Source organism: Rattus norvegicus, chromosome 19 (assembly GCF_036323735.1).
Source record: "Rattus norvegicus strain BN/NHsdMcwi chromosome 19, GRCr8, whole genome shotgun sequence".
Classification (NCBI taxonomy): Eukaryota; Metazoa; Chordata; class Mammalia; order Rodentia; family Muridae; genus Rattus; species Rattus norvegicus.
The window spans coordinates 53,790,251-53,862,339 of NC_086037.1; the positions used below are offsets into that span (position 1 = coordinate 53,790,251).

General features: G+C 42.4%; 1 protein-coding gene and 1 long non-coding RNA gene across 14 annotated transcripts in view; both read left to right on the forward strand.

The window, feature by feature from the left end:
• Positions 1-5,414, forward strand: part of Zfhx3 (zinc finger homeobox 3) — a 1,006,519-nt gene extending 1,001,105 nt beyond the window's left edge. For all 11 annotated transcript variants that reach the window (XM_063278047.1, XM_039098313.2, XM_039098314.2 and 8 more), the window contains 1 exon segment: positions 1-5,414. This exon segment is cut by the window's left edge and continues 708 nt beyond it. In XM_063278047.1, coding sequence (XP_063134117.1) covers positions 1-1,025 — 1,025 coding nt within the window. In that variant the 3' untranslated portion in view covers positions 1,026-5,414.
• Positions 5,415-32,236: 26,822 nt separating this feature from the next.
• Positions 32,237-56,062, forward strand: LOC120098527 (uncharacterized). 3 transcript variants are annotated; one of them, XR_010060218.1, is made up of 3 exons: positions 32,713-33,054; positions 45,389-45,558; positions 55,440-56,062. It is a non-coding gene; the product is annotated as an uncharacterized LOC120098527 (long non-coding RNA). The 3 variants fall into 3 exon arrangements; XR_010060217.1 differs by lacking the exon at positions 55,440-56,062 and adding an exon at positions 49,202-49,538 and having other exon boundaries at positions 32,714-33,054; XR_005496803.2 differs by lacking the exon at positions 55,440-56,062 and having other exon boundaries at positions 32,237-33,054; positions 45,389-45,684.
• Positions 56,063-72,089: the final 16,027 nt, after the last annotated feature.

Consider the following 72,089-nt stretch of genomic DNA (forward strand, 5'->3'; position numbering starts at 1 on the left):
AACAACAGCAGCAGCAACAGCGGCAACTACAGCAACAGCAGCAGCAGCAACAAAAAGTGCAGCAGCAGCAGCAGCAACAGCAGCAGCAGCAGCAGCAGCAGCAGCCCAAAGCAAGCCAAACCCCAGTCCCCCAGGGGCCTGCTTCCCCAGACAAAGACCCTGCCAAAGAATCCCCCAAACCAGAAGAGCAGAAAAACGTCCCCCGTGAGGTGTCCCCCCTCCTGCCGAAACCCCCCGAAGAGCCAGAAGCAGAAAGCAAAAGTGCAAGTGCGGACTCCCTCTGTGACCCCTTCATTGTTCCAAAGGTGCAGTACAAGTTGGTCTGCCGCAAGTGCCAGGCGGGCTTCGGCGACGAGGAGGCGGCGAGGAGCCACCTGAAGTCCCTCTGCTTCTTCGGCCAGTCTGTGGTGAACCTGCAAGAGATGGTGCTTCATGTCCCCACCGGCAGCGGTGGCGGTGGTGGTGGTGGCGGCAGCGGCGGCGGCGGTGGCGGCTCGTACCACTGCCTGGCGTGCGAGAGCGCGCTCTGCGGGGAGGAAGCGCTGAGTCAGCATCTCGAGTCGGCCTTGCACAAACACAGAACAATCACGAGAGCAGCAAGAAACGCCAAAGAGCACCCTAGTTTATTACCTCACTCTGCCTGCTTCCCCGATCCTAGCACCGCATCTACCTCGCAGTCTGCCGCTCACTCAAACGACAGCCCCCCTCCCCCGTCGGCCGCCCCGTCCTCGTCCGCTTCCCCCCACGCCTCCAGGAAGTCTTGGCCGCCAGTGGGCTCCCGGGCTTCGGCCGCGAAGCCCCCTTCTTTTCCTCCTCTCTCCTCATCTTCAACGGTTACCTCAAGTTCATGCAGCACCTCAGGGGTTCAGCCCTCGATGCCAACAGACGACTATTCGGAGGAGTCTGACACGGATCTCAGCCAAAAGTCCGACGGACCGGCGAGCCCGGTGGAGGGTCCCAAAGACCCCAGCTGCCCCAAGGACAGTGGTCTGACCAGTGTAGGAACGGACACCTTCAGATTGTAAGCTTTGAAGATGAACAATTACAAATGAATTTAAATAAAGAAAAAAAGATTAATAACAAACCAATTTCAAAAATAGACTAACTGCAATTCCAAAGCTTCTAACCAAAAAAACAAAAAACAAACAAAAACACAAAAAACAAAAACAAAAAAAGGAAAAAAAAAAAGAAAAAGCGTGGGTTGTTTTCCCATATACCTATCTATGCCGGTGATTTTACATTCTTGTCTTTTTTTTTTCTTTTAATATTAAAAATAAAAACAAACCCTAACCCTGTTAAATTGTGTCCTTTTAAAGGTACTATTGGTCTTGGAAACTGAAGTCCGCAGGGCCTGCCTATTGTTGGAGCTTAAACCCCTTGTATATTTGCCCCTTTTGAGAACTGCCCCACCTTGATAGCACAGAGGAGCCCGGCATGCACTGTATGGGAAAGCACTCCACCTTGTTACAGTTTTAAATTTCTTGCTATCTTAGCATTCAGATACCAATGGCTTGCTAAAAGAAAAGAAGAAATGTAATGTCTTTTTATTCTCAGGTCAATCGGTCACACTTCGTTCTGTTTTCAGAATCATTGTTTTATGTTTTTTTTTTTCTTTCGTTCCAGAAAAAGATTTTGTTTTGTTTTATTTTGTTAATTTAAAAAAAAAATGGGCAGAAAGTATTCAAGAGAAACAATGTGAACTGCTTTAGTTTTCTGGGGATTTTTAAGAATAGCTTTTCTGCTGAAGCCAATTTCAAGGGGAAAAGTTAAGCACTCCCACTTTCAGAAGAGGAAAAAAAAAACCCACACACAAAGAGTGTTGAGGACTTGTAGCTTAAAAAAAGAAGACAAGTTTTAAAAACTGACTTTCTGTATTTATGGTAGGTATGACCATTTTTGGTGTTGAGTAGATTGCTTCATGGGAGACGAGCTGAAGCAGTATGGTAGACTGAAACCCTTTGTACATTAGCTTTTGTGTGGTCCAGCGACAGCTCCTCATTTGATGTTGTCTTGTTCATCCTTAGTGGATAGATTGCAGTCTGTTACTTCACCCCAGCTTCTCTTCCCTTTGTCCCTTAATTCAACTTTGTCTCTCTTCCCCCCAATTTCCATCCTCTAATTTCCCACTTAAAGTGGTCCCCTTCATTTCTTGAAGGGTGGCTGCAGAATTATTTTATAAACCTAAAGAAAGGATTTCAGAGGATTCTAGGGATTGTCAGGATTCTCACAGATTATTTTTGTTGGGGAGTTGAGACTTTTGAAAGACATTTAATTCTAGTTACCTGAGATAGCCCTGAGCATTTATTTTTTATTTATCCTTCGTTTTCTTTGTGCCTGCCTGCCTCCCTCCCTCTCTCTCTCTCTCTCTCTCTCTCTCTCTCTCTCTCTCTCTCTCTCTCTCTCTCTCCTTGGTCTGTGAACACTTCAAGTATTCTTTTCTTGAACTAAAACATTTGTTTCAGTTTGTGTAATTGGGGCTGTGTGCTTTTTCTTTCTAAGACGTTTTTGGCTATTAATTTGGTTTTGATTTTATTTTATTTTATTTTGTTTGTGTCTTTTCTTTCCTCTCTCAGAAAAAAAAAAAAGAAATTTCATGCTTTAAAAAAAAAATCCAAAGACATACCCTTTCACTGCTGATGCAGGAAAAAGGGGAAAGGGTTCTAGTTACTTGAGAATTTGTTTCTGATTTAAACAAACAAGACTTAGTTTAATAAAAGAAAGAGTAACACAAAACAGTTCCCAGGTTCTTACGTGCTTCTTCTGCAAGCAGAGAGGCAGTTGTTAATGACAATTCCAGATACCAAAAGACACATTTTTTTTTTTTTTTTTACTTCAAAGTTTTGTCTTTCTGTTAGGCAGTCTGAGCGGCGAGTGATCCAGAGTGCAGCCAACAAGACAGATAGCAATGTCCGGAAAACAGAAAAGGAAGCGTGTGCACGAGGCACGTGCTTGTGTTAATGTTCGAAGTCCTGTGACAACACACTTCAACACACACCCCCTGGTCATCTTTAAAAAAGTCTGAACTTTGAAAGGAGAACTTCGTGCTGCTAAAACCTAAGTTTCGAAGACAAATAGATGCTTTGTTGCCTCACTTTCATAGCCAAACACCAACAGATACAATCTCCCTTGTCCCCAAGGTGTGAAGTCCTCCTCCTCTTCCCTCCCTCTCTTCCTTATGTTTCAAAGGGAACTTTGAAGACTGTGAATCCAGGTTCCGTTGGCCACCTTCTGGGCTTCTCCCCCAGTGCTGAAGCCATTCATCGACTTTGCAAAAGACTGGAGCATTCCAAGATATGAAATTTTTTTTCATTTTTCTTTTGTTTTTTTTTTTTTCTTTTTTTAGCCGGGACTATTTTTATGAATTTGTTTTTAGTTGAAGAGTAGGTCCTGAACTGTTGTACATATTTCTAACTAGGCTGATGCACAGTGCAAATTCCTTTTTAATTTTTTAAAAGTAGAAATACTAAAAGAATACCATCTTAACTATTCATATCAGTATCCAGTTGTAGCATAAGGTGTCAAAACAAGTACACAGAACACTTACTGTTTTAAATACCTATTTCCTTTTAACAAGAATTCTTGTATTTCTCCCTGTGTTTTGAGATGAACACTTTTAAATTTTAAAGTTGTACAGCTTTTTTGTTTTCCATTATTTTATCTTGTTTGTAACTCTATGAAATATATATATATATATTTTTTGCCATTTAACTGTTGTATGTTACTGTGTCTGTATCTATAGAAGAAAAATGTTTGTTTTGGGTTCTCTGTGTGATACCAATTAACAATTTAACACTAGCTTTACCTGTCAAATTCTGCTAGGTCTTCTCTGAAAACTGTCGTTTAAAATGATATCGCTTGGTAATAGTGCAAATTCTACCCTCCCTGCCCCCCAACCTCAAGTTTCTTTGTAACTGCCAGCCCTTCCCCAATGGTTTTGTTCTATTTTGAGCTACAATCATCCTCCCTCTGTGAGGCAGTGACTGTCAGTGTTTCACTGTGCCATGCCTTGACCTGTGAGTGTGTTTTGGCAACAATACGGTAAGGTTGGGTAGAATGGCCAAGCATGCTTCTACCCGTCAGTATTCCTCAAAGGAGGTGTGGGATTGGTTCAACCCGGAAGTGGGTTCACGAACGCATTCCTCTGTAGCCGCACCACCAACCCACCTACATGTTCATCAAAGAAGAAACTCTCAGCACTAACCCAGAAATAGCGAAGCAGTCAGTGATGGTAAAAACCAGAAGGCAGACAAGTGGCTGTGATCGGTAGCAGTTCACAAGGCATTGGTTAACTACAGTGCTCAGTTGTGTAGACAGATCTCACCCGGGGAGTTTACTCCTGCCTGCTGTCGGAGTGAGTCGTTGAGTGGACCATCTCAACTCACCTTTAAAACTAGTTCGTGACTTCTATTGGCACTTCTTCTTCTTTTTTTTTTTTCTTCCTTTTTTTAAGTTATTGGGCGAATTTTGCCCCCTTAGTTCCTTCATGATGTGGCTCGGTGCCAGACACTATTAGACACACAGCACCAAGATACCTGTCAGAATTGGAGTTATTTCATGCGTCCTTTATCCCTCCCTAAAGAAACTTAAGGAACACACACACACTCACACTCATTCACACACTTAATGCATCTAGGAAGTTTTGTTTTTAATTAAAAGCTATTTAAAAAGATGAATGTGGCCAAAGTTTTACACAATTGAAAGGAAAGTAAAACGGGCGGCACGTGTTGAAACCTGAGTTTATCAGGCATGGCAGGAAGTTGCAGGAGAGAGGCAGTGACCCAAGCCAGTGCACTTGATGTTCATGGACATATATTTTTTTTAAATAATAAATTAAAGTAAAACATTTTAAATAGAAGCATAAAACTGAGTTGGTTGGTTGGCGCTGAGGTACTGCCCACTGTGAAACAAAGCTTTGACTAGTTTTTTGTTTTGTTTACTTTCTTTGGGGGGGGAGGGGGGGCAAGTTTGGGTAGGAAAGAAAGCATAAATGAACGTGACCCTGAGGTAAAGAGGTATATGAACAGCCTTTGCAATGTACAAAAAAAAAAAAACAAAAACAAAAACAAAAAAAACAACAACATAAAAAAACAAAAAAACAAACAAAAACAAAAAAAAAACAAAAACAAAAAAAATAGAGCAAGTGAAACCAAAAATGATGTTCTTGGTGTTTTTCTATAATGTAGTCTTGTTAGCTTTTTTGTTACTGTAACAATGCTGATCTCGAACTGTACCAAAATACATGGAGACTAACCGAACCGCAAGGGACTCTCAAACTGAAAAAGAAATTTGTCACAAAAACTTTGTTGTCATAGTTAAGTTGATTGTAGATGGTAATTGAATATACTCCTTTGAAAATATTTCATCAAGTATGTTTCCTGCTCATTGTGATACATTAAAAAAAAATATGAGCAAAAGACCTTGTCTGTTACCAGATTTCTGCGCATGTATGGGAGCATACGTGAAAGAGATGCCCAGGGCCGGGGAAGTGTAAATTCCATCTATCTCTTAAGGCTGTGTGTGCCAAAGTTATGTATCCAAAGGGGAATGGGGAGGTGCACAAGGCCACAAGTGCTCTTTGGTGTCTTTATACTGGTGTGTGTTTGGGCCAGAAGACTAGCCCAGAGTAAGCCTGATGCCTCAGAGAGCCCCAGTGGTTGTTACTTCAAACATTCCCATGGAAATCTGAGATTCCAGCTGCAAACCTGAAGCGAAGACATTTTGCTGGTGGTCAGGAGAGAGGTAGGTTCTGAAGTGGCACTGAATCTGGTGTTTATGACAGAAGGAAGGGAATTAGGTGACCAAATAGCTTACTCGTCCTAGTAAAGGGCTTGTCTCAGCTTCTAGTAAGAGGATTTGTAGCAGTGATACCCAAATATAGGCTATCCCTCCATGCAAGGGATCAAGACATGACAGAAGCCCCCGTGGAAGCCTTCCGCTTTACAGTAGAATGCTTGAGATTCATTAATGAGGATCATATCCATGAGAGAGCCCAAAGGCCTTTAATTCATCTCTAATTTATTAGCCATGGCTAATAAATAATTTAGAGAAATCTAGCAGCTGAATTTGGGTGCTAATGCAAACTGGCTATGTCATTGCAGGGCTGCAGAATCAGCCCGTGGCCAGCAGGGACCTTTTCTTGCAGGGTGTTAAGCTAAGGAGCTCTCTTCTGTTGCCTCAGACAGCTGCTGTCTTCTCCCCCCCACCCCCGCCCCAACCTTGCTTCATGCAGCAACATTCGAGAGGCAGCAGGGACCCTATTAACTCAAAATCTCAGTCTGCCACTTCACAAGCAGTGCTTGGACGCAGAGAAGAAAGCTGCATCTATGGCCAGGGCTCAAAGCTCTGTGACAAACACTGTCACTGTCCCTGATGAAATCCAGCTCTGTCCCCAGGCACTGGACTTTTCGGGGTTGCTGAAGAAAGCAGATGGTTGCACAGCTGTGTCACTCCTGTCTCCTCGACCCGTGAGAACCACGGAGTACGATAAAAGTCGCTAAGAGCCAAGGCCATCCCTGCTGTCCAATGCTACAGCTGGGGAGGTTGGGTTGTTTGAGATGAACTCTGTTCTGCATAGACTGCAAATTCTTTCTGCAGGTAAAACTTTACTCAGAAAATTGGGAGCGCTGGATTAGAAACCATAAAAGCCAGAAGTGTTCAGTCTTCTCCCCTCTCTCTCTCTCCCCCTTCCCCTCCCTCTCTCTCTGGAAAGCTCCCACCCCATCCCTAAAGGCATAGCTTCAGGATCAAGCTCACGTGGATATTAATTTCCTTGGGAGTAGTAGCCTCCCCCACCCCACAGAAAATGAGGAGTGGCAATGTCTTAAACTGAGCAGTATGTGTTGGTTTATTGGCTGTTTCTAATTTGCTTTAAAAAAAAAACTGTCTGGTACCCACTGCAGAGTACAACTCTCACTCTGAGCAAGTTTAGAATTCAGGTGACACAAGTCAAGCTGATGAAGTTTGTGACCGTTACTCTGCAGCCTTAACTCAAGACAAACATGCTTCTTGAACCTGTGCATGCACAGAAACTAGTGCTCTCGGGTCTGTGGAAGCAGAGGCCAAGTTCCATTGCTCTCTGCTTCATGATGTGTGTGTGTGTGTGTGTGTGTGTGTGTGTGTGTGTGTGTGTGTGTGTGTGTGTGTGTGAGAGAGAGAGAGAGAGAGAGAGAGAGAGAGAGAGAGAGAAGATTTTCTTTTAATTCTTTAAACTATAACCATGCCTAGTTGGATTTCTGAGAAGGAGGTCTCACTCTATTGTCCTGACTTGTCTGGAACTTACTATTCAGACCTGGCTGGCCTTGCTGCCCTTGGACTCAGAGATCTGCATGCCTCTGCCTCCTGGGTGCTGGGATTAAAGCAGCATGTTTTAAAGATGTTTAGCCAGCAACGTTGGTTTCCTCTGAATGTTTTAGAGTTTTTCATTACAGGTAAACAAAAATAAATTTGGGGTTAACCCTTCCTGACCACGGCTGTTTAACCTAACTCTTGAGTCCTATGTTAATCTGAGAATGAAAGCTTTCTGATGAACCATGCTACTCTTGGGTCATGACCCTTTGGCCCGAGAAGCATCGGAGTGTGAGCCCTGCTTTGGCAGCCTCTCTCAGGCTCTCCTACCTCAACCTTCCTGCTCTTCCCCCTCTCAGTCAGCTCCTGTCCCTCCGTACCTCACTGCTTTCTGTTGCCTTCTTATTTCTATGGCATTGAAAAAGTATCGTGTAAAATTACAACCTTTGGGTTTTTTGGATGTAGAGATTGAACATTTAAGCCACCAGACTACAAAGCCATTCTCAAATTACACACTTTGCTTATTCCTCACATGACCTATGAACTAGACAAAGTGGGTGACATTTATGCCAGAATTCAGGATAGGTAAGGAGTAAGGGCCAACTGTGTGTCAATCTTTGGTGTGATCCCCCTCCACCCAAAACACTAGGGAAGGGTGGGTAGAGCATGAGTTCAAGTGAGGTCCTTTGGGTCAAATTCTGGCTTTGCCATATTGACCATAATTGAGTTGTTTATCCCTTCTGTATAATGGGGATAAATAAAAGTGCCTGCCTCACAGTGTCATGACAATGCTGCCTGGTATATTCCACATGCTCAACATGGGTCTGCTTCAACTGTTCAACAAATGTGGATTTGCTTCTTTCTGTGGTCCAAGTCAGGCAGTGGTTTCCTGACTCTTGCCTTTCTTCCCAGAGCGCTTGGCAACAGCAAGAGAGTAGTAGGTCCCATCAAGATGGCTCCCTATGCATAGTCCTGACTTTTTTTTTCTCCCTGCCTGTACCTATTATCAAGAGCCTCTAGAGGGTTTCTGTTCATGAAGTCTTCAATAGCAGCTTTTAGGTTTCACTGGTTACTGATCAACCTCTAATGATGACTTTGTCATGAAGGAAGGATGGCTTTGGTGTACCAGAATAGAGTTCTGTTTGCTTCATTATACCTGAAAGGGCTGAGCAGTTATTTTGAAGCGGGCCTGATGCACAAGTTCAGAGCTCTGGAATCTGAAATGAGGCTTTAAGAACGGGTAGGTAATAGGCTTGACAAAATTGGAAGAAGAACACAGGAAGGAGTGTACAAGAGCTCATGGAAACGTGCTATGATTCTAGCTAGCTGCAGGATAAACATGGGAAAGAGGACACAGAGAATAGGTCTGAACAGAGTTTCTAGGCTAGCCTTTGATCTTAACAATAACCTCTTTAGGAGCATCAATGGCTATCGATATTATATCTGTTTTTTAACAGAGACAGTGATGAACTTATAGAGATAAAGTTGTCGGCACAGGTATCAGACGGCTAGAAAAGGGTATGCAGGCTGATTTTCCCATTTCTCAGCAGATAACGATCGATCTTTGAACGTAGCTTTGTCCTCCTGCTAGGATCTGTTTTCAAGCTCTAAGCTCGAAACCGAGTAGCTATTTGGATTCAACCTAGCTTTGTTTTCTTTCAAAAATCGAAATCTGCTGCTCTCCTATGGCCTTGTGTGCAGAGGCTGACGTGATAGAATCCTTGTTTGCTCCTTAGTTCTCACTCGTGTAGAACTGCTCCACTTGCCGCTGGTCTCGTCACACCCGGGTTTCATCGTGAGGTGCCCTCAGATAGTTTCAGCCATGATTTGTTCATCTCTTAGATCTGTAGAATTTGATTTTTTAAATCAAAATTGGAAAACAATTGTCAATGTCTTTCCTCCCCGCCCCCACCCCAGGGACTCCCAGTTACTTTAGATTTAGTGCTCTGAGGTTAATGTCTACAGAGTTCAGGTTTAGCCCATCTGTTTAGCCGGTTTGGGTCTTTAGGGTTTTTGTTTGTTTGCTATGTGATTTATTTTTGAACAGTTTGTAAGTCTATATCTGCAGGTCCGCCTGTCTTTTCTCTAATCTGGAATTAATCCTAACCAGTGTATTTTTTCATCTCAGACACGAAATTCTTCATTGCTGGAAGCTTAATTTGTATTTCATTGAACTTCTGAATGCAAACATTATCAAAAACAATATTAAGATCTGTTTCCCCTAGGCATGATTGGCTTTGTATGTATTGCAGCTGAGGCCGGAGGATTATTTGAGGATGGGCTGGACTATTGTGTGAGACTCTATTTCAAAAAACAAACAAGCAAACAAACAAACAAAAAACCACCAATGCAACAGAACCAGAGTCTCTGCTTTTCTGTTACCCTCTGCTCAGTTATCTGTGTAAATCTGTCTGCGTGACCGCTCCTGTTAATACTGAGCTCTGTTCTTCTGTCTATCAGTGAGCCTCACCGATCTTTGGTTAGATGCCAGACATTGTGTATTGTCTCTCGGTGGGAGCCGGGCATTTGTGTTCTTATAAAGTCGCTTAACCTCTTCTGGGATGTGCTATGTTACTAGGATCCCTGAAGGTACATTCTGCAGAGTAGGGCCAGAGCACTTCGTAGTCTGTTGCCCACTGCCGAAGAGGGTTTCTCCCAAGAACTGCTGAACCCTGAAAACATCAGCTACAGGCACATGTCATCCTCAGGTCAGTTCTTCTCCGGGCCTCTGAGAGTTTCTTTGTGACACTCATTTGTATCCTGAGACTTTTGGCTGCTTTGTTCCCAAGATTCATCAATGGAGAGTTCTTCAGGGCTTGGCTTGGCTCTCTTAACTGTTAGGGTACAGAGACCGCCAAGAGAGGAGAACGTTATCATCACTGTGTCGTTCCTTCAGGGACCATATCCTTTCTCATGTGATACCCAGGGCTCAGAATGCCATTTTTCATATATTTTCTTGTGTAACCTTAGTCTTTTTGATGGATCTGTATTCTTCTATCTCAGCTGGAAGCACAAGTCAAATCGATTGTTTAAATTATATGTTAGAAGTCCTATGAGCCTTTCGGAGTGCTGTCAACACTTGTGAAGTTTCCAATCAGCACAGGAACCTGATCCCAGTAGGTTTCTATGGATGAGGTATGGTCTAATTGGCCTTGTACGACTGAAACTAACTCATCCACGTGCTTACAATGGTCAGAAGTGGAAAAACTAGGTAAATGGATTATTACTATTCCAGGCTCCTTTCTGCCTTGCCACAACGCTGCAGGGAGGGAGCGACACCATTTCTTGGGGTCGAAAGCCTGGGAGCAGCCTATGGAAGGCTGTGGAACAACAGTTTGAGCTCTTCTCTTCAACTACAGGAATTTTCTCTATTCATGAATCTGTTTGAGCCTGTTCATTGAAATTATTTCATCCTAACGAAATCTTGGTCTTCCTTCACAAAGTCTGCGAAATATTCCTTCACAGAGATGATTTTTTTTTTCAGGCTCACCTCAGCTTAATAAAATCTATTGATTTTAGAATAATGTAGCTGTTGGACGTGGATTTTCTGCCCTAAGTAACACAGGAGACTAACAAAGTAAGACCAACGAGACATTAGTCATTTTTGGTAAACCCAAATTATGTCTTTTGATTGTTTTTATTTTGATAAAACTTCATTCCTACTTACTTTGGCTAAGAACAGATGAATTTGAAAATGGGGATACTGTAAAATAGCCCACTGGTTCCAGTGTGCGCCGAGGTAGCCCTTTCAAGATGGCTAAATTCGGGGACGGCCATACATGGTCCAACAGCAAACCCAGAAAGCTGGGGAGCAAGGTGAGGGTTCTCCAGGAAAAGGGGTGCAAATGTGGCAAGGAGCCGGGGCTGAAGTCACCTTTTGTAGATTGCTATCTGTAAGCAGGTGAGGGAGGGCAGCTGAGAGGCAAGGCTAGAGCCTGTGATTGGACAGTGGAAAAGGAGGGCAGGCTGAGAGTTTTTGAGAGGTGGGATAGGACAGAGGGAAGAAAGAAGGGAGATGGAGGAAGAGAAGGATGATCCAGATCTGTGTGGCTTTAAATAACCAGAGGTAGCCATGAATATTACATAAGGCATGGATTATTATGGGACAATTTTGTGGGCAGTTTATATCAATATCAATTGGCTCTGAGTTCTTTGTGCATTTTGTGGGGTGAGAATTCACTGATATAATCTGAATGATAAATTACAAGCCTCTAGAGTTTTGATTTCACCGGGTTACAGGGATTTGTGACAGCTAACTGAGAGAAGGTTGGTCACTGCACAGGGCTGGCATGGCGGCGACCTGCCCTGGGAACTTAGTGAGATGGGCAGTCGCTGCTGGGGCTAGCCATGGAGGTGGCGAGACTGCTGCTGGGGCCAGAGAGTAGCTGGCGATAGAATGCAATGATGCTTTCCTTTTTGATATTTTCCACTGTAACCTTTTTAGGACAAAACTCCGTAAGAAGGAATTTTAGGCAAGATAATTCAAAATCGATCAAGACGGGTATAAAGGGGACCAAAGGAGGAGACAGAAAGCTGTGTTGTCTAGGATAAAACAAAGAGAGGAGAATAGAGCAGGGAAGCTCTGTGACTATGACTATTTTTGTACACTTTATGCAAGCAACATAAAGATAACTCATCAATTCTTCAAAGTTTAGGGGAGCTATTATGGTGAGAAAACTGTTCTCAAGGATTGTGGTCAAATTCCACTGAAAATTATAGTTTGAAATTATAATTCCAGGCTGGTGAGATGGCTCAGTGGGTAAAGGAGCTTGCTGCCAAGCTGGACGACCTGAGTTCAATCCTTGGACTGCACTGTGGCAAGAGAGAACCAACTTCTAGAGCTCGTCTCCAACTTCCACTTGTGCACATGGCACTCGCATGCACACACAGCCACACACAAAACCGAACAAATAAACGTTAAACTCTAAACAACAAAATGCTATTCCTACAGATAATGAGTGAAGTCACAAGGTAGATACGTGGTTATAGCCTAATAATTCAAAATGAGCCAAAAGGAGGAAGAAAAAGCATTCTTTAGAGAAATGCAGGAGAGCAGCACCAGAAGAAGTTACAGAATAATGTTTCTTGAGTCTCCTAGGAGTTGAAGTTAGATAGCCATATTTTTTAAAAGGCGGGAAAGCATTTCAAAGGAAAAGGGACTTGGAGTGTCTCCCTCTTTGGAGAGCACAGGAGAAAGAGACATCCCCATAAAAGCCTGTAAGAGGAGATGAACAGAGATCGTAGAGGTAGCTCAGTCGTTAAAGTGCTTGCCTTTTGGACACCAGAGTCCACGTGGGGAAAGCCAGGCCTGGTTTGAAATACTTATAAAATCAGCACGGAGGCACTGGAAGCAGGTGGCTTCTCAGGCCTCTGTGGCAGCCAGCCGAACCTGGTTGGCAAGCTCCTGGCTAGTGAGAACCCTGTCTCCAAAAACAAAATGGACAGACCTTTTTCTCTGAAAAATCCCTCTTGTTGTTGTAAAAATATAAAAAATAAAAAAAGTATGGTTGTCTTTTACCTCTCTTAGGTCCAGCACCTTAGTATCCCAAGGTATCCGCTACATATCTTGGCAGAAACACATCCCAAATCTGTGGTGGCCCAGACCAGCTGCCACATACTTTCTTACACTAAAATTGCTACACGGGAAAGAGCACACAACACAATAACCTTTGGCCCAATTGATAATATATAATTGCCCACCTAAACATACAGCGCCCAGTCCCATCCATCCCTTAAGAACATTAATAACAACCTGTAAATACACAGAGTAGAATCTTTTTATTTATTTATTTATTTATTTATTTATTTATTTATTTATTTATTTATTTATTTTTTATTAACTTGAGTATTTCTTATATACATTTCAAGTGTTATTCCCTTTCCCGGTTTCCGGACAAACATCACCCTCCCCCCTCCCCTTCCTTATGGGTGTTCCCCTCCCAAACCTCCCCCCATTGCCACCCTCCCCGCATAGTCTAGTTCACTGGGGGTTCAGTCTTAGCAGGACCCAGGGCTTCCCCTTCCACTGGTGCTCTTACTAGGATATTCATTGCTACCTATGGGGTCAGAGTCCAGGGTCAGTACATGTATAGTCTTTAGGTAGTGGCTTAGTCCCTGGAAGCTCTGGTTGCTTGGCATTGTTGTACATATGGGGTCTCGAGCACCTTCAAGCTCTTCCAGTTCTTTCTCTGATTCCTTCAACGGGGGACCTATTCTCAGTTCAGTGGTTTGCTGCTGGCATTCGCCTCTGTATTTGCTGTATTCTGGCTGTGTCTCTCAGGAGCGATCTACATCCGGCTCCTGTCGGTCTGCACTTCTTTGCTTCATCCATCTTGTCTAATTGGGTGGCTGTATATGTATGGGCCACCTGTGGGGCAGGCTCTGAATGGGTGTTCCTTCAGTCTCTGTTTTAATCTTTGCCTCTCCCTTCCCAGCCAAGGGTATTCTTTTTCCTCATTTAAAGAAGGAGTGAAGCATTCACATTTTGATCATCCGTCTTGAGTTTCCTTTGTTCTAGGGATCTAGGGTAATTCAAGCATTTGGGCTAATAGCCACTTATCAATGAGTGCATACCATGTATGTCTTTCTGTGAGTGGGTTAGCTCACTCAGGATGATATTTTCCAGTTCCAACCATTTGCCTACGAATTTCATAAACTCGTTGTTTTTGATAGCTGAGTAATATTCCATTGTGTAGATGTACCACATTTTCTGTATCCATTCCTCTGTTGAAGGGCATCTGGGTTCTTTCCAGTTTCTGGCTATTATAAATAAGGCTGCGATGAACATAGTGGAGCACGTGTCTCTTTTATATGTTGAGGCATCTTTTGGGTATATGCCCAAGAGAGGTATGGCTGGATCCTCAGGCAGTTCAATGTCAAATTTTCTGAGGAACCTCCAGACTGATTTCCAGAATGGTTTTACCAGTCTGCAATCCCACCAACAATGGAGGAGTGTTCCTCTTTCTCCACATCCTCGCCAGCATCTGCTGTCACCTGAGTTTTTGATCTTAGCCATTCTCACTGGTGTGAGGTGAAATCTCAGGGTTGTTTTGATTTGCATTTCCCTTATGACTAAAGATGTTGAACATTTCTTTAGGTGTTTCTCAGCCATTCGGCATTCCTCAGCTGTGAATTCTTTGTTTAGCTCTGCACCCCATTTTTTAATAGGGTTATTTGTTTCCCTGCGGTCTAACTTCTTGAGTTCTTTGTATATTTTGGATATAAGGCCTCTATCTGTTATAGGATTGGTAAAGATCTTTTCCCAATCTGTTGGTTGCCGTTTTGTCCTAACCACAGTGTCCTTTGCCTTAGAGAAGCTTTGCAGTTTTATGAGATCCCATTTGTCGATTCTTGATCTTAGAGCATAAGCCATTGGTGTTTTGTTCAGGAAATTTTTTCCAGTGCCCATGTGTTCCAGATGCTTCCCTAGTTTTTCTTCTATTAGTTTGAGTGTGTCTGGTTTGATGTGGAGGTCCTTGATCCACTTGGACTTAAGCTTTGTACAGGGTGATAAGCATGGATCGATCTGCATTCTTCTACATGTTGCCCTCCAGTTGAACCAGCACCATTTGCTGAAAATGCTATCTTTTTTCCATTGGATGGTTTTGGCTCCTTTGTCAAAAATCAAGTGACCATAGGTGTGTGGGTTCATTTCTGGGTCTTCAATTCTATTCCATTGGTCTATCTGTCTGTCTCTGTACCAATACCATGCAGTTTTTATCACTATTGCTCTGTAATACTGCTTGAGTTCAGGGATAGTGATTCCCCCTGAAGTCCTCTTATTGTTGAGGATAGCTTTAGCTATCCTGGGTTTTTTGTTATTCCAGATGAATTTGCAAATTGTTCTGTCTAACTCTTTGAAGAATTGGATTGGTATTTTGATGGGGATTGCATTGAATCTGTAGATTGCTTTTGGTAAAATGGCCATTTTTACTATATTAATCCTGCCAATCCATGAGCATGGGAGATCTTTCCATCTTCTGAGGTCTTCTTCAATTTCTTTCCTCAGTGTCTTGAAGTTCTTATTGTACAGATCTTTTACTTGCTTGGTTAAAGTCACACCGAGGTACTTTATATTATTTGGGTCTATTATGAAGGGTGTCGTTTCCCTAATTTCTTTCTCGGCTTGTTTCTCTTTTGTATAGAGGAAGGCAACTGATTTATTTGAGTTAATTTTATACCCAGCCACTTTGCTGAAGTTGTTTATCAGCTTTAGTAGTTCTCTGGTGGAACTTTTGGGATCACTTAAATATACTATCATGTCGTCTGCAAATAGTGATATTTTGACCTCTTCTTTTCCGATCTGTATCCCCTTGATCTCCTTTTGTTGTCTGATTGCTCACAGAGTAGAATCTTAACATCAGCCTCCATTGTCCTGCCATGGCTTCTCTCCTTCTCCCCCTTGTCTCCTCCTTTTCGTTCCAGTCTCCTCCTCTTCCTTCAAACTTCTCTCCCGCCATCCTTCCTTCTCCTCCAATGACAGGCCTCCTTCTGTCCAGTACCGGCCTCTCACCTGTACTTTACAAATTCAATGGGGAGGTAGTTCTGGTGAAGTCACCTGATTCCTGAGTAAGTGACTAGGCAGCTGTCCTTGGGGCAGTGGAATTAGCATCAAAATACAGATAACTCCAGGGCAAACCACAACACCCTTTCCTCACATATAATTGTGTATCTATTTATATATACATATACATACACATATATCACATATACACATATGACAGACAGATGATCAGTACACACACACATACACACACACACACACACACACACACACACACACACAAAATCAGTTGTTCCTGGTTCATTGATGTAAAAGATATTAAACCCTGAAATGAATTACCTTGGCAAAAATCAGCTATCTATGTGTGGAGTTATGCAGTGTGGACCTGATCCCTGTATCTGGCTGAGCTGGCATGGTGCTGGCTTGTTATCAGAGTGTTTGAGTGGCCTGATCACTCCAAGTCCTCTAACTCTGCCCCTTTTCAAAATTGCCAATAATATAATATTCAACATCTCACCAGCCAAAAGCTCAATGCACTAATTCTAAAGGATATACTGAACAGAAAGTTTAAGAAGAATCATAGCGTTCTCAAACGAGAAATGAGGCAGAGGCTAGCTTCTGCAGGATCTGTGTGGGGGAGATGATAGTCTAAGTGCACTCATGGGCAAGAGAACAGAGACACAGATTCGACAGTCCCCAGCCAGCCCTGCACATGAATGGATATCTAAGTTATGACAGAGATTGCAGCTCAAAGCAAGGGGGTCCTTTTTATTGAATTATGCTGGAAAATGTGAGTGTCCCTGTGTTTGAAAAGATATAAAACGGGACCTTTAGTATGGCTGGTTTCAGGTGGTTTATGAATCTAAGATACCTTCCCGCAAAATAATAATAATAATATTCTTTGAAAGATCATATAGGAAACCCTTTTCATTACTCTTGGATAAGAGACTTTTCAAAAACTTTCCATGAGAAATAGCTGGTCATGTGGCCTACACTAAGCACCTGTGCTTTGTATACAAAGATGGTACAGCTTCTCCAGGACCTCAAAAGTGCAAATGCAAAGATGTGGCAGTGCACATATAAGAGGGCACGCCCTGTTTGTCTCCTGGACTAGGTTACTTACTGTAATGTTTTCTAGTTCCTGTATTTATTTCATCATGGCTGCACAAAACTCCACCATTTTCATTTTCCTACTGTCCTTCTATGGACAGCTAGGCTGATCCTACTTCTGGGCTGTTGTGAATAGAGTGCCCATGAACATGTTTGAGCCAGCCTCTCTGTAGGAGGATTTGGAGGCCTTGAGTATTTGTTTGACGGAGGGGGGGTGATGGGGGAGCGGGGGAGGGATATGGGGGGGCCGGTAGAGCTGCCACCATTTCTGCCCTTTTGGTGGAGCCTCTATGGTGATTTCCATAATGGCTACACTAGTGTACCATCCAGCCAATTACGAACAAAGCATTCTTTCGCCACACCCTTACTGGTACTTGTCCTTTGGTTTCTTGATAATAGCCATTGTGATGGGGGTGAAAGGTAATTTAAAAGTAGTTTTAATCTGGATTTCTTCAGTGGCTAAAGATGTGAATACTTTTTAAAGTGATCATCAGCCATTTCTATTAGTCTTTTAAGAATTCTCTGTTCTGATCACTGACCCTGCCCCCTACCTTTTTGATTGGTTTGGTCTTGCTTATTTGATGTCTAGGGTTATTTTTTTAAGTTCTTTGTTCATTCTGGATATTAATCCTCTGTCAGAGGTACAGATGGCAAAGATTTTTTTTTTCCCATTCCGTGGGCTTCCTCTTCATGTGACTGATAGTCACCATTGCTGTGCAAAAGCCTCTTAGCTTTACAATATCCCATTCGGGTCATAATCCCTTAGTGCCAAAGTCCCTATTTGGAAGGCTCTTGCCTGTTCATCAGTTCAAGCGGGCACGGAACCATTTCCTGTCAGTCTCTGCATCCGGTCTGTAGGAGGGGAGAAACTAGAAAAGGACTGTTCGGTAAGATGACAGAAGGCAGGGAGGGAGCAGAACCTAGGTGGCCGAAAATGGAGCATTTTAAGGTGAAATGTTTAAGCAAGGATGTATGTAGAGGGCCTGGCCCAAACTAATAATATATGAAAATGCCATTTGGAAATTTACTACTTTGCAATTAAAAATACAAGTTAAGAAAGCCAAAAACTCTGTGTGCCAGGAAGCCTTAGTTAGGGCTTCATTGCTGTGAAGAGACACCATGACTGTGGCAACTCTTGCAAAGTACATTTAATTGGAGCTGGCTTACAGTTTCAGAGGTTCAGTCTGTTATCATCATGGTGGGAAGTGTGGCAGCGTGCAGGCAGACTTCGTGCTGGAGGAGAGTTCTATGTCTCCAGGCAGCAGGAGACTGTCCTATAGACAGCCAGGAGGAGATTATCTTCCAGCTGGGTGGAGCCTAAGCCTAGGAGGCTCAAAGCTCACTACACAGTGACACACTTCTTCCAACAAGGCCACACCTCCTCCAATCAGGACACACCTCCTGGTAAAGCCATACCCTAGGGTCAAGGAAGACTCAGAGGTCCCCAAAACAGAGTGAAATCTTGCCACTCCTCTTGGCTGCCTACCAGTTGATAAGCTCCTATCTGAGACACTGCATGCCTTGGTTACAAGGTGTAGAGAAATCAAGACAGAACTGAGCTAGAAGGTGAAAAGCTTTTCTAGTACTTATCTGAAGGTGCCACACAGGCTGCTGGGAGAGAAAGGGTATCAGCAGTCTAACTGGTCTGTGAAGACTATAAACTACAGACCCACTAGGCAAGTTGTGCTTACTGGTGCAGGGGTGACACAGCTCTGACGGGAATAGCCAACTGCTCGCTGGTTAGATCTACAATCAGCTTCACAAGAGGAAATTCACATCCAGTATTATAAACTAAGAGGGTCTTATTCCCTAGGAGTGAACTCACTCTGCTTGTTTAGCCAAGCTATCATGACGTCAAGCTGACTCCTAAATATTTATGGTGATACTTGTGACACTCCTTTCAACCTTAATCAGAGAAGCTTCTGCCTGTATTAAATGATAATGAAAGCAACATAGCCGGGAGACAGGGAGGAGGGTTAGGAAACGCTATCTTCTGGACACAGTACAACCAAGGTCATAGGTTCAGAGCCACCATTGCTGCCTGCATTAGACCGAGGTGGGGCCTATCGAGAGTCAAACATGGATCAGGGAGAGACTCATTGGGCCCCACCCCTTCCTGCTAAACAATTGAATACCTGTGCAACGATAAGCACACTAGTATCGAGGAAATACAAAATAAATAACAAAAACAAAATCTAAAAATAAATAAATACCCACCCCTCCCCCCAGTCACTAAAGAACTCGCACCTGGAGGCATAGGCTGAGCATGTTTGAAGATCTGCAATCAGTTCCCTCACATACAGAGGCACAAAGGGCAAACATGAGAAGGCGAACACCAAAAACCGAGTGATTACTTCAGGAATGACAAGAATGACAAGCAGCTCAGTAGTCCCCTCAGCCAGGTGAACGTAGTGTCCAAGCCCAATGGACACTACTACACAGCGGGAAAGGAGCCAGAGATCTGAGACCACCGAGGTAGCCCCACAGTGATAGGCATTTGCTTTGTATCCTTCAGTTAAACTCTGTGTTTAAGTTTAAACCTTTTTCTGAAGCTGGAGAAAGGGCTCGGTGGTTAAAAGTACTCCTTCCTTCAGAAGATACAAGATTGGTTTCTGGCTCCAAACGACCTGTAATTCCAGCTCCAGGAGCCCCACCCTTTTGCAGACTCTGGTGGATCTGTAGGTACTGGTGGATACTTTTGAGGTACTGAGTGGCAAGAATGAAAGAAAGGCTCGATTTTCATTGAATTCGCTTTTTTGGTGTCTGAACTTTATGCTTAGCATCTTTCTGTGTCTAAGTCGTATTTTGTAAAAGAATTTTTTTTACTTGGTAAAAAATATGCATTCTATTAGATAAGTCTAATATTTCAGGTGGCCAAGAGAATTCCACCTCAGGGAAGAAGGGATACAGATAAAAATGCAGCCACAGGTAGTTCCTTAGGCCAAGTTTTGCAGCAGTCACTTCTTTGGCTTTGATGGTTTGGCTACAGTGTCACCACAGTTAACTTGTAAGACACAAGTGATAAAAAGTCAATTTGGTTCTAGAAGCAACAGAGATGAGTGAGACTTTAAAGTGTATCCCTGACCTACTTTGCTAGAGATAAACACTCCTCTCCCACACACCTGCAGGTTCATTTCTGCTCCTCACTTAACAGCAAATTTACCCGAATGTGCGTTTAGGATCACGAGGTGCCCGACACACCTGCACTGCTTATGGAGCTGTAAGATTATTCTTTAAAAAGTTATTCTTGTTGATACTATTCAGGAACTGCTCTAGGTGTTTTAAGCACTCACAACACCCTTCTGGGTGGCTGTTTAGAGAAAGAAACAAGATAGGAAAAGTTCCAGTAAGTTGGTGAAGTTTTAGTAACGCTTTGAGGCTGGGGGAAAATCCTATCAATAGCCACTCCTGACTCACCCGAGAACACCCACTTACTCTCTGGCCCCGAAGCTCAGCCGTGCATAGCATCTGCTCCCTCCCATCACTAACTCCTGTTTGTCCTCTTGCATCATCCTCAGCTTGGATGAGGGCTACATGTGTATCTTTTTAACATGCTGTCTCTTCCTTTCTGTGTTTCCCTTTCTCCCTCCTGTCCGTGCTTTAAGATTCCATCACCAATGGCCGATTATAAATGTCCTTTCTTACACAACACTGAGAATAGCGAGATAGCTTTTCCACTTCTGGATTTGCTTGGTCAATGTTTAAGCAGGCATGGCCGGAGCCTATTTTTTATGTTTACCTTGCTGAAATGCTCTTTGGGTAAAATACACCACAGCATGGTGTGCTATGTGAAAGGCTGTATTTGAAGAAAATGAAGTATTTCTTGAACCCTTGCTTGATTTTTTTTTTAAAAGAATGATGTTTGGTTTTTATTTAAATTTAAAGGTCCATTAGACATAAAGACTGGCTGTATTTTAACATATTAGACATCATAGAAAGTGTGATTTACTAGCAAGAATATGTAAATTATCCTCTCAAGTTTGTCACTTAACTAAAGCCAATATACAGAATGTAGGTACTGCTCCAGTTCAAAGCATGCCAGTAGGTTTGATCTTTGGTTAGGACTCAGTTCTTTAAAGCCATGTTTGGTTTTTTAAATTTATTTTTATTGTTTATGTATGTATTTATTTTATGTATATGAGTACACTGTAGCTATGTTCAGATATACCAGAAGAGGGCATCGAATTCTATTTCAGATGGCTGCAAGCCACCATGTGGTTGCTGGGAATTGAACTCAGGACCTCTGGAAGAGCAGTCAAAGGCTCTTAACCATTGAGCCATCTCTCCAGCCCAAAGCCATATTCTATTTAACCAATGTTAATAGTGCATGAATCACTGTGTTCTTGGCTGATGTCGTTGTGAATGACACTGGTGGCTTTTCACCCCAGCAAGGTAGAAAAGCCAAGCAAGGGACCATTTTTTGTAAGTAACCACTTTGATCCCATCTCTTCTGCCACAACTGTGAGAAATCATGAGCAATATCCACCCAGAAAAGGTTATTCTTGGATTGTCAAAGAACAGTGTTAACCCTGACTCTAAAATGAGATAAAACAACTGTAAAAACAGGTTCTTCAGGACTCTGGGCCAGACAACAAACGTCCAAGAAATATCAAGTATAAGGAAGTCTGGGATATGCATGCCACTCTGCATTACTGTGGCTCCCTCACTCAATAAGAGAAATGGTGTTGCTTTTTAAAAGGTCCACAGGCTTACTAAAAGGAACGGGATGCCACATCTACACGGGAGCCTTGCTAACATGATGTCCCTTTCTTCAGATGAGAAATCTTGAGTTCTTCCTGTGCGTTGACCCTCCTGTAGTCTTATAAGAGCTCAGGAACAATGTCTTCCTTGGTTATTACTAGCAGAATGTTTTAAAAGATGCCAGATACAGGGGTTGGGGATTTAGCTCAGTGGTAGAGCACTTGCCTAGCAAGCGCAAGGCCCTGGGTTCGGTCCCCAGCTCCGAAAAAAAGAAAAAAGAAAAAAAAAAAAGATGCCAGATACAAGCAGAAAGATGATTAGCCTAGACCGTGGGTGCCCTTTTGTTATTTTCTGTTGGTCCATTCCTGAGCCTTTTATAAGAGAAGAACTGCTTAGCTGCTTCCTGTCTAAGTGACCACGGGAGCTAGTAATGTAAGCAGGGGAGAGGAAGATGACATTCTGGTTTTCAGGGACCGGAGTGGTAACTCAGCAAAGTGCTTACCTGGCCTTGTAAGCGCAGGAATCTAAATTCAATCTCCAGAGCCTGTGTTAAAAAAAAAAAAAGATAATGGGTATTTGGCATGTGGCATGTGGCATGTGGCATACATTTGTTATCCCAGGCTTGAGGAAGAAGAGGATCAGGCACTCCCGGGACTCACTGCTCAGATAGCCTACTCTGTGATCGGGCCAGTGGCGGGGTATGGTAGCCACACCAAAGGAACCCTGTCAGCGGTGGTTCTCTGGCCTGCACATGCACACACATATGCACGCATGCACAAAATGTACACATGCAGGCATCCACATGCATGTGTACCGGTTTTCATGCGTTGATGGGTCTGGAGCACTCTGTGCTTGTCTTTTTAGGAAGTCTGAAGTTCTGAGGGAGTGAGATTTGAAAGGGAATTTACATTTTATGTTTGAAGTTCCCAAAGGCAACATTTAGCACAAATGACTGGCTTGTTGGCTGTTATACTCAGAGTCTTCACAGATTGGCCCTGGGTTTGGGCAACCTAACAACATCTAGACCTTTTGATATTCTGTCTGGGGACATTTTGTCAGCTGCGCAGGACCCCAGATGTTCTGGGATACAATGAAATAATCCCTAAACCATTTCTCCTATTTATCAAGCAAAGCAAAATGATACTGTTTCCTTCAAATCTGCTTCCTTCTTTCTTTCCTTCCTTCTTTCCTCCTTTCCTTCCTTCCTTCCTTCCTTCCTTCCTTCCTTCCTTCCTCCCTCCCTCTCTCCCTCCCTCCCTTCCCTTCTCTTTTTAACCTAACTAGCTTTCTGACCTGGGGCTGATTGGGACTGTAAATGCTTTGTTACCGTCTGTCCTTTTCTCTAACAAGCACATTGGTTTACTCCCTTTTGAGGCAGGGGCTCCGTGTAATGAGCCAATGCTTCTGTTAACTCCAAGACCCCGTAATTATTTCCACCATCTTCTCCATGTGTTTCATCCACCGACTGTGTGAATCAGAGGCGGGAGCTGGTCGTCAGAGACTGGGGAAGGCACTGGCCTTCCTTGCTGGCAGGGAACCACATTCTGCAGCGTCTGGATTCATGGGTGAAGTACCTTGCCTCAGAGTTTGTACAGCACCTTCTGTTTCCAGTTTACTGGTGAACAGGGCACATCACAAGAACTTGGAGTGCAGCTAAAGCCAAATCAGACTTGACAGAAAATTATTAGCAGGGTACAGAGGGAAAATGATCCCCCTTCCTTTCTGTAATCAGGTTAATATGTGCATGGAATGCTTCACTTAAAAAGGTAGTGTGTTTTGGCAAAGCTGGTTTCTTAAGTAGAATTTCAGTTCCCATTATGCGAGGCTATCCGTTGCTGCTCTGGCAGGGCTTTGATCAGTGAACTCGGTGGGGGAGAAGGGCATAGGCATATTAATAACTTCAACATGTGGCCCTTCGGCCCAGCTGTACCCTTGCCTTGGAAATAGGCCAACTGGAAGGAGTTTTCTTAACTCGACCTATACATGCATATTTGGGGAAAGGGTAAAGGCAAGGTAAGAGTTCAAAAAAGGAAACAGAACGGGCTTGGGCGGTAGCTCTCTTTCCCCTGTTACCTACTTAAAGCATTCTGCTACTGCGTACTTGGAGCCTATGGACTCAGGCTCCATCTCCAACTTTTACTATCGTTGGTGATAGAATGTTATAAAGATTAAAGGTGCTGGCAGCTCAGGACTAGATTGGAGAGAAGGCAGGGGGGCACCGTAAGAGTCTACAGAGATGAGAGACTAATGGGAACCAGGTGTCTGAAATAGGAGCTCGGGGTCCATTTTGCCAGGGCTCTATCTTCCCCCCTCTCCCTCTTCTGCATTGGCTTTTTGACTTGCATTTTAACAATCTCAGACTTCGGTCCTCATTACACTGCCGCAGTCAAGCCTGCCCCTTCGGTGTGTCCCCCTGCATGGCTCAATAGCTTCCTTCCACATTTTCTTCTGTGATGTCTCAAAGAGTGGCTGTGGGGCTCTACACCATGGTCCTGGAGCAGGCTGTGTCCTCATCACAAAGCACAATGGTGAGGGTGCAAAAGTCATCTCGGGTGACCCCAAGCGTCTCTGCTTCTCATCCTGTTTGCCTCACAGCAGCTTCTCACAAAGGGTCTGCACAGAATGATCCCGGTCCGGGAGGCAGGACATGACATCTGTGGGCACGCCGAAAGTGGGGATCCATATTTGATTTCTGTTAACAAAGGTCAAGATACCAATGGTCTAAACAAGCCCTCGGCTGGTTATTTGTCTCAGGTGGTAGCTCAAACAGCCAAAAGGAATTACGAAGGTGGTCTAGCATTTCAAGTACCTTGATTCCCTTTCTCCTTTGCTTTCTTTTTTCCACACAGATTCCACTTTAGTTAAGATTGCCTTTTCTACCCTTATGGTCATGTTTTCACATGAGGTTGGAGGTGAAGGGAGGAAGAGCTCCCTCTAAAGTTGTCATGCTTCTCATATACCACTGCCCACAACCTAGTTACGTGAGCACTCTTAGCTGCTAGGGAGCCTGGGCCATGAATTCTTTAACTACTGGTTTTCTAGACCACAGAAACTTAAAGAGTTTTGCCTCACAAGACTACAGGGAATGTGTATATTGTGTGTGTCTCCTAGGAAAGGAAAGAAGGAAAAGAACCACCGACTTGGCAACAGTGTGATGGGAACGTTGTATATTCTTTTTTTTTTTCCTCCTTTTTTCAGAGCTGGGGACTGAACCCAGGGCCTTGTGCTTGCTAGGCAAGCACTCTACCACTGAGCTAAATCCCCAACCCCCTGTGTATTCTTTTTGTTTTTGAACCACTTCACATTCAATATCTAAGCATAGGGGGACTGTACAAAGCTCTGGACCCAGAAAAACACTCCTAGAACAGCCCCTGCTGTCTTCCAAAGGCCACGAGAGAGGGGCTGGAACAAAAATGCAGCTGTGTACCAATGTGAACACTGAAGAATGGTGAGACTTGACTAAACTCTGAGAGCAGACTTTTCAGAAAAGGTTAAAAAGCTGGGAAAGGATAAGGTGCTAAGAACGGCCATATGTTAGGAAGGAGATTCAGATCTAGCCATAAAAGGCGGTAAGAGGAAAACAAAGACATGTTAGCAGGAAATACATAGATTGTGATTTTAATGGTATGATTCCCCCACAAAAACATCATGAATAAAAGCAAAATATGAATGAAAAATGAGAAAAGTATTAACCACACATACAATACCTATTGGTTTTCTTTCCCACAAGAAGAAAGAAAGAAAGAAAGAAAGAAAGAAAGAAAGAAAGAAAGAAAGAAAGAAAATATCTTACTTAGCATTTTGTTTCACCTAACTATGGGGATTGGGATAGGCTAATTTTCTTATGTATTAAAAAATATAGGGGGGTTGGAGATTTAGCTCAGTGGTAGAGCGCTTGCCTAGCGAGCGCAAGGCCCTGGGTTCGGTCCCCAGCTCCGAAAAAAAGAAAAGAAAAAAAAATATATAAAGCCCAAAGATCAGATAAGTAGCACAAAAGTATCCTCAAAAAATTACTAATGATTTCCTAAAGTAGGAATTAAGTTCAAATTTGTGTTTAAAAATTAAAATCATCACTTGATATACAATACTGGTGAGGGCGCTGCAGCAAACTTGGGGCAACAAAAGATCCAAAATAAAGATAGCTCTTCGAGTTCTTAGAGCACACCATTGTGATGTGCAGTCTCTGAAATAGCCCTTCTCACCTGATGCATTTCCTAGCTGTGTTGCCTAGCTTTATTTCAACTTGACACAAGCTAGTGTTGAAAAGGAAGGAACTTTAATTGAAAAAAAAATCCCTCCATAAGATCCAACTGTAAGGCTTTTTTAAATTAGTAGTTGATGGAGAGGCCCCAGTTCATTGTGTGTGGTACCACCCCTTGGCCTGGTGGTCCTGGGTTCTGTAAGAAAGCAGGCTGAGTAAGCCATGGGGAGCAAGCCAGTACGCAGCACTCCTCCATGGTCTCTGCATCAGCCGCTGTCTCCAGCTCCCTATCCTGTTTGAGTTCCTATCCTAACTTCCTCCATTGGTGAATAGCAATATGGAAGTGTAAGCCACATGAACCCTTTTCTCTTCAAGTTGCTTTGGTCATGGTGTTTCAGTAATCCTAAGCAGGACATCAGCATTGACACTTTGATGTAATCCCCTCTCCTTAGGTGAGGGAGGGACCTACTCTCTTTTGAGAAAAGAATATATAGCCATGATGTAAGAACACTTTCCAGATGGAGTTGGGAAAGGGTTTTGATTTCTATCTTTCTTGTTCTCTTACTCTTGCCTGCTCCTTTAGCTGGTATTTTCAGCCAACAGCCAATGAGGACCTGAATCCTGCCAATAGCTAGTTTTCCAGGTAAGCCTTAAGTCTCCCCTAGTTGAGACTTCAAGCAACTAAAGGCTCAGCCCCACCTAACAGCTTTGTCAGACTGGGCCTGTGGCTCCAGCCCAGCAAGGCCTTGATATACAAAAGCATGTGGGCTAACATGGGATTTATTTTTAGTTTGGTTGTTTCTTGCTTGCGTGGTGTCACTAAGCTTTGGAACAGTATGCCATACAGCAATAGGAAAGCTATAAAGACTGGATAGCTTGGAGAAGAGGCTCTCCTGGATTTGGACCTGGGTTTAAGCAGAGGCTGAAGGAGTTTGAAGAGCAGGTTATGAAAATGGACTGTTAGAAGTAATTTTCAACTTGGATGGTGCCGTCAATAAGCAAGTGGGACATCTGCTACTAGAAAGTGGCAAAAAGGGAACCTTGTTACGAAGCGGTAGAAAGCCTGACTAAACCATTGCTTCTAATTAAATGGAGAGCGGAACGTGGAAAAGAACAGGGTGACAATGATGTTCAAAAGAGGCTGAAGCTGCTATTTACCTTGTTCTTATTCTACGAAGAGTCATTTCTACAACCATAAGCTTCAAACATGTAAAATTTTATAGACATACACACACACACACACACACACACACACACACACACACACACACAGACAGACACAAGGGACAAATGGGAAAGTATACAGCATTTGAAAAAAACTTAAGTTGACATAAAGTATCCTTTAAAAAGACCAGGTGCTGACACAAAAGTTTTTTAACAACAATAGTATTATGGATGCTCAAAACAACTAAATAAAGATATAAAGAAAAAAACTGGGCTAAAATATACAATAACAAATATTTTATAAATTCTCTGGAGTGATTAAAAGCAGATTTAAGAAGGCAAGAGGAAGAACCAGAAGATTTGAAGAGAAGATAGCTGAAATCATTAAGTCTGAGACACAGAAAGGATGGAAGAAAAGTGAACACAGCCTAAGGGGCACAAGCAGATAAACTTGTGTTATGAACATCCCAAAAGGAGAAGAGAAAGTAAAGGGTCAGAGAAAACGTGACTAAATATCCACTGGGATGCAATGGAAGGCATGATGCAGACATCCAATAAGTTCAACAAACTCTAGCAGGATGAAGTCAAAGAAGCCCATAAAAAGTACATTATAGAAGCCATTTATTTATGCATGTTTTCCACCATAAGAATTCTAGCAGTTTTTCATCGGCAGTTTTGTAGGCCAGCAGTCAAGTGGGCTGATACATTCAAAGTACTAAAATGTACAACAAAATCAGCCGGGAATCTTATACCCAGCTGAACTGTCCTTCAAATACGAGAAAGGAAGACATCTGCAGATAACTCAGAGCTGAGTAAACCTTTTAGTATGTAGACCTGTCCTTCAAAAATGTACTTCAGAGGGTGAATGTGATGGCTAGGCCTTTTGTCCAGGCCCTTGGGAGGCAGAGACAAACAGATCCCTGTGAGTTCCAGGCCAGATTATTCTACAGCAATATTCAACCTTCCTAATGCTGTGACCCTTTAATACATTTCCTCATGTTATGGTGACCCCCATCCATAAAATTATTTTCATTACTACTTCATAACTGTAATTTTGCTACTGTTCTGAATCATAATACAAATATCTATGTTTCCTGATAGTCATTTGGCCCCCAAAGGGGTTGAACTCACAAGTTAAGAACCACGGGTCTACAGCGTGAATGTGGGGCCAGCCAGGGAAACACAGTAAGAGCTTTTCTCAACAATGCAAGCAACATCTCAAGTCTTAGGTTGAAGTTAAAGACATTAGGGAAAAACTTAAAACTATATTTAAAAACAAAACATCTCGGGTTGGGGATTTAGCTCAGTGGTAGAGCGTTTGCCTAGCAAGCGCAAGGCCCTGGGTTCGGTCCCCAGCTCCAAAAAAAAAAAAAAAAAAAAAAAAAAAAAGCAAACGAGCAATTGGAAAAATTAGTTTTACTTTTGTTTGAAACTCTACTTCCTATGTGATATGACAGACTAATAATTTTGAAATTATTTGTTCAAAATCTAGTATTCCTATAGTTTGCTTTGTAGCTCTGCTTCTATATTCTGTATAGCTTAAGAAACTAATTCAAAAAACAATTATTAGTTTATGCCTTTGAATACACAACACATGCTATTGTGATATCAATAACAGAAAGTAATTAGGCACAAAGCTGTACTGAAGTAATGCCTTTTTTTTGTTTTTGTTTTCCATATAAATTCAAATTTGAGTGTTATAACTTGGAGATGTTAAATGTTAATCATAAGAAAACAGTGACAGGATACACGTAGAAGGAAGTGAAAACCAATTAAAACAACCCCCAATGTGTTAGTTTATTTTCCCATTGCTGTGGTAACAATACCCAGACAAAAATCAACGTGACAGAGAAAAGACCGAGTTGGCTCACAGGACCTCGCTGTGGGGAAGGCAAGGCAGCAGCAACCTGCAGAAGCAAGTCTAGCATCTCCACAGTCAAGAGCACAAAAGAGTGAAGTAAAGCCTGTTAGTGCTTAGCTCCCCAACCCCCGTGCCTCCCATATTCACAGTGGGTCTTCCCACTTCCATTCTCTCAAGAAAAAACTCCTTACAGGCATGCCCACAGGTGAATCTAATCTAGATGATTCTTCCCAGGAAATGAAACTCCTTGCCCAGGGATTTGTCAAGACAGTCATGTTCTATCCAAAGACACAAGTAAGTTGTGAAAGGATGAAAAATATCCATTCTACATTGGGTGACGTAGCTCACCAGTAGAGCTTTGCAGAGCAGAGTATGGGGCCCTGGGTCCGATCTCTTGTACTTCTCCCACACACACAAAAGGAGTGGAAGTAACCAACAGAAAGTAAGGGAGCTATACTAACATGACAAAATGGATTTCACATTTAAAGGGTTAGATAAGACGAAGCAGAAAGTTTCCATATATCAAGAAATAATTACAACTATTTTATGTTTATATTTGTTGTCAAAATAGAGGAAGCAAACTTGACATGACTGAAGATATAGGTGGCTCTAAGCAAAGTCTAAATAACTGGAGACCTTAACACACCACTCTCAATAGCGCGCACACACACACAGACACAGACACAGACACAGACACACACACACACACACACACACACACACACACACACAGAGAGAGAGAGAGAGAGAGAGAGAGAGAGAAGAAAATGAAGCCTGAAAAACACACAAACGAACATGATGTAACAGACATATAGAATAGCCAAAAGCAGAATACACATGGTATTTATGTCCATAAGAGAGATTCTGTAAGATAGATCATGTATTAGGACATAAGTTAAATCTCAATAAATTTAAAAAGTGATTTAATATAAAATACTCTCTCAGACCGCAAGACAACGACATTAGAAGTTGCTAACAGAAGGTAACCAAGAAAGTTCAAGCATTTGAACACTACACCCTTAAATGGCCATTAAACCATAGGAAAAAAGTTACAAAGGAGGCTAGGAAAATACTTAAAAAGCCATACTGTACACTTTCATGAAGAAGGAGGAGGGGCAAGAAGAGGAAGAAGCAGGAAGAGGAAGAAAAGGGGGAGGAGGAGGAAGCGGAATGGCTTGTGGGGTGGAAGTGCTCGCCCTCAACCCTGAAAGCCTAACAAACAACTCTTCTTCTTCAGTCCTGGGAGCCCTGGGTGGAAGGGCAGAACACACTCCCCAAAGTTGTTCTACAGGCATGTGCCATGTGTGTTTCAACTGCACACGACAAAAATGTTTTCAAGAACCAAACCCTGAAATAACAAACTGACCTTACCCACAGAACTAGGAGGAGAACAAAATGAGAGGAAATATCTAAAAATCAGAAGAGATCTTTAAAAATGCAATTCAGCAATCAAGAATTGATCCTTTGCTAACGTCAGAAATGGGGACTTGAGTACTAACAAACAACTTTACAGAGGAACTGTGAACATCTGTACAGAATAGCAACCCCTAACAGCCAAGGATTCCATCAGCAGCCTCGTCATCAAACGTCTAAAGAATAACAAATCCATTTCTAGGTTTCTAATGTGGAGCAGAGAGAAGGGCACAAAGACACACAGAGTTGCTACATGTAATAAAGCTTGTGAACCTTGGAACAAAAGCCACGGCAAATTACTAACAAACTGAGCTTGGTTGCATACAGAAGGATTCCATACATTATCTTTACCTACCTGGGATTTACTCCTGGAATGTGAAGATGGATTAACATAGGAAAGCTAATTAAAGTAATGCCACCATGCTGGTAGAATAAAGAAAAAAAATACATTGTCATCTTGACTGATGCAAAAGAAAATCATTGAATAGACTCAGTCTTCTTCCATAAAAAAAAAAAAAAAAAAAAATCACTTGAGAGGCTAAGAGAGGGAAGCTACCTGAGGACCTTGTCACAGTTTGGAGATGAGGGACTCCCTCCAAAGAGCCAGTGTTAAAGGCTTGGTTACCAGATGGTGGGCCCGTTTCCTTATACAAAGAGATCATGAGATCTGACTTAGGAAATAAATTAATCCAACAGAGGATTCATAACTTGATGGTGCTATCGGGAAGTTGTAGAAACTTTAGAACTGACCTAGCTGAAGGAAGTAGGTCACTAGGTCACTAGGGTTCAGTTCATCTCTGATTCTTTTGCTGCTGTTGTTTCTTTGTTTGTTTCTTGCCTACTAAGAGATAAGCAGCCCCCCTACCATACAGTATGTCTTCTGTGATATTCTGCGTCACCTCAGACTGAAAGCAATGGATCATCCTGACCTTGGATGAAGTCGTCACCATTAAAATGTAAAAGAATAAGAGCTTTTCTCTAAGATGAGGATGGGGCTGTAAGATGTCTGCTTTCGCCCATTCATTTCAAAATACTTCCAGAAGTCCAACCCAGAATAATTATGCAAGAGAATGAAATAAAAGTCACTCACATCGAAAAGAAGTAAAATTATCTGCTCACAGAACATATTATTTTATATAGACAGAACTCTAAAGCTTAAATCAAAAAACTCCTGGTAGCTATAGATTATTCTCTGCAATAACAGGACACGGAAGTTAATACCCCTTCCCCATGAACAATCTATTAAAGAAGAAAATTCTATTTACAATAGCATCAGGGAAAAACTTATTATTAAAGGAAATAGAGGACATCTATAATAAAAACATAATGAAATTGTAAGAAGACATAAATAAACAGATATCCCATGTTCATGGTTAAAATACTTACCAGTGTTAAAAACATTATTACCCAAAATGATGTACAGGTTCAATGTAATGGCCACAAAAGTCCCCAGGAGTATTTTTGCATATATAGAAAACAACCAATCTTAAAGCAAACGATTTAATTCTAAGGAAAACCAAACACCCAAAATGATACTTAAAAAGAACAGTTTAAAGATACACATTTCTCGACTACAGTAATCAAAACAGTGTGAGGGGTTGGGGAGATGGCTCAGCTTGTGAACTGCTTGCTGCACAAGCATGAGGATCTGAGTTCAAGTCCAAGAGCTGGGGGTGACATCCTGTGCCTGTCATCTCAGCACCAGGGCTTGCCAGTCTATCTGAATAGATGAGCTCCAGGCTCCATGAGAAACTCTGCCTCAAAATGTAAGGTGGAAATCAATAAAGGAATACATCCAGTGTTGGCGTCTGACTACACATGCACACATGCATGTACGCACGAGAACAAGCTCCTCCAAAACACACATGTGTATTCACACATGCACAAACGTATACAGTGTGGTGTAGGCATATAGACAGATATATAAACAAAATGGAAAATCAATAAATAAACTCTTACACGCAGTTGCTATGACCTAAACTATGCCCTACAACCTGTGTTTACTATAGAATCCCTGACTGCCCCTGTGTACCTGTTAGAGACAAGAGCTTCAAGGAGGTGGTGGTTAGTGTTCAATGAGGGCGGGCCTTTAACCTAAGAGAGATTGTGTCCTTATACAATGAGGAAGCAACAGGAGAACTCTCTACCCTTTGACGACTTACCAAGACTGATATAGGAATGCCAAGCTCCAACCATCATGGCTCTCTGACCTAGGACTTCAAGAGCAAATGTCTACGGTTTCAGGCACTCTCTCTATGGCATTCTGCTATGTCACACTATATTAACTAGTTCAATGGTCAAGTGACTTTTTTATCCTCAAGGAAGAAAAGTCTGCTTAATGGGGAAGGGACAATCTGTTCAATAAATGGTGATAGGAAAACCAGATATTCAAATTCAAAATAATGGAGATACACCATTGTCGTGCCCACCTCGTCCGGCAAGGAAGACGCAACACCTGCGGATCCTTGTCAACAGCCTTTATTGCAGGACACCTTCATTGCTGATACGGGGACCACGAGCGGCAAAGTCGCTCGCCTTATATACACAACAGTATGCTAATAATCTCTCAGGGATTGGTGGGGCACGGGTCACCCCACTATCACCCCACTGTCATCCCACTATCACCCCACTACTTGTCCTCCAGGGATTGGCAGAGAACGAATCACCTCACCAGCATGGTACCGCCCCCTCATTAGCATATTACCAGCCAACTGACACCAGGTGCAAAACCCGTGCATGCGCAGTACTATTGTTCACCACAGGAGGGCGTCGGATCATACAGCTGCCCTGACAAGGGGACAAGCCTGCGCATGTGCGGTAAGTTGTTTACATTTAGACGGGGCTGGCTGTTGGCACCATCTTTGTTTTGCCTCGAGGCTCCCTACACACCATTATCTAATAGTACACAAAATGTAAACTCAAAATGGATCTAAGAGCTAACTAAGGACAAGATGGCATTTGACCTCCATTTGGAGACTTCCATTGGGTGTTATGACATTGGGCAGTGACTTTTTGGATACAACCCTGAAGGCACCATGACAAGTGAGTTAGATGTCATGAAACTGTAAAACATGAATTCATCAAAGGATAGTATCAGCAAAGCAACTTCTAATATTAAAGAAAATATTTTAAAGTTATATATCTAGTAGGTTTTGGTATCAAGGACATACAGAAAACCCTCTAAAACTCAACAGTAACAATAAATCATGGGTTTCTTTGAAGTAAATGCTTTGAGTAGACATTTCTCCAAAGAACAGTTACAAATATTCAATATTGCGAATGAAAGGTGGTCTCTTAGTGGTTACTAACGGACTAAATAGAAACTAAACCAAGGTGCCAGCTCACACCCAGTAGGAAGGTTTCTGTTAAAAAGTGAAACAGAAAGCATCAAATGCTTTTGAGGATGCGGAGAAATCAGAGTTGCACAGTTTTGGTGAGTGGGTGAACAGCACCTCTGCTGTCAGAAACAGCATGATGGTTCCTCCGAAACTTAAAAACAGAATTACAACAGGATTATGAGATCCAGTTTCTGGCTGTATACGCCACATAGCTGACGGAAGAGTAATGAAGGAAGGCTTTTACACTCGGGGTAATAACTGCATTATCTACAATTGGCCTAAAGGTAGAGGTGGTTTAAGTGTTTATCGACTGATATGCAGACAAGCAAAGTGTAGCTCACACACATGCACGCACGCACCAAGAAAGGATATTCTGACGTGCTACAGTGTGGATGAACCGGTCTCCAGAAGATAAACACTGCATTATTCCATATATCTGAAGCTCCTAGCCAATTTCACGTGGACAGGAAGTAGAGCAGTGGCTGTCAAGAGCTGGTGAAGACGGGAACGTGGGGTTCCTGTTTAATGGGCATAGAGTTTCATTTTTGTAAGATGAGAAGCTTGTGGATGTGCCAAGTGGTGGCAGCTGCCTGAGGTGCCTGAACTCAACACCAGTGCACATATTTACTTTTCTTTTTCAAAAAAATTTTAAAAAGATACTGGACTTGATAGTTAAAGACTTCTCAACCTCAGAGCTAGAGAAATAGCTAGGGAGTTACGAGAACTTTCTATTCGTGCAGAGGACCTGCTCATGCAGTTCCCAGAACATGGTGGTTCACATCCACCTCTAACTCCAGTTTCAGAGGATCTGACAACCCTCTTTTGACCTCCATGGGCACCAGGTATACTTGTAGCACACACACATGTGGACAACCATACATACTTATGAAATAAAAAATTTTAAAAAACTTTTGGTGTCTCCCGATTTAAAAGGTAAATTATTGAGAAAGCTTGGTATTGTAGCACGGCCCAGAGAACCTTGGCCTAAAGGCTGTGCCAAGGCTATGACTAGAAGCTTCCACGGACTAAGAGAGATGAAAGGCGGCACTTCAGCAACCCGCTCGGCCACACAGAGGCGGAGTGCTTCCCAGAACTGCTCCATCAAACAGGGCCTCTGGAAAGCTTAAAAGTGCCATCCCTTAGACTTTTCAACATGACCCCGAGGGAAAGAGAGGCTTGTGTAGAAGAGCTCTGTCCTGGCTCTTGTGTAATTGAATCAGTGCTGATGTGACTCACAACAAGCCCACCATGTCTTTGTAAAAAACCCTGCCAGCTTGAACAGAACAGGACAGGATGAAGGACAATGCGAAATTAAAACAGGCCAGCTGGGGTCCCCAAATTCTACCGGCAAGAAAAGCAGGCTGAAACAACTATAACACCCCACTGAACTGGAGCACCCCCACAGAGTTGGCCCTGCACCCTGAGAGCTAATCAAAGAACTTCCGATATCAGGGCAATTGAATTTTGCAACTGCAGCAAACCAGGATTCTTTTCGTGCCTATTTTCCATGTTTTTAAACAAAAATAATATCCAGCTCCCATCTCTCTATTGCGCAGGGGGTGTGGGTAGAGAAGGCTTCCTAGCTTGAGAGGAACTAATAGAACCAAAGTGGCAGGCATTGCAAAGACCTTAACATTCACACAGACTGGGGTTGGAAGCTGCATGCATTTGGATAAGTGAGAGACAAGGATCACAAAGGACACAAAACAAAGAAGGAAAACAAAAGCTAATTCTATTATGATTAGGTGAGGAAAAATTAATCCAATTCAAAGAGAAGTGGCACAGATAGATCTTCTAATGAAATAGGCAAAGGACCCTGGCAATAGTTCCTTTCCTTTTCTTCCCTCCCTCCCTCCCTCCCTCCCTCCCTCCCTCCCTCCCTCCCTCCCTCCCTCCTTCCCTTCCTTCCTTCCTTCCTTCCTTCCCTCTTCCCTTCCTTCCTTTGCTTCCTTCCTGTTTGTTTGTTTTGTTTTGTTGAGTCAGGATCTCACTATGGAGCTCTGAATGTCCTGGAACTCACTCTATAGAGCAGGCTGGCCTTGAACTCACGAAGACCTGCCTACCTCTGCCTCCTGGGATTAAAGGTGTTGGCCACCATGCTGGATTAGGGTGGCAATGTTCTGTTCTGTTCTGTTTTGTTTTGTTTTGTTTTGTTTTTTAACAACCTTCTTAACTATAAGACAAAAAAAATCAAACTCCAAGTTACTTAATTTTAAAAACTTCTATCAACATAATAAATAAATAAATAAATAAATAAATAAATAAATAAATAAAGGCATGCATTATGCCCTATGAGATAACCACAGTGCCCAGAGAAAATATATGTATATCTGTATTAATTTAGAAGTTACTTGTGTGGAAGTGAAAGTTTAACTTTCCAACTTGAGAAACTGTGTGGTGCCAACAGAATGTTTAGCTGAGAGGCCTAAAAAGAGATAGGAAAGATAAATTAATAAATAGAAAGCCTGAAAATGGGGGGAAACAATAAAATTAAGAGGAATTAGATAACAAATGCTAAGGGATTCGTTAAGCATTTGAAAGCATTCTTAGAGTGTAGCTTTTAAAAAATTTTATGTTTATTTAATTTTTTTGTGCGTCTGGGTGTTTTGTTCGCAGGGTTTGCATTTGAACCATCCTAAGTACCTGGTATGCTCAGAGGTCAGAATATGGTGTTGGAGCTCTTGGAACTAGAATGCTCCTAATGCCCCTAAATCAGAAGCCATCTCTCAGGTCCCCCAAATGCCTATACACTCTAGGGAGAGTACAAATAACCATCAAGCTGGATATGGCGCCATATGCCTGTAAACACCAGCACTGGGGGAGTAGGGACCGTGACAGAGTCAGGCAGATTCCTGAGGCTCACTGGCTACAGAGCCAGTTGAACCAACAAGTTTCAAATTCAGTGAGAAACCCTGTCTCAAAATATAAAGGCAGAGGCAGGTTGAGGGAAGATATTTCAAGTCTACCTCTGACCTCCACATGGATTATATATGTACACCAACAAAGTACACACATGTAACACACACATGCACACATACACACACACAGAATATACAAGGAGAACTAGCAAATCCAAATGCAGATTGCCGCAGAAAGCATTCCTAGCACCAAAGAGCTCCCCTCTCTCCTCGGAATGCATCCAGCCAGGAAGTCTTTGGAGTTCACATTTCACCACTGTTTAGCAGTGGTACAGAGGGAGCAGCTGATGAAATCATGGAAAAGAAAGAAAAATGAGGTGGGAAGTCAGAAAGGAAAGGCCACGCTTTCAGTGTCCGCGGGGGTCACATGGTTAAGGGGCCTCTTGAAGTTCCAGAGGGCGCACATTTCACAACTAATATTGATCTGGTCCATGTGGCGGGGGCTAGAGACGCTGTCAGCTTGGAGCAGTGCCAGGAACAGAAAAGAGCTCTGTATAGAAGGCTGCGGTTCAAGGCTGTGCGAATGGTCTGGCCACGTGACTTGTAATATCCTAGTAGGTCCTACGGGGTTGCGGTATCAACTGTGATAAAATGCACAGTGTGTCTACCATACTCTACAGGAAGAAGCACAATGTCAAACCTGGGGCCCGGGAGCAAGGCCAGAATGTCTGAACCATAAAGTTACTTAATGACAGTTAGTGACAAGGCTCGGGGGACTCCTGGTGGAGATGGAGCACTTGCTCAGTGAATATCTGCGCCCAGAACTCCTAAACTCACGAATGTAGTTTGCTCACAGTCTGTTTTTTTTGTTTTTTTGGTTTTTTTTTTTGTTTTTTGTTTTTTTTTTTTTTTTTGGTTCTTTTTTTTCGGAGCTGGGGACCGAACCCAGGGCCTTGCGCTTCCTAGGTAAGCGCTCTACCACTGAGCTAAATCCCCAGCCCCACTCACAGTCTGTTTTAATCCACAAGACAGAGAGAACTACAGGCAGACTAAGAATGATCCAGAGCAGAAAGCACAAGTAGGTTCTACGTAGACCCACTACAGTTCCCCAGGTCTCTTTCTATGGACAATGCACTTGTGAACCAGACACCTTATGGATGGTCATGTGTGAGATCAAGTCTGTGTGCTGAGATAATGTCCCAAACTCAGATCAAAGAAGGATGGCAGCTGCTTTGCAACCTCATTCAGAGAGGGAAAATGTTCCTCAGGCAGAGGTTACCCACACTGGGAGGAAAAGAAGAACAGCGTGTGATTATAGGTAAGAATTCATGAGCAACGACAAGCCACTTATATGCTGACAGTGAGCGAGATGACTGAAAGATAGGAAACAAGGAATTGTGGGTGGTTAGAAGCACAGACTCACTATGAGAGGCAGAAAGCACGAAGATCTCTGAATCAGACACTTACCAGGAATCTGACAGGGAAGCAGTAAGCAATCAAATGCCTTTGTGAGTTAACACTGGCCAGTTTTCACCACTGGTCAACCTACTGTCATAGCCGTGAGTAAAGTGATCAGAGAGGCGGAGCTAAGAGGGAGTAAGTGGTTAAAACATCTGAAAGCCTTTCCAAATCTTCTTTGGGACGATACGAAGTTGCTGCTGTCATAGCACGACAGCAGTCCACAGGTGTCCAAGCATGCAGAGCCATCCAAGCTGGGCCACACTGATACATTAGCAGATCTCGACGATACCCTATAAGCGACAATAAGAGGATGTGTCATTTAAAAGCAGAAGATTAGAAGTCATGGATATTAATCATCATCCTGAGCCCCTTCAGTAGTTATCAGTCTCTTTCCAAAACAGCGAAACTTTTTAGTACCTAAGGAAGAGAGAAAGAAAAAAGGAAACAAGTTTCATTTAAAAAAAAAAAAAAGAAGCCCAAATATTTGAAACAGTTTGCCTGAACAAAGAGAAACGAAGAAATCTCTCCAGATGGCATCATTTCCCCCAGAGACCAGGAGACCTGGGCATGGACAGGAGCACAGAGTAGTATACTTCTGAGCTCTGAATCTGCAGGAGAGCTTTCTCTTGATTGATTAAAGAAGCAAAAGAGACTGAATTAAAGCAATCCAGCCAAACAAGGAGACAGGTTTCTAATGGCTTTTTCCTCCTTCTGAAGAAATTGCAGGACGATGCTATGCATGTGGAAATGAATGTAGTCTTCAGTACACAGTTCATTTCAGACTTCGAAACGGGAAAAGCTTTTCCTGGAGAATAAAAAACAAAGTGAACGCTGTACTCAGATAAGTCACAAATCACGTCAAATACATAATAACCTGTATATTATATGAATATCATACAGATAACAGATTACTTTTGATCAAGGTGCATATTTGTCACATGCCCACTGTTCACATTTATTTAAAAAACAAAAGATGATTCAATTTCCTTGGTTCCTCTTTTAATTAAAATTGTCACAAGGCCCAACTTTCTTACACCTCCTGTGTTTTTGAATACAGGAAATGCTTGATCTCTTTTAGGCTCTGCTATTTGTTTGTTTGTTTGTGTTGTTCTCTCCAAAATATAGGAGTGTGTAAGAGCTCACAGTGATAAAAGCCAGGGTTGGATGGAACTGGCTGGAGAAACACAGCGTACCTGAAAGTTCTGAGATAGAACAGCAGTAACCAGAGACCTAGACCCATCTGCCTCTACTTTGGGTCACTTTGGAGGATGAATTTCCAGATGGACCATGCCTGTTCTTAGTCCCCACAAACCAGAGAATAATAATATAGTACTCTCCATATCCCTCACGTAACTGAAAACTCTCCTACAAATAGCCTTTTCACGGTTTCCCAAAGATAACGGGGTCACAACTCCGAGTAATATTTTTGTTAGATAATATATGGCACAAAGCTGTAGTATATCTCTCTTTGGTGACCATGTGGCCTGTCATCCAAATGGGGCATTCTAAAGGGTCCAAACACGGTCATTGGTAATTTGTAAGTCTACTTGGTACAAAACAAGGCAATTCTAGGCAAATCTATCAACTTCCATTGCTTGAGAGAAAATTTCACACCATGTATTTTTATATACCTAAAATGCTCTGTGGGCTCAATATTTTGGTATATACAGCTTTACAACCCTCGCCCCCAAATCTCCGTCATTTCACCATTCCAAATGAGACCACATTTCTTCTAGCAGTCACACCAGCTCCCCCACACTGCCCCATCAACCTCTGATTGAACCATTTACCCATTACCTAGGTAGGTGGGTCCGTCAATTCTCGAAGTTTCTGATAAATATAATCATTCGATAAGTGGTCTTTGGCACTGTGATACTTTTCTTTCTAAGCGGTGTTCTACTATAAGGATATACCACATTCCATTGACCCATGCATCACTGATAGACTGCTAAGTTGTTTCTACTTTTTGGTTATTGTAAATAATGCTGCTAGGAACATGGGTGTACAAGTGTTTGTGTACATATATGTTTTCACTCCTTTGGGGGGTACTTACCTATTTGTGCCCCTTCTTTCTGGTTGCCCCTGTGCAATATACTTACCTATCAAATTTTAACAGAGGGTTTTCATACGCCAGACAGGAAAGCAAGAAGTAAGTAGGAAGGGCCTGCAGGGAAGAATGTTGTGTTACTGAGGTGAGGATTTTGTTTAATATTTGTGCCTTCTTTTGGTGTTAACGGACATAAGCATTACGAGATTAGACTGGTTGAGAAAAAGACATAGGGAAGGAGTGGGGAGAAGGAGGGAGGGAATCAACCTTAAGGATCAGAAGAAATTCCTGCTGGGCTACCAAGAGCTCTTGCTTCATAGTTTAAAATCATTTACCTAAGAGCAGATGGACCAACACAGCAAAGCTAATCCAACACTGGCAAAAGCTCCAGGGTCTTTGCTCCTTGAGCTAATATTTACATTCTGTGTCTTGAATAAAAAGTTTTAATTTCTCCTGTTAATAGTTTTCACTCACTGATGACTTTTTTAATTTGCCCCTTTTCTTTAAAATGCAGACACAGGCGAGCTCTATTTTGAGGGACTGTGTTTAACCTTATGAAGATGTACACACAGGTGTAATGGCCTCATGTGATGAGCCACGGTGAACTTAGATGTGCTAAAGTAAAATCAATACCCACCGAAGAGAAAATTAGAAAGGAAAGGCAGCAGCATTTTTTTCTTCCTCTTTTTCTTTCTTTTTCTCTTGTCACTGGACTGTGCAAGTTGGGAACTCTTAGGAATCATTATGTATAAAACCCTCCAGGTTTCCATTCTAATGGGTTCCAGGTTTTTCGGCTATGGAGATGGGACTACAGACTTAGTAAATCCTTCTTTATTTGTCCCAAAGGCCAGGCTGTGCTCTCTTTTCTCTGGTGCTGGTTTCTATTCATTCTCTGCCTCTTCTCAGGGTCTTTTGCTACCCATCATTAATCTTTCAAGCTACAGCTGGGTGGGTTCAGGACAAAACTATCAGAGGAACTGAGAAATGAAATATTTACCCATAGCAATGGGGGAAAGGGTCTATCAACCTGAACCATTCAAATGCAATCACATTTTTATTCTTTCTATTCTATCCCTTTCTAGATAGAAGGAATGATGTGTGTATATATGTATGAATGTATGTACACACACACACACACATATATATAAACTCACATATACATATATACATTTATTACTGTCTGCTCTCATTTGTAATGAGGTGTAATATATAGAACTCAGTTAGTTACCATGGAGACACTGGTCCTGTTTCTTATCACAGAGCCACACTATCGTTTGGTGTCAGCCAAGGAGGGATGACAAAGGCTGCCCCAAGAGCCTAGTTCTGCAATTATGGAGCAATCAGGCACCTCCTTTAATAGCGCTCATCCAGGTACACACACACACACACACACACACACACACACACACACACACACAAACACTCGCGCGCGTGCACGTGCGCGCTCCTTGCTGTCTCCCTTTCTTCCCTTTTAAAGTCATACAAGAGGAAGTAGGATGCAGTTGCCAAGTACAGACATCTTCTGTTGGATGGGCTGCTTGTACAGGACTCCAGTAACATTCCTCAGTTTACAGAGCTCATTAGCTGCTAGCCTCTTAAGCCACCCTCCTTAAGCCTTAACAAGTATTTTCTCCGGAGGATGTACGGCGGCCTCCCTTTCATGCATGAGCTGTTTTATCATTTGTCATTAACAAAGTGAGGTGGATAAATAAATATCCCAGCCTCTACATTTGCTCTTGGTCCTGAGCTCTGTTTCTCTAACCACACTGCTGAAGCTATTGACGGAGAAACAAAAGGAAGAAAAAGAAAGAAGGACCAGCATTAGTCACGTCCCATAGCACTGTCTAAATGAGATGAGTACGCATGACAGGAGGGACAGGGGCCTGGTTTTTCCTTAAGGATTTTCATTTTTAGGGATGACTGGTTGTTTCCGAGATTTGCCTTGGATGCTCAGAGAGACATTTTAAATTCTCATGGAAATTTGGGGTGAACTGAGGCATTCAGATTAGTCTGATTATAGATAAGCTTCTTACAGTGATCTTTGCCCTGTGCAGTGCCTGTAATTTCATAAATTACATAGTCATCTTTGATTTGACTCTAAAGTCCTGGGAGGCTGAAGCCCCCTCACCTGAAGAAGCAGGGTATTTAGTTTTTTAAAAGTGTGAATGCTGGTGGGATCGTGAGAGACAGAAACAGAGAAGAAATAGTAATAGTAATAATGGTAATGATTATATAATGTCTATGATGCAATCACGTCTCCAGATAAACTCACCAAAACCTAAGGTGGGGAGATAGCCCATAAAATCTATATCGTAGTAATGATCAATATGAATCAAACAGTAAAAACTCTACAATAATCTAAATGTTGGTGAAGGAGATCACAAACTCCAGAATCTGTGGTATAGTCTGAATAGATCCCCAGAGTTCTTATGTTACAAATGCAAACCCCAAAAGCAAGTCTTGAGAGGGTGGGGCTTGGGAGGGGTGAGCACATTAACTTGTAGGTGACTGGAGAAGAACAAAGGATGAGCTTGACCCCCTCCCATTCCTTCCCCCATTTCTTCATCTCTGGATACTTTCTCCCCATGTCACTGGAGCTTGTCCTTGTGACTACAGGACATTGCGTCATGACATAGCCTCATCAGATATAGCCCTTCAACCTCAGACTTGCCAGCCTCCAAAGAAGTGGCCCGAATAAACTCCCATTTACTGAAAGTTGCCTAACCTCGTATTGATACAGAAGCACAAAACAGAATAAGACTGTTAATAAGATGTGACGCAAGGGGAGTGGGAACAGAAGGAAAAAGAGAAGAGGAAGAAGGCATCCCAGAAAAGACAGACAGCGGAAGTGAAGGTTCGCTGACGGGGATGCCCATGGTCTTCTCAGGAGACCACGGTCATGTTGGCATCGCCAGAGCAAATCACTCTTGCATTCCAAGAAAAACTGTAGACTCGGCTCGGGTGTGGGACAGTTTCCTTATCCCAGACCAACCCCCAAAGTGTGTCCCTTCTCATTTTACTAGACGAATATGGGGAGAAAAAAAAAAGAAAGAAGCGGGGGTAGGGGTGGCGAGACTAGGAGAACAGTTACATTCAAAGTGACTCAGTAAGGCCAAGCAGGCGGTGTGTGGACACATTCTGTGCTGTATGACCCCCACATGCCAGGAATGTCATTAATTAGAGAAGAAATGAATGACTGGAGAGTTGCCAGAAGTGGCTCAGGAGATCAAGGGCTGTGTGCGCCCACGTTTCCACCTATGTGCTGGAATCTTTGGGAGAGCCGCACAGTATGTATTAGGCTTTGACAAGGGCCTGATTAATGCTACCTTCTTAATGGGCAACTGACTCCTGGCATTTTTGTTGCCAAAAGATGGCCTCATAAATATACAGTGTCTTGGAGCTGAACCCTGAGCCATGAGCTGGCTGAAAGCCAAATGAAAACTCACTAAGGCTGTTCTAAAAATGCGGAGAAATCTCACTAGCTGGTGAGCAGGAAGAATGAAGAACCTCTTTTTTTTTTTTGGTTCTTTTTTTCGGAGCTGGGGACCGAACCCAGGGCCTTGCGCTTCCTAGGTAAGCGCTCGACCACTGAGCTAAATCCCCAGCCCCGAAGAACCTCTTGATACTGTAACAGCAGGTGCTCCAGGGAACCTCGGTGCTCCACGATCTCAAAGGCTCTCTATCCATTAGAGAAACAACAACAACAACAACAACAATAAAAAACAACAAACCCATGTCCAAGAAAAGTTGCTACTTGCCCAGCTCAAAATACTATGTCCCCAGAAGACCCCAGTAATGTCACTCTTACATAACAAAGACAATAAGTACACTTCGAAATGGATGACTGTCAAAAAAACATTCAATGGCTTCCTCTGGTTTCCTTTGATAAGGTTATGGTAAGGCATCAAAATAATCGGTACCTTCTCTGTAAATGTCATCAAGAAAGGGGATGAAGGGCTGGGGATTTAGCTCAGTGGTAGAGCGCTTACCCAGGAAGCGCAAGGCCCTGGGTTCGGTCCCCAGCTCTGAAAAAAAAAAAAAAAAAAAAAAAAAAAAGAAAGGGGATGAAGATTGAAGAGACTGTTTCTATGTATTTTACTCACTTGTGCGTGGCATTTCATTCATGGAAAATCCTAGTCGTCATTAGATTTCTAAGTCTTAGAGAAGTTGCCAGACAGTGAAGACAGTAAACTCCTGTTGACTGAATGATATCAGCCAGTGGGAATGGATACGTTCTGTACTACTTTACAACTTACAAAGCATTTACATATATTTACCAGTCAATGTCATTGGCTAATGCGCACAGGAACTAATACCTCAGAACAGAAGTCAGGGACTTTTACCTGGTATCACAAGAGACTTCTGCTCGTTAATTCTTGATGGCCAGGGAGGTGCTTAAGGTAAAAACACCTGCCGCCAATCTGGCCAACCCTAGTCTGAGGTCAGTTTTCCTGGAATTCACATGTTAGAGAGAACTTACTTCTTACGACATGTCCTCTGACCTCTAGGGGTATCCTCTAGCAAGTGCATGTGTGTGCACACACTACACATGCATGCACACTACATAAGTAAAGTAAATGTAATAAGTTCTTAGCATGGTTGTATGCCTGATTACCACTCAAACGTTTTTCAAAGTCTCCATAAGGACTTAGAATGGAGACCAGTAAAAGTATGTTATTTCCATGATTTTTAAGGTTTTGTTGCCATTTCCAATTGACAATAAAGCCCCCATTTTATTGAAGGAACATGTGAAAATACCCTGGCCAACACTCGGGGGTTTCTTTATATTTTGTTGTGTTTTTTTGACTCTTCAAGTTACACTGTTCTGAACATCTAGATAGTCCAGTGCACCAGGATTAGCTAATCAAAACCAGCTGGTCACAGCCAGGAACTCATTTGTAACTCAAAGTTTTAAGATGTTCTGGGTACTTGAGAAAATCATGACACTTAGGGTAGGAAATTCAACCCTCCCTTAGCTGTTCTTATGTTTGCTTCACCACTTTAGCCTGGGATTAAGAATATACCCTTTATGAGTTATCCCATCTAGGTGCTGCTGGCCTGCTGCTACACCTATTGGCACCTGAACGCACCCATCTCCACGGTGTGTAGCTTAACGAGAACCAATGCTTATCAGGGTAGTGGCAGGCATGGATGGCAAGCTGTTACTCGGAGTGAAGACCTGAGAACATTTCAAAAGCAGAGCAGGAGTGCTGCCCCCACTGCCAAGTGACTTCTGCTGTCCTTGTCACTTGCAGGATGAAGCTCAGCTAACAAGTATCATTAGGAACCCATGTCAAAACAGAGAGAGAGAGAGAGAGAGAGAGAGAGAGAGAGAGAGAGAGAGAGAGAGAGGAAGAAGGAGGAGGAGGAGGAGAGAGAGACTGGAGTTCTCCCCTCTCCTTCTGACGTGATGACTAAAGGCTTTTCCTACCATCTTTTCTTTTTAGGAAAAGGCACCAGGCGAAACCTCTCACTGATGGCTGCCCAGATTCCTGCTCCTCAGTCACCAAGGGCTTCTGTTTCATTTTTATGAATTTGTGTTCCTTCTCTCCTTTCCTTTGAGAAGTAAGAACAGATGGCTGCATTCCTTCGTCACCACAGCTCTTCCTGACTGATTGTACGCTCCTCGTTCTCCTTTGTAATGTTTGAGTACGAAAGTATATGCGCTCATCAATGCACGAGACAGATTTGTATCCATAAACACGCTGATCTTGGGAACATTTCTATCCATTTCACCTTAAAACTTGGAGTGTGGTTCACTTGCCTAGAAAGGGGAATATTTTAAGCAAAACACAATGTTCACTGAGGCAGGGGATATGATTTTTAAGGAAGGCTCTGGGCTTATGGCTATGCCAGCGCAGGTGAAAGACAGTAAAGAGAGCTGACGAGGGGCCAGTGAGAAGGCTCAGTGGGTAAAGGCTTCCCAGTCAAGCCTGACAACTGGAGTTCAAGTCCTAGAACCCATATCCAGCTAGGAGAGAACCAACTCTCCCAAACTGTATGATGCAATGCACGCAATGCACGCAATGCACGCACGCACGCAATGCACGCAATGCACGCAATGCACGCACGCATGCAATGCACGCAATGCACGCACGCACGCAGGCGCGCAGGCGCGCAGGCACTGCATAAGTCTGCCCACATTTTCTATAAGGATAGCTAACTGCATATGGGTGCACAGCATGGCATGGGTGTTCTTAGTAAGCTCGACTGGGAGGTGGTAACAGACTCTAGAAAGTGTAGTGTGAGCATTTACCCTTGAAACCCTGTGCAAAACCCGAAGCCAAGCACGTGAACATGAACTTCTCCCTTGCTTTAATGGTGCCCAACATTAATCAGTCCCAGGCTTTGCTCCCTCCCCTTAGTCAACTTCTTTTCCAAAAAGTATAACATTAAAAGGTAGGAAACATACACATCCGTAGATGTCTGTATACAGATACTAATAGAGACAAAGAGAACCAACAAGATATGGTGGCAGCATCACAGAGATGAAATGAATAAATTCTGGTCCTTAATCTTTAAATATACTTGATCTCCATTTTAGAAGTATACATTCAAGGGACTATCATTGCATACTAATGATTTACTTTTTTACTTCATTAATTTTTTCATTAAAGAGGCAGTGAGACATGTATGTATGCAACATTACTGCTGATTACCTAAGTATGATAACATCTAACCAGAGAATGATATCCTGGGGGAATTATATATTTATTTATTCATAACTATATATTTTACATTTTTAGCAATGTCTTTTTGATTGTCTTTACTATCAACTTAATAAGCAATAGATAGAACAAATTTTGTTTTATTACGTTAAAAAAATCCATTTTTTCTCTTTTTGTTGGAGCCATTTTTGGTTTGGTTTATATGAAACCCCCCACATTAGTCACCACCCTTATTTCCAGATATCTTTATTTCTTTTAAAGCTACCTTCAGCTTTAAAGATGAGAGTGTATATGTCTTAGGGACTCTACATTCGTCCCTCTGCCTCTCCGATTTCATTCTCATAAACAATGCCCCAGTCCAAACTGTCATTTCCCCATCACAGGATCTCCCTCTGAACTAGTATCTCCAATCGATTGTACTCAGCACTACCACGATCAAACCACAGCAACTATTGTTTCCCTTTCTTGTTTATAAGACTTTGGTGGCTTCTAGTATAACAGGGAACAACAGAAAAGATTCTCCAGTCCTGTTCATTCATTCACATCCCCTCTCTCTGCATATATATGCAATGTATATAAATATCTTAGAATCTATTATATATTCTAATATATATATATATATATATATATCTCCATCCTCTCATAATGGTATATAGCAGGTGCAACATCATTCTTATTTTACAGAAGAGGAAACCATGATGCAGACTGCAAGGCAATCAATCACTTGACAATACACAGTGTCCCCTTAGATGAATACACGGGAACTCTGGCTTTGGGGTTCCATCTCCCTGTCTCTCTTCCTCCTCTGATGTTCCCCATTCTGTTCCAGGATCAGTGCTCTGAGTCTTGGTTTACAGCCTTTTCTCTGTCTGCCAGTCCTTTCTCTCTCTCTTCCATGAAGCTCAGTGAGGGTCTTGTCTAGTCCACTGCTTATTTGTATTATAACGTTGTATCTTGTACTATACCACTTGGCATGTGTATTCTAAAACTATAACTCTAGAGAAGTAGGACAATTTATTACCTCACTTTTCGTACTAATGAAAGGAAGATTGGCAGGCTACGGCAATGAAAAGAAATCAATCTACTACTGTGGGGGTGAAACCATCATGTCAGAAATATACACCACAGGCACTCAGTAAATATTAATTAATATAAAGAGATTATCATTCATCCCTGAGATCCTCCCAGAACAATATACGCTATCTCCTTTGCTCCTGGTTGCCCAGCAAAATGTGAAAGAAAGACTCTATTGCTAAATACACCATGTATGTTGGCCACAGGACTTACAGACATCAAGTGGTACTGACCAGAAAGCTTCCTTCCTCTGGCTGGCTCTCAAAGTATTAGGAGGTGCCACGGAGGCCGATGGGAGAATAAGACCATTAGCAACCTTACCCAGTGTGACCCCTGGGAATTACAATAGTGACCAGCCTGGCAAGGATGCCTATGGGTATGAAAAGGGCATGAATTTTATGGGGGTAACCCAGAGAACACAGTGGGTTACCCCCACCAAAAGAACACCTCCCTGCTACTGCAAATATTACCAGGAACCCCCAGTTTGAGATCTCACGGCCCTAGGGATGAACTATTATTCTGACAAATGCACACAGCACCACACTGCCTTTTAAGTTTATATTTCTATACCCACAGGCCAGTTCTCAGATCTCATCTGAGAAGTTCCTTTGTGCAGCGATAGTAATTAAAGCGAAACTCGCAACTGGTCAAAGTACAGAGAATAAGAGGGCAAGGGGGGGCTCAGCCACAGTGAGGTTACATACATTACCCCTCCCACTTAAGGATGGACCAGCACTGAGGAATGAGCAGAAAAGAACAGAAGAGCCAGGAGCTGGAGACAGCTGTACTCAGGAGCTCACAGCTGCTGCGGTCGCCTGCATAAGACCTGGACAAGATCAAGCTGCTCAGTGTGGGATGGGAAGGGAGTCATGAGCCCCTACCCCAATTGAAGAGCTATGAATGGTTTCTGGGTCACCCACACTCCAGGAAATGACCCCCATACCCAGAAGTATACGAGTAGCACATATTGGAACCAATGAGCTATTAAATAATTTTTAAAAGATTGCATTAAGTAGGAGGGGGGTTGGGGAAGGGGACCTGAGAGGAATTAAGTTGGAAGGAAATATGATCAGAATACAATGTATGAAGTTTTCAAAGAATAAAAATACTTTAAAGGAATTATATTCAAAAGATCTGTACACAAGAGCTATGGGAAATTCCTGGAGTGTTTTGGACAGTACGTAGCATTTAAAATTTGCTTCGAAAATAACACCATTGCTGAACATGATGGTAATACCTATATTCTCAGTTCTCTGGGGACTGAAAGTCTGGGTCGTAGAGAGAGTGTAAGTCTAGAGTGAGCTACACAGTGATACCCTGTCTCAAAAAGACAAACAAAGAAAAAAATAAAACAAATAACAGAAAAGATAAAGAGACTTTTATGGCTCCAGCTATTATTTACTGAGCCCTTACTATACACTAAACATAAATGATGAAAAGTCAAAAAATGAAAGTTACAGTGTTTAATGAACAGCAACAACAACAAAAAAAAAATCGTGTCCCCTTAATGCATTTCAGGAAAGAAATCTAAAGCAAAAGTGACACCAGGGATCTCCCACAGAACTCTCAACACACCACTGGTATCCATCAGTGGGGATGGTCAGAATGCAAGAAATGATGCAAGAAAGATGACTCAAAGTGAAGCAGAAACTAGACCGATGCCCTGAGAAAAGTGCAGAAGAGAGTCTCACATGCCGATCAGTGTTGTGACACATGTTCTCAGCCACGGCATGTGGGAAGTGAGGGCAGAGCGCATGGGGAGAAGGCGGGTTTCAGGGTCATCCTTAAGAACTCAGTGAATTCAAGCTCAGCTTAGCCACAACGGAGTAAAGAGAAATGTTTTTAAACAAGAAAAGGGTTTCCTGTTTTATATGTTTAACATAGTAAGTGCATGTGGAATCCGAGGGAATTTAAAGTTCCAGGGTAGAAGGTAGGTTCAAGTGACAGTGTTGCGATGTTTCTACTAAGGGATATATCTGAAGATGTCTTAGCTCCTTAACTGCGCCATGATAAAATCTTCCAAAAGGAAGCCTAGGTTTTTAAGCATAGACCACTTGTCATTTGCTGTGAGTATTCGGATTCATTCAGGCTGTTTATTTCCTCTGCGCTGCTTTAAAACGAAGTCTGAGCTACCCTTGTTTCTCTGCACGATGGTGCAGAGAAGTAGTTTAGAAGTCTATACACAGCAGACGCCTGTGCCAAACCACGATCTAACACTGATGGGTTTATAGAGAGCACCCACTATTGTGAGACCAGGAAATAGGACCCAGCATCAGAGGATCATGGTAAAAGCAAGGTACCCACCGGCAGGTCGTATTTACAGTTAAAATATTTGGGGTTAACACAGCCAGAAAATCATGAGGCAAGGAAGGATGGCGGTGCTGCTTTTGCCTCTGTCTGGAGAAACAAGTACACACTCAATCCAAGTGCAGTGAGGGAACCTCTGGCCTCTGCCTCACAGTGAGAGGTTGTGCCACCCTCTCTACCAGCGTGCTGTGTTCATGCTCTGTGGAGAAGAACTGGCAGTTGCCCACGTAGAAGGAAGAGCCTTTTTGTGCCTGAAGGCAATATTCAATCTGATTTACGGGGTCTTCAAAACAAGAACAGGTCTAAGAGACCATTAGAGCACCAGCATTACTAGTGACCCTCAGCTAACATTCAGAACACTTAGGACCAAGGGGAATGTGGTGGTGTGAATGAAAACAGCCCCCATAGGTTCATATACTTGAATGTCTGGTTCCCAATTGGTGGACTACATAGGAAGGATTAGGAGGTGAGGCCTTGTTGAAGGAGGTTTCACTGGAGGCGGGGCTTTGAGGTTCTAAAAGCCTGCCTGGCCCAGTATCTCTCTGCCCAATAAAATATCTTGAAAACAAAATATAAGTTCTCGGCTACTGTTCCAGCAGCACCTGCCCGCTGCGTGATCCCTACCGTGATGGTCATGGATTCACCCTTTGAAACTGTAAGCAAGCCCCTGAAGAAATGCTTCCTTTTATAAGTCACCATGGTCACAGTGTCTTTGCACACCAATAGGACACTGGCTGAAACAGAGAAGGAGAAAGAGAAAACCAGGTACAGAGGAAGAGGGAGGAAGGGAATGAATGGTCACAGGGGACAATGATAAATAAAATAATAAATCTGATTAACAGACTCCTGATAGCTTACAAAGTAAGATGTGTGTGCTTGCAGTGTGGGAGGTACTAGGCAAAGGTTTCACACCTTGGCTGCTGCCCTACCAGCCAGTTCTCAATGAGTGAGCCTTTCCTGCCAGGCACCATTCAAAGTATACGTGTTTTATGGCTCTCAAAGTTCTCTGAACGAAGACTGGCTTACTCCCCCATCTTAGAAAAGGACTACCAACTGCTTCACGACAGGTTCATGGGCTTGGTGCTGTCACACAGATGAGGGCAAGGAGGTAACAGATTAAGTAACATGTACCCTGTTGGCATAACGGGCCAGTAACAGGACTGGGACTTAAACCCGCAGGTGCTTGATTCCCATGACATGAGTGCTTGCTACAGGTCGAGCTCTGTTCAAAGTGTGTATTAACATACCTTATCCTCCTAACAGACCCACGATCACGGGTACTATTGTCATTTCTGTTTCTCAGAGGGAGAAACAGAGGCACAGAGAGACTGTTCCTGGGGTTGTTTGACTGCTACGGGGGAAATTAGGACAAGAACCTAGGAAGACAATCCAGAGCCAGACCCTTACCTAATACGACGCTGAGCCTTTTCATCTAATTAGAGCAAACATCTGTAACACTGAAAGCAGAAAGGGGTCTAGTAGCTGAACACATGCTGAGCAGTACACTACTTGTAACTTTAATTTTTCAAATCCTATTTTTAATGACGGCTCTCAAACACTTTAACCTCCCTTATAACCCACCAGAGGTAGTGATATGGGAGAAGTGGACCTGTTTAGGAAGGTTCTTTGGAACAACTCCCGTCTGTGTTGTCTGGAAATTGGCAGTTCATTTCACAGGTTAGCAGGCAGCGGCAGCTCAATCCACTCGCAAACACCTCACAGGTACACCAGCAGTCCAGTTCGGTAGAGTCGAGTTAGCAATGGCGGGGACCCTACCTAGAGAGACAGCCAGGCTCGAGTCAGCAGGCGGGACCAACAGGAACACCAGGAGAAGTCCTCTCGGCTGTGCCTCGCTAAGGGAAGCGAAGATCAGCAAAGACTCGAGACCCATAAGCGTTGCACAGCTAGCTGTACCAGAAAGCTCTGTCTCTGTCACTCCGTGGAGTCCTATTTATACCCTCTGAACATCCCATGTCCTCCACGTGCCTTGCCTCAGCACGGGTCTTGCCTCAGCACGCGCATCTCATCAATCTGAATCCACAGAAGCAGCAAGAAACTGCAGCACACCACCAGAAAGTTTTTGGTGCGTTTCTCTCTATGGAGTTTGGGCAAATGCAGCTCAGCTATGCAATGTAAGGTAGCCCGATACATGTGTGTCCTTAGCAAAGAGTCCTCCATCACCTGTCCTTTCACGTGCTTGCTTTAGAAGAACATCCTCTCTCCTGTGTCTGCTTCAGCGAAACACTCCTTGATGAGCCAGCCTTAGCCTTTCACGCCTGTGTCCATTTCAACGAAACGTTCCTTCACGAGTTTGCCCCAGCCAAACACCATCCAACACAACTGACTCTCCCAGGAACTCTTAAGTTTCTTCAACTCCTGGTAATATTCCTGGAGCCCTTACAAAACTTCTGTGGGACACTGGCATGCCATCCTGATTCACTTCAGGACCAAAGGTTTGCTGCTGGAGCTGAAGTGGTGCTGCAGTTGGGCTTGCCTCTCCTCTCTGCTCTCTGCTCTCTGCTCTCTGCTGGAAAACAAACAAACAAACAAACAAAAACAAACCTGCCCGTTCAGTTAGCCAAGGACCTTGTTGGGGAGGCACCACAACTCCTCTTCTGGGGGCGTTGATTCTCAGGGGGATCCCTAATAAACACCTTGGTTGCCAGATACAGCGACACACACCAGCATGGCAACAACAATAAAAAGAAAAACAAGAAAAACCCTATTTGAATATCTGCCTCTGCTTCCTGACCTTCTGAGGAGCCCACTTGCCTAGAAAACCTACCTCTATGGCTCCCTGCAGCGCCTCACTTAACTCACCCAGTGCTGGGTATCTGGCACTCTTCATCAAAGCACAAAGGCTTAACTTGGCCAAAGACAGGGTTTGGTCACAGAAGAACCCAGAACTGGAATTGAGATAGTCCAATCTGGAGCTTCCGATTTTACTGCCTATATTCTCCAAGTTCTTGGATTATAGGTATATTCTACCATACCCAGTTTACATGGTGCTGGGCCAGGGCTCTGAGCATGCTGGGAAAACACTACCAACTGAGCTGCCTCCCCAGCGCAACTGTCTAACTCTAGAGTGTGCGAGTGTTCTTGATGTTGGTGCACACAGAGGGGACAGCTTCAGCTGTCTAATACACTGAGGTGTATTAGTTCACGCGCCTTGAATACAGAGGAAGAAAAGGAGCATTTGAAAAGACTTCAGTCATGAGGTAAAATAAAATCTCACCACAGAGCATACCCAAGCATAACGGGAATGGCCGGAAATGTAAACAGGACCGCCTGAAATAATTTTCTTCCAGCTCTCCCACTACTCATTTCTCGGGAAGACAGAATGGAAATAGCAAAGGGGAAAACATTCAATTAAATATATACAAGGAGTTCATTGAATTAGCTTAAACTCGAGAAAAGGTTTCGTCCTCCAAGATGAGATGTTTATCATTTAATACATCTGTCTACTATTGTTCCTCACACAAGGGGAATTGAAAACAGGAAATGCCAGCGGTTGGCCCTGACTTTAATGAGCAGTTACAGGGTCTGAGATCTGTTGGCACCATCCTCAGGGACATGGAGCAGTGTGAAAAGATGGGACGGGAGAGAGCTGAGGTAGCACGGGATCATGGCTTCTGTCTGAGTTATAGTCCCTGATTATAGACTTTATCCCGTGCTGTAAATTGACAGGCGCTTTTAGTCATCCTAACTCTACCACTCTCTCCAGCACAGATATATTCGAGACAAAAACAAATGTCACAATTCACATGTCAGCTTAAATCATGTGCAATCCACTATTTAAAATCATACTTAAAGTATTATTTCCAATGGGGACACCTGAAAAAAAAATCCAAATTATTAAACGTATTCCTGATCCTAGTTTGTCTTGGGCACACCTCTATTTCATTTAAAACCTAAAGTAAATCTGAAATATACCAGGACACAGGAAGGCTGAGAAATCAAACACCAAGAAAATGGATTCAGTTAGCCAGGATTACATGCATCAACGAACTGTACTAAAGTGAATGTTTGCGAACACCAGAGGTTCTTGTTTCTGAGACTGAGGCTCTTGAAAGAAAAATCAATCACGTTGGAGAAGGTAACCTCTCTTCATCCATCTCTAATTAGTCAAGCACAACCAGGTGGACTTCCTATCACTGGTGGATCAAACTTGTGAAATTGGTTTTGATCCAAGATTCACTGGCGCATCTTCTATAGGAAGCCTCTCCTCAAACCCTCCTCCACCGGCACGGATCCTAAGGGATGCTTCTGGGTTTTGTTTTGTTTTGTTTTTTTGTTGTTGTTGTTGGTTTTTGGTTTTTTGGTTTTTTTCGTTTGTTTGTTTCCATCCTACATTTCTGTTTACTGGGTCTTACGTTGACTATCCTACACTCAGTGTGTCTAAGGCTAACTCCTGCAAGTCTCCCTGGAATTACCCTATAGTTCTGAGAACAGGCGAGGAGCCTTCAAACTGGACGAGTTCAAAGTTGGCCTGGGCCTTCCAAACACATGCCACATACCTGTAATCCCAGCACAGTGAGACCTTGTCTCTCAGAGAAAAAAAAAGAGAGAGAGAAAAGAAAAAAAGAAACGCACACGTACACTATATTATTAAGTGAAAGCAGGCATAAAGAGCCAGTTCTTCAGATCTTTTATTTTTTAATAAATCAAATAATATTGGCCAGATTGTTTTTATTAGGGCAAAACCCCTTCTGGAAAGTCACCGCTCAAGTCTAATAATGGGGTAGGTGAAGGGTTTCGGTATTTTTCTGAATAATCAATACCAAAGCTGCTGATGTAAATTTATTTGAACTCTAGGGAACACAACCTTTGAAGTTCTGGGAAAATTTTAAATATAGTGTGCAAATCAATAAATGGACAAAAACATCACTGTCAATGTATTCATTTTTTATTTGGAGAGAAAATAGGTCTTGAAATGTAATGGCTCACCCCCTCTCTGAACCTTTTCCTAAAGTCCTCTTTTCTTTTTTTTCTTCCTTTCTTTCTTTTAAACAGAAGAAACTCGTGACAATCTCTGAACATGAAACATTCTTTAGGGCTATAATTAGAAATGTTGCCAAGGTCCCTCTCTCAACAGGGTGACTCCTCAAACCCTGAGCAGTCCTCCTCTTTCCACTCCTTTGTACTGATCATATATATATATATATATATATATATATTATATAATATATATATATAATTTTTTTACACGTTCATTAATTCACATTCAAGTGTACAACTGTGCTAACCAGAAGGGCTTGAGAATATTTTACGGAGCGATTCTACTGGCCTACTTTGGTGGTGTGTCTCACTTTGAATGGAATGCAGCTAGGAGATTTAAAAAAAATATATTTTTCATTACTGACTATTTTCACAGTCCACTAAGCAAAAATACAAAGCAATTTTTTTTCTTACCCCCCATTTTCCCTTCCTTCTCTTTCTTCCCCCACAGAGTTCAAATTAAAGAAAGGTGAAAATTGAAGCTGTTGCACGGGAGGCGATTGCAACATGCATATTTGATTTTTATGATGGATCTAAATTGCTGAATAAGACCACGGAACAAAGGGAGACTCCAGCTTCCTGCCCATCACGGGCAGCCACTGAATGCAGAACAAAAGCTTCGGCCATTAGGGGCTCAGCAGGGAGACACATTATATAAATGACTTTGTCTTCTTTGCCCCCTCCCCCCTACTGGGTGCACTGGACAGGGGTAGGGGTGTGTGTGTGTGTGTGTGTGTGTGTGTGTGTGTATGTGTTCGATGATTTAGTAGGGCAAGAGATAAGAAATGCTGGGAGCAGCTATGGAAAAAGGAATGAATAGTTGCATTATGATTCAAAGGGCCTATGTTTTACTCACTGGGCCAGGGTGACTCTGCTCTGTCTGGGCTGGGAGCGTCTCCTAAAACTCCCTGGAGGAGGAATATGGTTCAAGTCTTCAGAGAAACCTTTAGCTTCCCCCTACACTATTTTGTTTCTTCCTTGAGAATGATGAAGCAGAAGGGAAAATGGCTAGAAAAAAGATTATAAAATTCTAATAAAAAGCTAAATGTACTCAAAGAATAAATCTACCCATGATTCACTGCGGTTCTGGCTTTCTAGGATAACGCATGGATACTGCCTTCCAGACTGCAGGAGAGAAAAGACACATTGTTAAGAATCCAAGTTTTAGGGGAGGGGAGAAAAAAAAAAAAGAAAAAAAAAAGAATCCAAGTTTTAACATAGTGGAGTCAAACTACTTTAGCAGCCTGCCCTCTTCCCAGTATTGCCAGGTTAACAATCTCTGCAGGCAGAATTTGTTTTGTAGAAAAGTTTTAGAAAACTTCACAAAGGCCAACCATTTACTGCTTCTAAAGTTACCCAAAGGAAGGGTTGTGGGGAAATTTCCAGCAGAGAAGAGAATCTAAGAAGAGTTAGGTTTAAGCTTAAAACTCTTAAGTTCCATGTGGCTGGGACTGAAGTCCAGGTCACGGGTCACCCACAGTCACCTCTGCTGTGAGTACATTCATGTGAGGGAATATCTTGTGGTATTCTTGTTCAGAGACCGCTCTCAGACACCGGGAGTCTTTGCTGGCTTTTCTAATGAAGCGAGTGTCTCTGTCCCTCCCTTAGGTACCAAGAAGCAGAGGGTGCTTCCCTTGTTTGTTGTGATAAACCCAACATGCTTGGTGGCGTCACCTCATGACGAGTGCATGGTGCAGCTAATACGGGAAATGCCACAAAGAAACCGCCCTTTTCCTCAGACCATCACTACCATCTGAAGCAGAGACAAACCTTACCAGAAGTCGTAAGAGAAAAATGGTCCATTGTTATTGTCTTAAACTGACCACTGACCTACCTTTGGAAAAGCACTTTGGGGTTTCCCTTTAAGGTGGTTAATATTAATTAAAATATTACATGTCTCTTTTTTAATTGGGTGGGAAAAGGTCCCTCCAAAGATTGTGAATGGACACAGGTGAGAGGGGGGATTTAGGTTTGTCAACAGCTTTAAGCAGCGGCGATGAATAGGGGGTCAAAGGGCATCCCTAAGCCTTTGGGCCAGAGGTGAGTGCCCATTGCTACAAATAAATAAGCAAGTGGATTAGTGGAGAAGAGACCACAGGATGGCCATTCCCAGCACTATTCATTTATTTAGTGATCGAATTTTCATTCAGGGCCTGTTATTAATGTGATTCTATGTGCTGTAGCATCTATGAGAGTAAGACACAGTCCCCAAATAAAAACGAAAACAATAAAACAAACAAACAAACAAACAAAAAAACCCCACTTATGTGTACTTGTAGCTTGTCAGTGCCCTGTTTACATATGGTAACCCTAGCCTCACATGCTTCTTACATTCACATTTAAATGTATGAAAACTAGGAACTGGGGAAGTGGCTGGAGGTTAAGAGCACTGGCTGCTCTTAAAGAGGAATAGAGTTCGATTCCCAGTAACCACGGCATTTGGCTCACAACCACCCCCTTGTGGCCTGCCCAGGCACTGCACCCAGATGGTACAGATAGATCCATTCAAACACATGGCATGTAGAGAAACTTAAAATAATAAACTTACAGAAATTAAATAAAGACTAAAATTCAGTTCCTCAGCTGCGCTAGCTGTACTCCCGGTGTTCTTGAGCGCAGTTGCTGTACTGGCCACTGGCATCAGGAGGCTGGTGCAAGTCCTGAAATCAGATACGCCGCACCTCAGGCACACTAGCCACATTTGGAGTGCGTGGTTGCGAGCGAGCTCTTCCCTTGCTAGGCCACTCAATCCTTGCCACCCCTGCCATGAGCATTCCAGAAAGGCTCCTACTTTCTCCAGACCAACTTGTACACCGTCCCCCAATAACTGCCTGCTCTTTAACTATGCCACCTTCTCTGTCCCTCTCCCCAGAGCTTCATAGACCCTAAGCGAATGCTTGGTGAGCCCCACCTCCAGCCCCCAGGGCTCTCCTGTCCAGGGATCTGCACAGTTTTTCCCTTTCCTCAGAAGCCTCCTCCTTCCCCGCACTTCAAACACCAACTCACTTTTGACTTCACTAGGAAAGTCTGTTCTGGTTAGGTCAAATCCCCCTGTGCAAACCCTCATTCCTTTCTCACATACCGCTTATTACGGTGGCAGATTTACATGTATTTGTGCCATTTTCGATGCAAGTCAGCCCCTTCCAATCCACCGAGAGCTCCTGCAGGGCAGGGACCGCGTCTGCTTTCGATAACTGTTATATTCTCAAAAGGGGGCGGGAGGCCAGGAACAAAGCGGGAGTTTAGCAGAGACGTTTGACTGAATTAAGAATGGGTGTGAACAGGGGTAAAATACCTAAAGGCGAGCTAAGAGATGCATTGCTGCTTCTACGCTCGTAAAGCACCCAGATTTCAAAGGGAGGGCAGAGAAATGCGAGGGTTATTTAAGTGTGACATACCTGAATTTTGGGGTCCATGAGAAGAATGTTCCTCCAAAATAAAAATACCTACTCGAATACAGCAGAATTGTGAATTTAATATTTCTCCACAATGACGTAATGAGATATCTTTACTTCAAAGCTAAGAAGAAAACCATCTTATCCTAAAGCAACCAAAGCACAAACCATCTCTGAGTCTCAAGGACTAGGAATGTTTTCCCCGCTTCGGCGAGGCCAGAGTCGAATTTCCGGCTCTGCCTTTGGCTAACTCTGTAGCCTTCAGCCTGCCGCCTCACTACTTGAAACCACACCCACTAAGTGGGAATGATTACGTTGCCCAGGTAGGTGGGAGAAATGAATGTGATATTGGGTATAAAATATTCAGTAAATGATATAATTGCACAGGATAAAAGAGCCACACCAGAAGCGGCAGTCTGGACAGCTGAGCCCCGCTTCAGGTTTTTATGTTTCTTGTATTTAACTTTGAAAATAGAATTTTTGTCTAAAAATTCTAACTGTGGCTTCGCTTTTGTAGCTTTCTATTACTACTACTACTACTACGTGTGTGTGTTTGTGTGTGTGTGTGTGTGTGTGTGTGTGTGTGTGTGACAGGTAGCCCAGGCTGACACCACTCACTTTGTAGCCAAGGATGGTCTTGAACTTCTGATTCTCCTTTTGTCTCTTTCCTGAATGCCGGGGTTACAGGCAAATGCAGTGCCAAGGGTCAAACATGCTGGTCAGTCATAACCACAAATGGAGCCACATCCCCACCTCTAATGGTGGCTTCTGATGCTGATTTGCTCCCAAGATTACCTTTCTTTTCTTTTTTTTTTTTTTTTTCTCGGAGCTGAGGACAGAACCCAGGGCCTTGTGCTTGCTAGGCAAGTGCTCTACCACTGAGCTAAATCCCCAACCCTTTATTTTCTTTTAAACATGATTAGTCTCTGTACCCTGGTAAGTGAGTTTAGTTATGAAGATTAAACCCACTTAACAAATATTTCGTGTGTGTGATTTTTTTTTTCAGTACATTGGGTACGACATTAGGGACAATGTAGTTAGCAAAACCTGTATTAATACAACTCTTTCAGCCTTAATAATGTGAGTGACTCCTGGGTATGCATAAAGTTACCACGTGCCACAAACTTTATTATACTGGTATTATAATATTTTTAATAAATTATTTTTAGTGTTTACAGAGGTATAAAAATAATTTTATAAAGATTAGCATTGATTATGCTATTTGAAATTTAAGTGTCTCACAATGGTATGTTAGTTACATAAATTTTAATCTATCCATATAATGGGACACCACATAGCTAGCACAAACATAGTTGCAGAAATATATTTAACGGTACAGGAAAATGTTCACAATGTTTTGGTAAATTCAAAAGATAAAACTTCATGTTTAATAAGGACCATTTTATCTAGATCTCTGTCAATTTACCTATCTATCTATCTCTTTATATCTCTATATAAATTGCAGGGTATGTTTGTATAAGCAAAAAAGACCAAAAGGACATTAAAATATTATGGTTTTATCTGTTATCAGGACATGGGCATTTCATTGCTTTCAGTTCTGGGGATCAAATCTAGGGCCTCATGCATGCTAGGTAGGTGCTATATACCACTGAGCCCCACTCCAGCCATCATTTCTAAAGCAGCCATATTGATGCAGGACTGACTGAAGGAGGCTTACAAGGGGGTCAGAGTATTTCAGTAATACAATGCGCAGCCAGCACTCCTCCGTAGCACCTCAGACTGGAAATGCCACCCTTGTGAGTCTTCCAGTAAACAAATACAAATGTGTTAAAGAACCATCTCTCAAGCCTGTGCTGTTTAATATCTCGGCCTATTGCTACCCTGTGCTGTGTGATATCCCAGTCTGTTGCTACCCTGTACTGTGTGATATCCTAGCCCATTGCTACCCTGTGCTGTGTGATATCCTAGCCCATTGCTACCTTGTGCTGTATGATATCCCAGCCGTTTGCTACCCTGTACTGTGTGTAGTTTCTCTTCTTCACTATTGTCTTCTTTCCGTTGTATATCATTTGATATTAGCTTTTTTTCTCTCGTTCTTACCTTCAGGTGGATACTCACACAAGAGTTCTCACCTGCTCATTGGGAGCAGGAACATTTGCAACCGAGATGTTTTTTTCCTGCATGTGTTAGCTGAACCTCCCATGTTTTGACACACAGTATTTCGTTTTCTATTTTTCTGCTATTGGTGCTAAGAGAACACACTCTGAATGGACCTTGCTTCTTTGAAATACACTGACACTCTCTTCACAGACAGAAGACGGTTGTTATAGACTTAATACCCACCCACCCCCAGGTCAACCTCCACATGTTGAGTTTTTAATCCACAGTGTGAGCACCCTAGATGAGGCTTTGGCAATAAAGTCCTGAGGATGCTGCCTTCATAGTGGAACTAGTGCCTTAATGGAGAGATACCAGGCAGCTCCCAGCCCCTTCTGCCCTGTGGGATTACAGGAAGGCAATGCTCTGCAATCTAGAAAAGAGTCCTCAGCAACAGTGTGGTGAGAAACAAATCTTTGGTCTTTATAATCCATCCAGCCTGTGATACTGTTACAGTAGCCTGAACTGCTTTAAACAGTGGCTCACTTAAAAAAAACAAACCACTTTCTTTGTGTATTTAAAATACTAATATTTCATATGTAGTTGTCATATGGATTCCAAAGTTTACACTAAGTTTGCTAAAACGAGATTTCAGCCATCGAGCTGGCCCAGTGGGGAAAGGTTCTTATTGCCAAGCCTGATGACTTGGTTTGATTCCCTAGAGCACACACAGCAGACGGAGAAAACTGACCCTTGCACACGTCTTCCCATGCAGGACAGCATAGCCTATGCGTTGAGTTCCAGGCGAGTCTGGTCAACAGAGTGAGACTTTTCTTTTAAAATCAACCAACCAAACAAACAAAACCAAAAGGCAGCTAAATAAATAAGTGGTAAAAATAATAAATGAATTGTTTCTGAGGCAGACAATTCTGGGGAAACTACCGTAGGAAACACTGAGAATCCAGTTCCCCATCTGGACAGCAACTGTCCTGGCAAATCCCAGTGAAGTCTTTCAAATTTAAAGACTTCAACTTTCAGTGAAAAGCCAGACAGTATTAGTTTCACTCTGTTCTTGGTAAAATGTCAGCTACTTGACCCAAATAACCCAAACTAACCTCATGTCTGGTAGTGATGCGCATGTTCCTGGAGGAGCCTGAACACCATGTATGGGAGGCAAGAAAGTCAGAAAAGACCCTGTCCATTAAATACAGGGGCCAGCAGGGCATCTATGTTCCAACGGCCAAGGTAAAGGGAAAGACACAGAGTCAGGCAGACATTGCTGCAACTCTTCACAACTGAAGCGATTTCTTAGACATGTAAACAATCAACCCAAAGCCAACCATCATGGCACGTGGCCAATAATTCCCTCACCTGAGTGAGTGAGGCAGGATTATCAAACGTTCTAGGCTAGTCCAGGCTATACAGTAAGTTACGAGACTTTCTGAGCTACATAGCAAGACTCTCAGAGACAAAAAGGCCAGGAATGTATGTATCTCAGTGGGAAAATGCTTGCAGAGCATGTGGAAGGACCCGAGTTTAAATTCCAGGCTACAACAAACAAATGAACAAAAAGTCGACACACCTCTTCCTCGCAAATTTGTCTCTTTGTTCCTTTCCTGAAATCAGATGATTAAGGACATCGGATGTTTTCTTCACTTGATTTTAGCCAAAAGGCCGAGAAGCGATCGGATGTTTTCTTAGTTACGTTTCTGTTGCTGTGATGAAACACCGTGGCCAAGGATAGTCTTGGCCTACATGTCTAGATGGACCAAAGTTCACCATGGCGGATAGGTGTGACAAAGAAGCTGCAGGCATGATGGCAGGAGCAAGCAGTAAGCTCATATCCTCAAACACAGGAGCAAGCAGTAAGCTCATATCCTCAAACACAAGCACAGACCAGAAGTGGCGAGAAAACAGAAGGTGGCAGGAGGCTTTTAATCTCAAAGTTTGCCCCGAATTATGGACCTCCTCAGCAAGGCTGTACCACCAAAACCTTCCCCAACAGAAACTCCAACTGGGGACCAAGTGTTCCTATGCCTGGAGAGTAGCAGGACAGTCCTCATCGAAACTACTACAGATGTGAAACAGCCATTGCATAAATGCCAGAGTTTCAGTCAGGACGTGGGCTGAGAACACCTAATATCCCTATTTTAAGCTGACAGCTAGTCTCTAATACAAAGATAGCTTACAATATTTTTAAAGAAAAAATAGACAATGATTTCAACTTTTTTGAAGAATAAAATGGGCAAAAGCATTGACATAAACAAATCACAGGGCACTCAAAAAATAAAAAAGGAAGGAAGGAAGAAAGGAAGGAAGGAAGGAAGAAAAGAAAAAGGAAAGATTGAGTCTATTCAAAGATTAAATTAACAAATTCTAAAAACAATAAAATAACCGTGGATGTGGAGAAAGTCAGAATGTTACTATGATCAAAACCAGGAGCTGATAGACAACGGAAGCAAAAGATATTTGTGACCTGAACAGTAAAAGAACTGAACTAAAATCCTCCCTACCAAAGGCAAAGATAGATTTGAGTCTGCAGTACAAGTGGCCAACTTCAACACAGTAGGATTATCTACTCTGAGGAACAGAAAGAAAAAATATTAAAATGAATAGGAAGGATTCAGGCAGATAAAAGTATAAAATTCTGTGATCCTCAAAGGAAAAGGCCACTGTTGCAAGGAAGGAGCAGGGATACTTTGTAAAAATAGTAGCTGAATCCCCAAATTTGGTGAAAATGTAGATGTTAAAAAAATAAAACCTACCAAACTAAACCAGGTGGTGGTGACATGTACCTTTAGTCCCAGTACTCAGGAGGCAGAGGCAGGCACATCTCTGTGAGTTGAGGGTCAGCTTGGTCTCCAGAGCCAGTTATAGGACAGCCAGGGCTACACAGAGAAATCCAGTCTCAAAAAAAAAAAAAAAAAAAAAAAAAAGACAAAACAAAATCAAATAAACTCAACTAATTCCAAAGATTTTGCAAGCACAGAACCCCTGTGGACCACAACTACGCTGTCAAAAGACAAGACAGGAAGCTCGGTAAAGGAGCGAGGAGGGCTAGCTACACAGAGAGGACCAGAAAGCAGGTTTTTCAAAAGACTATCATCAAATTATCTGCCAGCCAGACATAGTGGGCTGAAAGAGAAAAGAAGCAATTAATCCAGAGTCCTTTATTCAGCAAAATTGTTTTTGAAAAGTCTGGGGAACGGAGGAGCGGAGGATGAGGCACGGTGAGTGAGTGGCTGCCTAGCTGCACGCCTGTGATGACCTCAGCGCTTCAGAGACAGAAAGAGGAGAAATTCAAGGTCATCTCCAGCTCTATTAGACCTGTTTCCTGAAAATAAAGAAGGCGGGGGGGGGGGGCGAGTAAGGCACTTTTTTTTTTTTTTGATAAAGAAACGAGGAGGGACTCTGTTGTCACTAGACTCTCCTTTCAATAAATGTGAAACAACAAGTCAAGTATGGTGGTACACAGTCGCAATCCTAGTGCTCAGGAAGAGGGTGCAGGAGGATCGAGAACTCAGGGTCGTTTACAGCTACATGGTGAGCTTAAGGCCAGTCCGGGCCATGCTGAGTCTCCACTTTTGTTTTATCCATGGGCTTTATTTTTACTGTCATGGGCACATGCATATTGATGCTTGTGAGTTTGCACACATCTGCCAAGGCGTGTGCGGGAAGGCAGAGGACAACTTAGGAAAGTTTTCTGTGTCCACTATGGGCTCTGTTGATGGGACTCAGGTCATCGGTATGACACGGCTAAGCCATCTGGCCAGCCTTCTACTTTTATTTTGCTATATGACTCAAGAAGCTAATTTTTTTTAAATCCCAATTATTTCCCCGTGTTTCTGGGCTTTCAATGTGTGCAGATACAATTTTGCAACATTTTACAATCATTTTCTTTAGGGGAAATAATGGGTTTTGCTTTAACTCATAGTTCATCATTACATTTGGTGTTCATTTGACCTCCTTGCCCAGGCTATTCCTGACACCTCCTGGCCCCCTCTCTCCGGCTCCTTACCTTACCACAGACAACCATTTTTGCTTTCTTAGTGAATTTGTTCCACTACAGTCTTTATTTCCCACCTCCCTTAAGATCACTTCCCCCTCTGTCATGATTCTCTTTCTGGTTTCATGACGCACTGTTAAATCTAAGCTCTACACATAAGATAAAGAATCTCCATTTGCCTTTCTGAGTCTGGCCTTCTTAGCTTGAACTGGAAGTCACATGAAGCAACATCGCAGAGGTATACAAGCCCTGTTTGGTTTGGTTTTGTTTGGTTTTGTTTTTCTTAATTCTGCATTAAGTTAAGTTGGTAGAAATTTAAATTAGAATGTTAAAATCTGAAAATAGTTAATGTATTTCTGGAACCACAAAGAGCGGCTTCAGAATAGACACAGAGGAATAAAAAAGAAATTAAAACACTGCTGTTCTACAAAAACTAACTCAACAGAAAATATGACCGTAATGTAGAAATTGACAAAACTGTAAGTCATAGAGTGGAAAAATGGCAAACCGAGTGAAGACATTTCTTATCGGTAATTACTTTAAGTGTAAATAGAATAAAATTTCAATCAAAAGATGGAGATTAGTAGAATGGCTTTAAAAACATGATCCAATTATGTGCTGTCAAGGTTCGCTTTGGATTTAATGCCACAAATAGAGGGAAAATGAAATGACAGACAAATATTCCACAGAAATAGCAACCCAAGGAGAGCATGGGCTGCTATATCTACAGCAGGCAAAACAGTTGAAGAGAGACACAGATTGTTATTTTGATAAAGAAATCACCCATCAAGAGGATATACAAGTTTCAAACACAGACTCACCCGGTACTGGATCACCTAGTTACGTATGTGACAAATTAATATTTAAAGAGAAAGACTGCAAAAGCAGTAAGTGGAGGGATTTCAATACCATTGTTTCAGCAAAGAACAAATTATCTAGACAGGAGAGCAGCGGGGAACAGATGACTTGATATTTTAGACTAAATCAACCTAACAGCCATAAACACATACCCGATATGCCAGGAGGAGGGAGTTGCTAGACAGTGAGCTTAAGACCAGAGACAACAGCCAACTTCTTCATGCTCCCTGTTCCCACCACCCCTGCCCACTGAACCTCATTTTACACACGATTAGGAAGGAAAGGAACTTGGCTCTCTTAGATGCTATCTTGGATCGTTAGAACCATTGCTAGTTCCCAAACTTCTGAGTGCATGCGGTTCCCCCAAACTCCAACTAGATGACCAGTATGTGACCTTTGACAGTGGTCCTCCATCAATCAGGATGAAGTCAAGAGAAAATGTCCCCACTGCATATATCCAACAGTGTGCAACACGATGCATGTACCCAAGGCATGATAATGCAATGCACCACGCAAATTACCTATCATAAAAGTGGAACGAGTCACATGACTGCCCGCTCACCGTGCCCCTCTCACTAACATTAAGAAGCAATACTCTAGGCTGGAGAGATGGCCCAGTGGTTAAGAGCACTGACTGCTCTTCCAGAGGTCCTGAGTTCAATTCCCAGCAACCACATGGTGGCTCACAACTATCTGTAATGGGATCTGATGCCCTCTTTTGGTGTGTCTGAGACCATGTATTCATATACATAAAATAAAAAAAAATCTTTAAAAAAAAGAAGAGGCAACACTCCAACTATCCATTCACTAGGTCCCTTGCACTGTCCACCAGTACTTAAGCTTAAGGACTTCAACTTCTAAATCAATCTATTGCTTGTTGGTTTCCTCTATCTGTGTCCAAATTCCTTTATTGGCAATGTCAAAACTTGGACCAAAGGAAACTGATTCCCCGGTTGACCTCTCTTATAATAGCAAGAGATCATTCATTTTCCTCAAGCACACATTGAAAACTTCCTGTGACAAAGCATATGTTAAGCCACAGAGAAGTCATAACAAATCGAGGTTAAAATCAGACCAAATATCTTTTCGGATTAGTAAGGAAGGAATTTCAGAAAATTCAATAATGCATGGTGTCTTGGTTCCTTCTCCCGTGGCTATGATAAAAAGCACCTGACAAAAGCAATGTAAGGGCAAAAGGGTTTATTTCGGCTCACGGTACAAGGTGGAGCTCATTATGGCGGAGATGTCAAGGCCGCAGGAGCTCTAAGTAGATGGCCATAGTATGCACAGCATCACAGAGAGCTATAAATGCACCTGTGCCCAGCTTCATCTCTGTAGTCCAATCTTCTGCCAAGGAAATGGTCCCTCGAGCAATTAAGATAGGACTTTCCATGTTAAGTAAGACATTTCATGACAAAAATGTCTAGAAATTGGTTTCTCCTAAGTGACTACAAGTTTTGACACATTGACAACTAACACCAGCTGTCACACATGGAAATCAAATAACATGGCTTGACCAATCGACATAGTAACAGGAAAACTGAAAAAAAAATATCTGCAGATAAATGAAAAGGGAAACACGGGATCCTAGTTAGTAGACACCTTACTAAGGCTGAGTCGAGAAGAGCTCCAATGTAAGAGTCTAGAACAACATGGCTCCACAGGCATGAAACATTTAAAGATGGAATACTGATTGTATTAGTGAATCTATTGCTGCGATAAAACATTATGACCAAGGCAACTAAGAGAAGAAAGTTTATTGGGGATTATGGCATCGGAAGGGTGAGAGTCCATTGTGGAGCGGAAGCAGCGGGCATGGGAGCTGACGTGGCAAACTGAGACTCACATCTTGAACTGAAAGCACAAAATAGAGAGGGAGTGAACCAGAAATCGTATTAACCTCTTAAGTGGTTCTTAAGCTCTCCGAGCCTAGACCCCAGTAACATACTTACGCCAACAAGGCCACACCTAAACATATCCAAACTGTGCCACCTACTGAGGACCATATATCCAAATGCCTGAGACTCTGGGAAGTATTTGTCATTCAAATCAAAACACAAGTCTTTCTCAAACTCTTCTAGCAGACTTCTAGCAGAGTAAGGGGGAAAGCATTTACTCCTTTTATGAAGCCAGAATTATCTCTATACTAAAGGACAATGCCACTACAATAAAAGAAAATCACAGACAAACACACATGCAAAATACTTGCAAACCGAATCCAATAGGACACTAAGGATCATTCATCGTGATCGAGAGAGATTTATTTCTGGAATGTAAGAATTGCTCAACAAAAATCAATCAATATGATATACCACATTAACAGACTCAAGGAGCAAAACCTACTATGATTCCCTCAGCTAACACAGGAAAGGCATTTGACAAAAGTCATCGTTTCCTGATAAAAACATTCAACACACTAGGAATAAAAAGAACTATGTCCAGATACAGAAACACACCACATATGAAAAACCCGTAGCTAATGTCACACTTGGTGCTTGGATTAGTCAGGGTTCTCTAGAAGAACAAAGCTGATAGACAGAATGAATATATGCATATTAAGAGGGGGCTTATTAGAGTAGCTTACAGACTGTGGTCCGCTAGTCCTTACCTCCTAGGCAGAAAGTCCAAGACTCTGGACTTTGTTGTTCAGTTGATGAAGCTGCATGTCTTAGCTGGTCTTCAGTTTGCATTGGACTCCTAAAGAAGTCGGTTCTAATACAGGGAAAGAGTACCTCTGCAGCAGGAGAGATGAACTTGCCAGCGAGAGTGAGGGCAAACAGGCAAAATGCAAAATATCCTTTTGGGGAGGCTGCCACAGTATGTAGAGTGGACCTTCTTACCTCAAATGATCCAATCAAGACAATTCTTCACAGGTGTGTCCAGCTGCATGGGTTTTAGTTGATTCCAGATGTGGTCTAGTGGACAACCAAGATCAGCCACAGCAGCGCTGAAAAGCTGAGAGGCTTTCTACTATGATAAGGAAAAAGACAAGATGTCCACTCTCACCTTTCAGTCAACAGAGTCCAGGAAGCTCAAACCAAAAAGAAAATGAATTACACAAGAAAAAGAAAAACAATTTATCTCAAAGGAAAGGATCAAGTGAGGTTGTTCCTCGATGCCTGGTTTTAAGTATGGAAGGCCCTGAAGCTTCTGTCCAAAAATTATTAGAACTGGACAAATTGATTCAGCAAAAACAGTGATAAAAACCAAATACATAAAAATCCATAGTAGTTCTTTGTACTAACAATGCGAACTATCAGAAAAAGAAATTAAGAAATCTCTGCTATTTACACCACCACCACCACCAAAAGTTATGAGTAAACTTTATTAAGGAGATGGGACATGTATATGCCCAAATTAAAATTACGAAGAACTAGAAATGGCGTCAGTAAATGAGAATACAGCCTGTGTCACTGGATTTGAAGAATTAGTTCTGATAATATTGTCAAGCCATCTGAAGTTATCTATACATTCAGTGCCATCTCTGCCAAAATTCTAATGTTACCTTTCACAGAAACATAAAGAAATTCCTAAAAATTCATCTGAAACCACAAAAGGCCCCCATAGTCAAAGCAATCTTGACTGAAAGAACAAGGCTGTAGTTACCAAAGCCACGGCACCCCAAACAGTACAGCCCTGTCATAAAAACAGTCATATATATCAACTAATGGAACAGAGGGGAAAGCCCAGAACAGCACACGCAAGGGAAAAATGACTGTCTCGTTAACAAATGGTGCTAGGGAGACCAGATATCCACGTGGCCAAGAGTTAAAATGGACCATTTTCTCATGATATACATAGTAGTTATCTCAAAAGGCAATCAACATTATCTTTTTATTATTTATTATGTTGGTGTTTGTATATATGTATGTATGTGTCTATCTATCTATCTATCTATCTATCTATCTATCTATCTATCTATCTATCTATCTATCTATCTAAGATGCTGGGGTAAAGCCTTGTGCATGTCAGACAACCATAAAACCCAATATAATTATATGATTCCCATATCTTTTTCCTCCCTCCAAACCATCCCATGTACCCCTCTTACTCTTATAACCTTTTTTTCTTAATTGTAGTTATGTGTGAGCGCACGCGCGCACACACACACACACACACACACGCATGGATGTATACCCATGCATATGTATTCCTAAATATATAAATACAACATCCTCAATTCATATAATGTTACACACATATACGATGTAATTACATTAGAATCTTTAAAATATTAAAAAAAATCCCAAACCTTAAACTTAATAGGAAGAACATGGGAAACTACATCTCAATGCTGGTCAGAACACAGCTTTCTTGGGCTCAGCCCAATAGTTAGGGTTTGGTTGGCAGCTGATGGTTTTAGAGACTTATTAGATCAATAGTGCTCTGAACTGATGAATGGACTAATTCCTTATGAACTCACAATATGGCAGCACTTGGGAGGTGACGTAAGGTAGGAGCTGTGGCCTGGTTAAAGGAGATAGGTCACTGGGGGATACCCCAGGAACATGTAATACGACTTCCACCTCGTCTCTCTTTCTACATCCTGTCCGTCATGAGTGAGGATTCTCTGCCACACTTTTTTGCTACAATGGTGTCTCTACCTCAGCTCCAGATCCTAACAATGGGTCCACCAAACAGGGTTGAACGCTCTGAAATCATAATGTGAAATAAGCCTTTCCTCCCTTACGTTGATTTTCTCCGGTGCTTATCACAACGGCAAAAGAACTAAAGCACAGAACTAACTATAATCAAACGAGTCAACATCAAAACAAATGCCTCTGTACAACAAGAGACAAAAAGATGGTCCACAGTTTGGGAAGAAATAACTGCAAACCATGTGCCTTATATCTAAAATATATAAGGTAATCAGTAGTAAGGAAGCGACTATCAGAAATGAGGAAGAATCTAAGTAGATGTTTCTCGAAGGAAGACGTTTAATGGCCGACACATGCACACCATCATTAATCAACCAGGAAATGCAAATTTCAGCAACAAGCTATCACCTCATACTTACTATAATACATTTTTTATATAAAAAACGACAAAGGCATAAGCACTGGGAACGGCATATCAAAAGTGCCTTATTAGGAATGTAAGGTAATATAGCAAACAGCTTTGTGGTTCCTCAGAGACCTAAACAGAATCACCACAAGACACAACAGTCTCACTTCTGGATAAATCCGTGAAAGAAACAAAATCATCTTCTCCACAGAATATTTGCCTGCTCCTGTTCATTGCTCTGTATTGGTAACTCACCGACTCAGCTCGTGCCCACAGTCAGGCGAATTTTAAAAATGTGTCAGTTAAGAAGTCAGCTAACAAAGTAAACGGATGCATTCCAACAAAATGGAGGAGACCACGCCATCTGTGACCAAAGAAACAAACACAGAAGGTATTATTCTACATGAACTACGCCAAGCACAGGCAGACAGAGGCTGCCTGATGTTGCGTACATGTGGAATCCAAAACGCCTCACAAGTGTATAGGCAGAAAGTAGAAAGACAGCTGCCCTTGGTTGGGAGGGTGTGTCCATGGGAAGAGAGAGAGGCTGGTCAAAGAGCAGAAAGGAGGAAGCCAGGGGAAAGAAAGTCTGTAGTAAGAAGTATTTGCTATACAAGTATGAGCATCTGAATTCGAATCCCTGGTACCCACATAAAACTGGGTAAGGGAACATGTTTGCAATCCCAGTGCTCCTACTGAAAATGGAAGGTAGAGATAGAAGTTCATGGGCCTGCTGACCTGGCATACCGCCACTGTCCCCATACTCAGGAGCTGGGAGAAGTGCATGGGCCAGCTAACCAGCAAACAAGGATTCCTTGCCTCGGACAAAATGGAAAGGAAGGACCAAGACCCTGATCACCTCTGACCTCCACACGCATGTCATGCATGGTATACCTGCATACACATGCAGGTATGAATATAAGGCATTAAGTTATAAGTAGGAAGAATAAATGAGAGGTTTGCTGTTCAGAATGGTGACAGAAATAATAATAATAATAATAATAATAATAATAATACACTGTATATTTCAAAACTGCTGAAAGATGTACAGTGTTTTTGTAACTAGAACAGGAAGTACAAGAAGTGATGGGATCAGCTGAGTTAATCACTCTATGTGATACGTATGTATCAAAGCATCACATTATAGCCCATAAGTATATGGCTATTATTCTATTAAAATCATTCTTAAAATTGTTAAAAAAGAACCCCTTGAGTTTCTTAATTTCAAAACTTAATACAAAGCTCGGAATGGTGGCTCACATTGTAAACATAACATTCAGGAGGGTGAGGCAGGAGCTTTGTTGTGAGTTCAGGATCAGCCTGGACTGAGACCAGTCTATACTAGCGTTTGAGACACTATCTCAAAATGAACAGAGAAAACCCTGCTAAACTGCTATAGTAATGTATATCATAACAAAGTAATCGTAACTATGTTATAAGCAAGAAAATATGTAGACAAATGGTTCTCCAAGGGTGTCAAGACCATTCATTCGGCGAGTGGAAAAGACAAGTTCTTTTTCAAGAAAGCTTGTATGAGGAGCAACCAGATCTCCCCACGCAAGAGAGAAAGCATGGACACTTAACATCAGACATAAAAATTGGGTTAAAACGGGTTAATGACCCAGATGTAGAGGCTGAAACCATAAAGCTGTTATGAGAAAACAGAGCAAAAGCTTCAGTGTGTTGGGTTTGACGAGTAACTTCCTGAACACTTCACACGAGGCGTAAACAGTGAAAAAAAAAAAAAAAAGACAAATTGTCTCCTGAAATTAAAGATTTC